The 72089-nt window shown below is 38.6% G+C and overlaps 2 protein-coding genes across 2 annotated transcripts in view; both read left to right on the forward strand.

The window, feature by feature from the left end:
• The first annotated feature begins 1957 nt into the window (after positions 1 to 1957).
• Positions 1958 to 54554, forward strand: LOC129238145 (uncharacterized). The gene is made up of 5 exons (XM_054873181.1): positions 1958 to 2071; positions 2132 to 2380; positions 29427 to 30113; positions 52620 to 52787; positions 53640 to 54554. Exons 1-5 carry the CDS (start codon positions 1958 to 1960, stop codon positions 54510 to 54512), a joined length of 2091 nt encoding a protein of 696 aa, XP_054729156.1. The 3' UTR covers positions 54513 to 54554.
• A 12393-nt stretch (positions 54555 to 66947) lies between these two features.
• LOC129238146 (skin secretory protein xP2-like) overlaps positions 66948 to 72089 on the forward strand; it is a 5150-nt gene continuing 8 nt past the window's right edge. The window contains exons 1-4 of the mRNA XM_054873182.1: positions 66948 to 67025; positions 70829 to 70955; positions 70989 to 71829; positions 71944 to 72089. The exon at positions 71944 to 72089 is cut by the window's right edge and continues 8 nt beyond it. Coding sequence (XP_054729157.1) covers positions 66948 to 67025; positions 70829 to 70955; positions 70989 to 71829; positions 71944 to 72089 — 1192 coding nt within the window. The remainder of the gene's footprint in view (positions 67026 to 70828; positions 70956 to 70988; positions 71830 to 71943) is intronic.

Here is a 72089-nt window from a genome sequence, read left to right on the forward strand (position 1 = left end):
CAATATAAATCACAGCTACTTAACACTTAGCGCTAAGTTGTAACACAATAGGCACGCACTTCAGCGGTCAGCTTCAGGTGACTCAACGAGAAATAAACACTCGTATTTACGTCATCTGATTACGCACACTAGTGAGAATTATGTATAATAAAAAGACCACCAACTATACATATTTTTTTTTACTTCTCTTTAGCATAATTTATGTAAACGAAATTTATTCAAATGTTACTAAACTTCTTTCAAGATTTATTACTTGCTTCCTTTCTCAGTGTAAAATTGCCAATTAGAAACCTTTTTCTTGAAGCATCACTGCCGCATAACTCAACTGTCAGCATTTCATAAGTATTATTGCCAAATAATTTTTTCTCAGTCACAACATTGGCACTTGAATACATACATACATACAGTGCACTCGCGAAAACTCGAACACACGATAACTCGAACATTCGGAAACTTGAACTTTTTTTTTCTCCATTGACTACTTTAAAACACGAGCAATTATAATATTTTCTTTTTTCATGGAAAAACATGTGAGATACTGTCGTTTTGCATGTGCTGTAACGGCCAGTATTCAAATTTTTGTCGTTATGTGCGTCTTTTGTTTCATTCTAAGGCGGCGCACTGGCTAGGTTTCTTGCTAATTGCAGAACTTTTCTTTTAAATTGATTGATATTTGTCAGTGATACACGGGATTTTGCGCGGTTAAGATCAAATTCATTTGCGTTTTATAATGGGACGAAAACAAAATGTATTGAGTTTATCAAATAAGGCTGAAATAATTAACGAGGTCAAAAATGGCGTTAGTATCACAGCTCTATCCAAAAAATATAACACTGCCAAGTCCACAATTTGTGGAATTGTGAAAAATGAAAACAAAATTTTTGAATGCGGTAATAACACGCTATCGGGCCCTGGAAAACGTAAAACGCTTCGCGCTTCTTAATTGCCAAAAATGGAAAAAAAGCTTTACATGTGGTTTTTATTACACGCAGCAAGAATTATCCTATAAATGGATTAATTTTGAAAGAGAAAGCTAAGGAGTTACATGCCAAATATGGCGAAAATGGCTCAACCTTCTTTGCCAGCGATGGATGGCTACAAAATTAAAAAAAACGGCATGGCATACGACTGATTTCAATCTCAAGGGAAGAACTATCCTCGCGACCAGAGTTAGTGGAGCCTTTCAAAACTCAGTTACAAGCTAAAATTCAGGAGCTTGAACTATGCCCAGAACAAATTTACAACGCAGATAAATCCGTGTTATATTGGAAGCTCCTTCCGGGAAAAGCATACGTTTCTACAATAGAATGGAAAAGCAGGCACCGGGAAACAAATCTGAAAAACAGCGCATCACATTTCCGGCGTGTGCGAATGCTACTGGGAAACACAAGGTTAAAATGCTTGTAATTGGAAAAGCCGAAAATCCGCGTGCATTTAGACATTTTAACTGCCCATTGGAATGTCGAAGCTCAAAATCAGCCTGGATGACATCAACTCTGTTCCAAAATTGGTTTCACTTTTCGTTTCTACCACAGGCAAGTTCATATTTGATTACAAATTAAACACCCTTTAAAAACCAATTTTTTTTATTACATAGGTGAAAACTTTTTTAAAAAATATAGGACTACCTGTAAAGGCATTACTTTTGCTTGACAATTCACCTTCGCATCCAAACGAGGACACGTTAAGATCCGAAGATGGTTTAATTAGGGTGATGTTTATGCCGCCGAATGTAACTCCTTTGATTCAACCAATGGATCAAAACGCAATAAGAATAACAAAGCTACATTACCGAAATTCTCTCTTGGCAGCTATTTTCTCCGATGATTGCGATTTGATCCAATCATTAAAAAAAATTAGCTTGAGAGATGCTGTTACATTATTGGATAGAGCTTGCAATAAATTGAGACAGGAGACGTTGGCGAAATGCTGGACAAATATTTTAAACTTTACAAAAATGAAAGACGATGACGACGATGACATTCCACTTAGTTTGAAAAACCAAATAGAAGCTGAAGCTAAAAGTATGGAAAAAGAAGCTGCCGAAATTCTCGAACACTTACATCCTGAGGTAGTTATGGTTTTGATGTAAATAAAAAAACACACGATAACAATAATAAATATTTATTAGGCTACTTTCACAGAAGAAGAAATAAGAGACTGGAATAACGACGACTTGATTGAAGAGGTTGAAGCTATTGAAGAAAGCGAATCCGAAGATGAAGTTAAAGCTTCAGGTGGAAATGAACCAAAGCGCATAAGTTCATCCGAAGCCGTAACAATTTTCAACAAAGCTATAGCATGGGCAACTGCTGAGAAAATTAGCCCGAGGAAAGTTAATGTGCTACAATCACTGCGCAAAAAGGCTGTATTGAATGCGGTAGAAAATAAGAAACATCAAACCAAGATCACTGCTTTTTTTTCTAATAATTTGTAAACAACATTCATATTTGCTAACATTTTTTATTAAATAAACTAGCAATCAACTACAAAACATGAAACCAGATAATCTCTTTGATTAACTATGCCATAAAAATGGACAGGGTATAAAAACTGTTAAAACGAATGCATATACTCGTATGTATATTAAAAATACATAACGTTCGAAAACTCGAATATTTCGATAACTCGGACAGGGCTGGTTTTTATTAGTTCGAGTTTTCGCGAGTGCACTGTATATGCCCACATTGATACATACAAAAATACATATGCACGTAGTTCTAAGTCGTCAGCCTCTATACTCACTCGGCATTTGTTACTTACACCACTTAAAATGTCATTACATGTCACGCCTGTACCCCAAATCCACTCACTTCACTTCGCTATCTTAAAGCAAAATTATGCGGCTTAATTTATAATTAGTTATTTTTACAAAACTTGTATCCACTCAAACGACCAGATTTATTGTAAATTATTTTAATTTGATTTTTCACGTTGTTTGTCATATTTTTACGCACGTCAGCATAGAATTGCAATCCGCTAACTACCCCGTAATTATGAAAAATATTATCTACTTCTGTCGCTGCTGATTTGAAATGCTGTCACAAAATGTTCAATACGGACAGAATTACGTGATGTCGCTAAGAAAAAATTGCTTGCATAGCCAAGGCTACTAATAACTCTAGACAGCTTTTAAATCGAGGCCGGAAATATTCACGTATTCAGATGTCACGGATTTGCAGCTTATCAGATGAGTGAAACACTTGCGTGGGCTCTAACGCTAAGCTGCACTACTTTATTTTAATTTAACAAACAAAAATATTACATAGATCATTAAAACAAACAAACGAGAATACTTATAAATAGCTTTTATTGTAGTACGAGATGCATTAAGGCTCATGATTTTACTATCAGAACTCAAGCAATGAATAGAATGACATAGTGAAACTCGACCAATGGATATGTTACGTAGTTATTTAACTAGAAACGAGCTGGTAGTTTCTTTACTAAATTCAATATATTTCGTAGACCCACGCGTATAAGTACACTGAGTTCCGTGCTTAGAACTCCAAATATTTGAGATAAAAAGTTGACTGACATTCAGCTGGAAGTGGGCAGAAAGTATTCTTACATATGTTTCAAGCAGCTCGTACCTGCCGAGGTAGCAATCAATCTCCAGGTAGCAACCAAACGCTCGTTTGGAGTAAACGCTTAAGTGAGAATGCAAACCCTGATGTTTCCTTTCCGACTTACGGGCTCATCAGAGTACGCAGCGTCTGTCCATCAGTAAGAGCGGCTTCAAACGAGCATCTGTCTTGGAAGATCCAGCTAAACACTGAGTATGGGTTACACCAAAACTTCCATTAAAAAATGTACAAAATCCTAGGATGAGAAACTTCTTTTGATGGCGACCTTGGCAAAGATTTTAAAGTCTTCGGTTTGAGGGCGTGCACCTAAAATGAGCAGCTTCTCAATGAGAGAAGGTGTCCCTGCCCGTATGGTTGATGCCACTGCCACGATGAAACTGCAAAAGATATATCATAATGCACATACAATGCGGGGATTTGACATTAATTCAGATCACTATCTTGTTAAAGCATCTACCTCTCCTGCCTCTTCATAATTGGCGCAATAACCGCTTACGCAATTTTGGTAGAGTTTAACAAAGCGCGCCTGTCGTTTTTTTCTTGTGCTCCAGTTGGACACATCAAGTGAAGCAATCTTTGAAGTGATCATTGCAACATAGAGGAGTTCTTCCTCTTCCTCTCCTACCATCAGCTGGTACCTAATCGAATACTTTCAGAGCCGGAGCGCTTACCATCCACATCAGCCAACAAAGCCGCTTTATCTTTATTCGCTACGCTATGTCTATGTCGGCGTTAAGCTCATACAGCTCATTGTTCCATCGCCTATGGTACTCGCCATCGCTAACGAGCAAAGGTTCACAAATTTTCCGCAGAATCTTTCCCTCACACACTCCAAGAGGCGCATCATTGGATATTGCCATCATCCAAGCTTCTGCGCCGTAGGACGGGCATGATGAGAGCCATATAAAGTGTTAGTTTTGTTCGTCGAGATAGGACTTTTCTACTCAATTGCCTAATTAATCCATAATAGAGATTCTACGTTGGATTTCAAGTCATAACTGTTAACAGTGACGTGGGTGCTGATGCACGAGTGCACCAACTTTTTGTTTGAGGATAGGAGGTACTTCGCTTTGCTTCTTCATCCAGTTAAGAAAAGACAGAAGGGTATTTATAATGCAGCGTTCCTAGCTAAGTCTTTCATAATGAAAGGCCACTCCACATTAGAGAAATCAAGAATGGAACAAATTCTTTTCACCTGGTTTTTCTAATTGGCGCAGTCTAACATAAAAAAGTGTCTGGCGTGCTTTGTTGAACGTCACCAAATCACTTGGGCGGTTACTGTGCTAATCAAGAAGAAAGCGAGACCGATTATCAAGTTTTAAGTTTGCATACTGGTTTAATAGTGACGTCAGTAAAAGAAAGATGGGATGAAAAGTGAGAGATGAAAGTTTCAATTTAAGTTGTGCATGAAGTACACATGAGCAACTACTCAAATTGTATTGTATTAAGGTAGTATAAGTACTTGGAACCATCTGTCACGCAACTGCACCTTTTATGGTACAAAATTTACATCATTAACATTTTCTAGTCTAGTCTGCGAGTACAAAAAACTGAATGGGGCTCTCACGAACTTCGATGCAACTATTCTATCAACTATTAGTTGATTCGTTTTTTATTTGCATACAGGGATTCTCCCGAAATTTGGTGGAATGATAATTTTTTATAGTTTTTGAAGCACTTTTACTGTGAAGTGCTCTAAGGGTTGTCCAAAAGGGTTCGAAGCGACAGAAAAGAATTACGTGACAATTGAAACTTGTCAACTCAATAATCACTTCCATCGCAGCTGCAGGTCAGGTCCGCATCCCCCTCGTGATGCAATCGCATCGCTGAAGCTTAGTTAGAGCTACCCGAGACTGGCTCTCGATGAATCTCAAGATTCTTGGGCTACAGCCCCAGCATTTTCTGTGTGCAACATGTTTTACTAGTGCAATAGGTTGTTAAAGCTTTGCCCGGTTTAAAATAAAATCTGCTCTATAAAGTTCAACTTTTAAGGATTGGTTTAGGTGATTATAAAATGTTCTCAACGCAAGAGACGTGAGTATCGAAGTTAAGGAATGGTTGAACGCATTGAATCGACGGCGTTATTAGGTCAAAAGCCTTGTCAAACTTACCAGAAACTGGTTGATTCTTTGGTTGGTATTAAAGAAGTAAATTTCGTCTGTATAAAATCTGTGGATGCTATTTAGGAAACCCCAGTTTGCTTTCATATAAGTTCAAAACAAAAAATATCGAAGTGTTCCTCTCATAAGCTGCTACTTTTTTTTTAGTTTTGCGTCTTGTTATGCCTACGGATGCTATCCCAGAAGAAACTGCTTGCTGAGCATTTTGTTGTGCTCCTTTACTGGGAGTATTGATGCCTTACACAATGGTTGCCGGGGGTCATCAGGAGGCATCCCGTAGCTTTCCTGATTGCAGTATCTTCACATATCTGTAGCTTTATCCACTTCGAATCACAGATGCCAGGCGACGAGACAGGCGCAACATAATTCAGAACCGGGCGACCAATTGCTTTACATGTCGCCAGCAACATTTCTTTACCTTTGCCCGCAGTACTGCCGGCAAGCAATTTGAGGACCTTGTTGCGGCCTTAGACCATAGTATCAAGGTGACGCCCAAAATTTTTACGACGACTTTTACTTTTAGGTAGAGTTTAACCGCCTGCGTCCAGGTGGTAAAGAGGGTGTCCGGAGGGAGATTCCACGCAGTCACGCAGTGAAAAATGCGAGAAAGGCTTGCTTAATTCACAAGCCATCGATGTCATTGGCCGACGCTATTATCGAACAATCGTCAGCTTCAAAGGCCAGTGAGACTCCCTCTGGTGGTTGGTTCGATATGTAGAAGTTGAAAAGCAAGGGCGGAACACCCTGGGGAGCCCCTTGCTTTATCCTCTTCTGTTTTAAATTTTGGTCTCTAACGATGAGCGACAAATGCCGACCACTCAAATAGTTCGCAGACCACCTATTCAATCTCGGCGGGAGGATCGTCTGTATAATATCATCTATCAGCTCTGAGTAGATGACTGTGTCGAAAGCCTTCTTCAGTTCCAGCGCTACTAGGAAAGTCCTCACGCAGGGGCGGTTTTGGTTAAGACCGCGGTTAGTCTGAGTGGCCACGAGCGCTGTGGTGGTGCTGTGCACCATGCAGTTTTTTTCTCCATGGTACTGGTGAAGAAACTTTTTAAGCCTGTTCAAAAAAGATGAGGCCTCAGGCCCTTCACCTTCAGACTTTGACCTGATTCGATCGATACGGAATACGTTGGGTGCAATACACTTCACTTCAATTAAAGAGGTGAAAAAAATGTTCCTAGTACTTAGTAAAAATTAGCTCTTCTACTCGCAGTCCCCGTCATTGCTCAATACATTATTTTAGTGCAACAGAACTAAAAACCTTGTTCTCATTGATTTGGAGCTTCTTCTGTAGAGCGGCTATTCACCTCATCGACTTTATTTATGTATGCGTGCATATAATTTAGAAAATATTTCTAATTAAAAGTGTGCATCGGTGTGTACTATAAACCGGTTGGCACTTTTAGAATGCCGTTGTCTCTTTGTTTTTGAACAATTGTTAATTCTCAGACTGCTTTAGTCGGATTTTTTTTTTTTAATTTAATTTCAAGAAATTAATTTAAAAATTTCATAATAGTTGCTCTGTGGAAAATAACAAAACCACTTTCATCTAAACACAAAAACTAAGTCAGTGGCACTTTTAAATAAATATTTCTCAGATTTTATTTAAAATATATAGAAAAACAAGTTTTTCAATTGAAAAAAATAATAAAAACGAAGAATTCCTTAAAAATAATAACTTAAAATTGGTTTTAACATGAAATTAATGCCAATATAAACAAATGTCATGCATATTTTTAGAAAAGCAAGTTCTTTGTGAGGAAAAAAATCATCATAGAAATCATAGAATTTTATTAAATAATGATTTTAAAATACGCACACCTAACACAGATATAAACAAAAGTCATGCATTCATTTAGAACAAGTTTTCAATTTGAAAAAAAAGTTTCACACAATAGTTTTCAAATATTTGTTTTAATACAAAAATATTATAAAACAGCTATAAACAACTGCCAAGCATACAAGGTGTTGCCTTTAAATAACCTGACTCACAAAAATGGTACACAGAGGGTTCCAAAACGTTCCAAGAAGTAGGAGCAGGAGTAGTGTGGCCTAGAGCACACAAAACCTTAACTCTAAGTACAGATACCATAATTGTCCATGCGGAGCTCTTCGCCATAATGGAAGCAGTGCAAATCATATCCAAAAGAGGGTTCGAGAAAGTAAAAATTAAAATACTTTCGGACAGCCAATCGGTTCTCAAAGCCTTGAATAGCTTCACATTCAAGCCAAAAATACTAACAGAGTGATCTTGGTAACAGAACATGAGGGACACGAAGGAAACGAGAAGGCAGACTTTTATGTCAAAAAAGGGACAGAAAGGCTATTTATTGGGCCAACCCCATTTTTAGGCATTAACAAAAAAAAATATAAAATATTAAACCAAAAAATGGATCCAAACTAAAATCTGAGAACACTGGAATGGCACAAGCGGCCTTAATCACTCCAAAAGGTTTCTGAACTTCAATGCCAACAGAGCAAAATCTGCTCTAACCGTAGAAAAAAGGAGCCCCAAATTACTCTGTGGAGCACTTACAGATCACTCTGCCTGTAATAAACACTTTAACACCATAGGATTATCCAGTACAAGATTATGCAGGTTCTGCTGCGATGAGGAGGAGTCTGTGGAACACTTAATCACCAACTATTAGGCATTAGGCCACAGGAGTCACAGAATCCTGGGCGCGTACCTACTAGAGGAGGAAGACCTACAATTGCTCCCTCCTAAAGAACTGGTTCGATTCCTCGGTATACTAAATAATTATAATTAAGCAATTAGGGGCGCACAATAGATTAATCTGGTCGCAGTGCATAACGGCCTTAGCCTAACCCGTACAACCATTATCATAAATATCCTGACCGACACTAATCGGCGGTCCTATTTGTGGCGTGCGTCTTGATGTTGTTCCAAAAATGGAGGATCCTGCAGTTTTAATCCGACTCCAAACTGCAAACGTTTTTTTATGAGGAGTTTTTTCATGGTATAAATACACTTGTAGGTTCGCTAATGCCTGTTAGGTGGCATTCGCTTTTTCTATTGTATTATTTTGGTGTTTTATGCCCACGGCAGATTTCGAAAACGAGCACTACCGAAGTCAGTCACGCGCTTGGTTAGGTTAGCCAGGTTGCTGGTCTGCGTAAACTACTTAGACCTTTTTAAGAAGGTAACTAGTCCCTCCCGTCGGACATTTTGCTGATTTCCCAGGTCTTTAAAAAAATAAGCGCCAAGTTATTTAGCACCGCTTCTTTGATGGGCATTCAGAGAGAAGGTGTTGCACCCAATCAATTTCTTCTTCATCTTCACAACTTTTGCACAAGTCATTGTAAGGGTACATTTCTTACCGGCTAGGGTTCCAATAGTGCAGTGATCCGTTATAACACCTGTGAAGGCGCTGGTAGCTGATCTGTTGAACCCAAGCAGGTCCCGCGCTAAAAATAAAATAGTTTACAATAAATTTATTTATTTAAAAGCTACACCTTGTAAAATAAGAATTCGGTGCGCGATATACGACATTTAATAGTTCTCCAGAAAATAATGCAAATTACCAAAACAAAATTGACCAAGGTTCCAAGCATGGATGATGGGCCATATATATGCATATACACATATCTACACACGCGCACTCATACATATCTGCACATAAACATAATTTTTATACATTTTCATAATAGAAAATTAAAATTAGTCAAGTTTTAGAAGTTACAGTCATGGCAAAATCTTATGCATCCCTAAAGTATTCGTCTATTGTAACAAACCTCTTTTCAGTTACAGGCCTTCGCTGATTCATGTGCCTTTTTACCCTACATAACCATTGATTTTTTATGCGTTATAGTTAGTACTTAGTTGAAACGACTAGTATTGGGCGGACAGGGTTAAGGGACCTCGGAAAAGGCGCTTTGCTGACTGTCTATTTAAGTTATTTGGCTCCATAATCTTATGAAGCGATGTATTGACATAGCGAACTTAGAGAGGTACTGGTTGACAATGAAAATGTTTTGGTATTTCCTGCTTTTCGTCATACAAGTTGTACTGAGCAAAATGTGCTATACCAAATTTGGTAAATGCTTCAGAACTCTGTGTTAAGACGAGTAAAAAAGGACCACTCAGTGGTCATGCCTGGTAAGGCTAAGAGTGCTTTGGATCTCTTTATCGGTATTTTGCAGAATGCAAGGACCCAAAATATATTTCTAAGTGTGGATAGGTTCAAAGGTGTAGGATACAAGTCTTTGATTGTTTGCTCAATTCTCGAACTTAGTTTTATTGGGAACTTGAAGCAACAGAAAAATTTGCAACACCAAGAAAAATCTATGCGAAGTCGTGGAAATAGTTTGCGAAAGCATATCGCAGGATGTCATTGATATTTTCATATTTTTCTAAGATATGTCTCTTTGTCCTCGAGGGTAATGGATTCACTACTAAGCACTGAATTCAAGAGTTTATTATTATTATTACTATTTTTTGGCTTGAGAAGCAAGACCTCACGTTTTTTCAATTAAAATTTCTTGTTTAAAGTAAATATTTGATCGTGTTTGTTTGTCTTTTTACAAATTTATAATTTTATAAATTAAACTCCTCATCTTATTACTTAAGATGGGAAATTTTATGTATAGTAAAGTCCGTGCAAAGCCAGTGAGCTGGCACCACTGGCGCGTACCGAGATTATGTTAAGTTATTAGCATCTCTTGGAAGAACACACATCAAGTTTCAGCCAGATCGGTATATTTCTTTGCCATTCGTTTGAATTGAGGAAGTCGAGTGACTTTCCTTCTCTTCATCACAACAACGCACCAGCTCACACCTCAGCAGTTATGCTCGCAAAGGTTATGTACAAGGTGCCGCAAAAGTAACCTTGCTATGTTTTTTGGCTGTAATTAAAAAAAAATGAAAAACTTGGATTCTTCTGGTGGATTATTTTTATTTGGTCTTTTAATTTTAATTCAAGTCGAGAATATGATGTCATGTATAATACAATAAATGGCCGCCACCACAGTTGATTGCCATTTGAGCCCTTTTTATGGCATTTTCCATCACTTTGGCCACAACTTCCGGCGATAGGTCCTCACATTCTTGACGGATATTATCTTTAAGAGCTGCAAGAGTCTGAGGCTTGTTGACATAAACCCGCGACTTCAAAAAGCCCCACAAAAAGAAGTCTGGAGCTGTCAAATCAGACGATCTTGCTGGCCAGTGCAAATCGCCAAAACGGGAGATTAGGCGCCCGGGAAATGCATCCTTCAGCATATCGGTTGGGGCACGTGCAGTGTGTGCCGTTGCACCGTCCTGCTGGAACCACATGTTTTCCAATCCCAATTCATCAAGTTGCGGCAAAAAGAACTCGTTGATCATTGCTCTGTAGCGCTCACCATTCACAGTAAGCGTTTGGCCCGCGACGTCTTCGAAGAAAAAAGGACCGATGACTCCTCCAGCGAAAACAGCACACCATACAGTAACTTTGAGCGGGTGTAATGGCTCTTCGTGGGTTACACGCGGATTTTCAGTGCCCCAGAAGCGTAAATTTTGCTTATTTACGTACCCGCTAAGATGGAAATGCGCCTCACCACTCATGATTATTTTGGATGAAAAATCATCTTCCTCTTGGTGGTGATTAAGGATGGCTTGTGCGTATGTTAGACGCGATTGGCGGTCAGCAGCTAACAGCTGATGCACCGTCTGGACTTTGTATGGAAACATCTTCAAATCTTGTACCAAAATTCACTGTAAAGACCGTCGACTGATACCCATTTGCGTGGCACGTCGTTTGGTCGTCTGGTCGATGTCGACGGCGCTTCCATGACATCCTCGGCTACAGCAGCAATATTCTCTGCAGAACGGCTACTCCGGGGTCTGCCACGCCTGGCAGTATCTCGTGTTGTGCCAGTCTCTTCGAGGCGAGCGGCTAAACGTCGCAGTGTTTCACCAGTAGGCGTTGGACAGCGAGGAAATTTGCGACGAAATTCACGTTATGCCAAAGTCACCGACCGATTATTGGTCAAATAAATAGTCAGCAATATTCCGCGTTCTGGAGCAGTGTAGCGTAACATTGTTTATTAACGTGTATTTCGCATGTGTTTACTACACAAATGTCAAAACAGAACTGACATTAGGGGCCAATCGCAAAATTTATAGCATTTTCTGATAGGAGGATTACTTTAGCGCCACCTGTTAAGGGCTCCAACTCGTTTTGTATGCATTTTTTGACATATTTTAAGAAGATTTAGATAGATTTAAGGAAGACTTAAGTAATAAGAGGTATTAGAAAATACCTTTCCAATGATGATATGCCTAAATCGGTCAAGATTTAGCAGAGGTATCCAAGTTTTCCTCAAACTTTTCATCAAAAATGTCAAAAACAAAATTTTTTTAGTATTTTGAGTTTGTTGGTACACTTTTAAGACCTTTTGAACATATACAGTGTACTATCTCCTAACGGACACCTCTCTTTTAATGAATACCAAAAATCCTTAATAATTTTTTTAAATTTTTTCTCTTGAACGGAAAACCCTCCCATTATAAGTTAACTCTCCCATAACATAATATTAACTTTTTTAAACTTTGCTCATAAGTGGATTAATTTTTCAGTCCCTTAGGTGTCCACTGAAGAGAGAGTAAGTACTCTGTACTTTTCTATCATCTGAGATGATTTTTTGGAAAATATATTTGGCGGAAGTCTTAAAATATAAGAAATTTTATAATTCCGAGGGGAAAATAGTAGCAAATTTTTGGAGTATGGAGAGTGATGCACCCTATATAGAATCAGACGATTTTTATTACAAAAATTTGGAAAAAATTAATAAATTATAAAGAGTTAAACATTGCATCATAGAAGCTATTCTTGCTTATGTTTATAAGCAATCAAATACAAATTTTTATTTACAACTTGAAATGCGGCAACTTCATTCATAATCAAATAAAACAAACCAAATTAATATTAATTTTTAATTCAGGACGGGTCCTCAATACGCATATTGTGATATTTTATTTAATTTTTAAGCAATTCGCACAAAATACGCCTAGCAGTGCTGTAGCATGTACAACATAACATATGATCTAAAGGGGGCATCAGTTTTGCTCCGCACTGTATGTAAACACATACATACATAGTGTATACGTGTGTGTACCTACTAGGCACACATACGAACGCGGGCATATATTTGCATAGCCATTACCCACTGAACCACTGATTCACCTTCAGACAACAAACTAGTTCTGGATAAGAGAATAATAAGAATATAAATGCGAAATCCAGAAGAATTGAAAAACACAAATTGCAAATAAACACACAATGACGCACAAAGAATACCATTGTTAGGCACTTAAATTGAAGATTCAGGAGAAAAAAGTACAATAAAAGAACAAAAAAATGAATAAATATATTAAATTGAAAGAATGCAAACTAATGAAATGTCAAACAGGCTCGTTTAGTTAGAAAACAAAATTAATAAAAACTTCAAAAAAAAATTCAATAAATTTTTTTTCCTTTCGTTTAGTTAGGAAAAAAAAAAAAAAAAAAATGACAAAAAAATTTAATAAAACCTTTTTCTTCCTTATTCTATTATTTGACTCAGCTGTATGAATTTTTATTCCCATTTCGTCATACCGTTTGTCAGTAGATAAAACTGTTTAAAAAAAAAACTATTTTTTCTCAATTCTTTCTTAGCTTAGCTTTATTTTTAACTATTATTCCCATTTCGTCACTCACGCAAGTACTGTTTGTCGGTAGAGAAAAAAATGTTGTTAAAACATTATAATTTTTTGTTTTAGTTTTGTGTTTATTTTGGTTTTTGTTCAGCTTTGTCTTTTTGTCACTACCACGAGTATTCACAACTCGTTACACACGCAAGTAGCAAATCATTATCCAAGCAAATTTCGCTAACAAGCGATTACATAAATTTCTTTTGGACATTTCTTCGATTTTAGTTCATCTTTGATTAGTTTGTTGGCACTTTAATTAGTCGATTTGATGAGTTAGCGCATCACCGATTTTCTGGCGGCCGGCATTCAGTGACCGTTGAATGAAATAATTTTACCATTTCATTACAAATCCGACACATGGAATCGAACACATGGAATCGAACAGCGGCGAACATAAAATACAATACAATGACCGACAAAAAATATAGAAACTTAAAAGTCATAGCATTTGTTTTTTATTGTTTTTTGTAATTTATTCAATATGAAAATAATTGGGTGTTACAGATTAGTAAAATGTAAAGAAAGCCACAATACGATATGTCTGACCTCCAATACCTCCATAGTAGAGGCTAAGCAGGCTAAGAGGTAGCTGCTATACATTTCCTATAAATTTTCAATTACAATTTAGCTTAGACTGAAAATTCATATAAAATGTAATGAGATACAGTCCGGTTCACTTGATTAGCCTAATGAAATTACAGACCAGGCCGTTTTAATGATTCGAATCAAAGCATTTTTGTCTTCAAATTGTTGCCTATTCTCATAAACCTAACGAGCGAGCCATCCCCATAGATTTTCAATACTGTTCCGAACTGGAGATTACGGTGGCTATGGTGAAGTTTCAACGTGTTGGTGCGCGACCCAAGTTTTGAACAATCTTGAAGTGTGCACAGGTGCATTATCTTGTTGAAATATCAAATTAACAGCAGTTTACCGTCATTTGTAGTCTACAATTTTCAATTCCATACCATATCACCATCTTCATGGCGATAGTGTCAACTCAAGTGCCAGCCAATCCAGATAGAACTTCTTTTCGTTACTAAATTCTGTTTTTTCCCATTCACCAGAATCATTGACTTGTAACAGAACTGCAAGCCATGTGTCCCCTTGCAAAGTCGAGGCCGCCTTCTTTGCGAAATTTATTCAAAGGTGTTTTTATTTTATAACTTTGTCTGGTTCAGATGTGGCGCTTTTAGAGTAGCCCTTCGAACGGTGGATTTGCTGGTTGCAATATTTCCCATTTAATTTTTGCTGTTGGAAGGGCGCAATTCGTTGCAATCCTAAGCATTTTGCGGGTTTCCTTCGGTGTTAAAGCCATCGCAGTTCTGCCTTTGTAGTTCTTACCATTGAAGACAACTTGTTTCACGTAAAGACTCACTACGTTTGGACATCGACCAATCGTTTTGGCAATTTGGCGATTTGATAGTCCGTCTGAAGTCGAGATATCGCTTTGCCCGATTTGTTAGACTTCTTAGCTTTCCCATTTTATTAGAGTTAAGAAGTTTTCGACCAAACACAATGAATACTTAATGAAACGATCCCTTTTCACAGCTTTAACGCGCAAACGGAGTAAGCTAATTGAGCATCTCTATTCAAGTGAACGCTTAAATCAAGCACAATATTACAACTGTGGAAGTTTTACTGCTGCGAAATACCGTTAGATGAAATAATATTTTGATGCATGTTTATTTTCGAGCAAATTACAGTCTTGATTTGAATTATCAGCAACACTTGTATTACTGTCATAGATCAAATACGGTTGCTTTAATAACCATTTTATTCCATAAAAAATACTGCCACTAATCAAGTGAACCGGATTTTATCTCTTCGATGGTAAACTCCCTTGGAAGTCACACGTTGAAACAAAGACATCCAAAGCACTGACCGCCTTCTGGCAATGCAAGGGCGTTTTTAGGAAAACCTTCTCCTAGCAAGGTCCTATGGATCTACACGGCTATGATAAGACCTATTATCACCTATGCATTAGTGGTCTGGATGAGTAGACTCTCTCTCGTGGGAGTCAGGAGGACCATATCGAGACTCCAACGCACTGTGGCTATCTGTTTTACCGGAGCTTTTCCGACTAGTTCAGGCCCGGCATTAGATGCTCTGGTTAGTCTACCACCACTTGATGTTTTCATCCAAGGAAGGCCTTGAAGATCATCTGTGTTTCAAGCGGAGGTGCCACCTTTGAATTAACTGCGATGTTAGTCAATCGATTTGCGTCGTTTCTGGAAAAAAGGTATCCGAAAAGCGTTGCTTGTGCGAAGCGATGCAATTTATACCAGTGCATATCCAGGACCTATGAGTGCCACTAATTTATTAGGGAAACAATATTATGCGGAATTAAGTATTAAGGTCTCAGAAAAGCATTACAACTGAATGACAATTGCAAACCCGGTTATTTTGAGCCAATTAGGCGCTGTACCTTTATAGTGTAGTGGGACGCAAGGCATGATAAGTTTGACGAAAGCACTGGCCGGGTACATTTTGGAAGCATAGGGCAGATCTACTAAGAAAGAGCAAGAAATAACAGATTGCTGTCCACTGGTGTAGGAAAAAAGAGAAAAGAATAATCGAAGTGATTCCTTAAAAATCTCATAACCCTCCCCAAGGATAAACTGAGAACGCTCACGGGCATTCTAACAGGCCACTGTAGACTGCGAAGCACATTATCGGGAGTTGGTCCACTGATTCCTCAATCTAACCCAGCTGCATTCTGATCCATTAATAAGGTCACTGGGTCTGGATGAGGTACTGTGATGAGCAGAGAGCACAAAAGACCATGAGGTCCTTATAAAGAATCTAATCTAATCTAAGTGATTCATCAATAGTCTGTGAGAAGTCACTGAACGACTTTTGGTTCTAGATCCGTAGGATATAAGGCGTTAAAGTTATTCAGGCTTATTATGAAAACGGGCGTTCAAATAAATGCAGATCGCGCACTTCGTGATTTTTACGGTCAATTTAATCGTCCAAATGTGCACACAATCGGAAAAATTGTGCAAAAGTTTGACCAAACCGGGTCTGTAGGAGATGTAAAAACACCAATGCATGCCCCTAAAGCTCGTACTGCAGAAAATATTGCTGCTGTTCGCGATAGTGTGGTTGAAGAGCCGTCCACCTCAAATCGTCGTCGTGCCCACCAATTGCACCTCTCACGCTTGTCGTTGATGAACATTATGCGTAAAAACTTGTACACAAGGTGCAATTGACTCAAGAACTTAAGCCTCTTGAACATTTCAAGCGTCGTCAAAATCGTCAGAATGGTGGCAGGAAATGGCAACAGCGAATGACCAATTTTCGAAGAAAATCATCTTCAGTGATGAGGCACATTTTCACCTCAGTGGATTCGTCAATAAGCAGAATTGCCGCATTTGGACGAATGATAATCCAAGAGTGATTGCCGAAAAACCAATGCACCCACAAAGAGTGACTGTTTGGTGCGGTTTATGGGCCGGGGCATCATTGGGCCGTATTTTTTCCAAAATGAGGCCGGTCAGGCAGTGACTGTGAATAGTGTTCGCTATCGTGAAATGATAACGAACTTTTTATGGCTCGAATTGGAAGATATGGATGTGGACGATATGTGGTTTCAACAGGACGGTGCCACTTGTCACACCGCTATCGAAACAATGGCTCTTTTGCGCGAAAAATTTGATGGCCGAATAATCTCACGTCGCGGCGATATCAAGTGACCGCCAAGATCATGTGATTTGACACCGTTGGAATTTTTTCTTTGAGGTTATTTGAAAGAAAAGATGTACGTCGATAAGCCAGCAACAATTCAAGAGCTAAAGGATGAGATAATTCGGCACATTAACGGCATAGAACCTCAATTATGCCTCAGCGTCATCGAAAATTTGGACCATCGGCATAGAACCTCAATATTGGCCGAGGCCGCGGCGGCTATTTGGCCAATATTTTATACTATACGTAATTGAGTCATTCCAGTATTATCATAATAAAGAGAAGCAACAATAACTTTTTGATTTCATTTCATTCAAAATCAACACCGGCCCTTGAAACTTAACCACCCTCTATATGGATTTTAAGACGATTTTAGTCAAGAAGAGCAGATATATTTTTTTGGGCTGAAGGCGAGTATATCTCCAATGAGTCCACATAAAATGAGTTCGCTATGACAGCTGATTTGTTATTTTTTCTCGCGATTTACTGGTGGGAATACCGAAGTACCCTGCTTGTTTGTTGCTGCTTTATTATTCTCATTGAAGTCTTGCCATTCGAGCAACCAAATTGCAAAACAAAAAATGTAAGCACGTAAATGTTGTTGTTGCTCTACCGAAGTCACCTTCTGTGAATTCGCTTTTGTAGTACATATACATATCTTATGCATAACAGGCAATCTGATGCTTTCTCTTAGCTTGAGGTATGGAACTCAAGACCTGCAGACACAAGCACAGTAGGCTACGGTGGCCTCCAAGAAAGCAAAAGTGTGCACTAAAAAACACTGTGAATTTGCCATATTCACCTGGAGGTTAATGCGAATTTGACACCAACTTGCAATTATTCACACAAACATACTCATACATACATACATAGATTTACTCTTATTCATCACAGAAGGCCGCACAGTAAGGGTCAGCGTACGCTGCTTGGTCTAATTGTTCATCAAAAGCAAAGGAAAAAAAATATTTTTTATTGAAGCTCTTCGATCTCCATCACTTTCAACTTCATAGAAAGCAATTTTTCAGCACCACTGCAAATGTGTTATAATTTAATTTACTACAATGGATTTACAATATTTTTAATTTGCTAATTTGTTTTCGTGACAGAGGTTTAATTTTTTTTGTTTTGTGACTGATGATTTACCCAAATTTGAACCTACCATAAATTCACAACTTAACCGGACTTTGCATATTCTAAACGAGTTGCCAATTAGTATTCGGTTTTAATGCAAAACGGTGAGGTGTTGCATTGCTGGCGGGCTAGTTCTCCTTGTTGTTTCAAGTGTCCGTTCATGCTTTTGGAAATTCCCTTACATTTTTGGACAAATGCGGATTTATTCAAAAGCATGAATATTGATGGCTTTCGAACTGCCCTGAGTTTGCGTTTATGATATCACTTTAATAGAAGTAAATGTTTGTGTGTACCTACGAGGGTAGCTAATTAAGTGTCAAGCTTTGGCAAGCCACTGAGTAATAAAAGAGAATAAGCGGACCAATATGCTAACCAAAACCGCCGGAAGCCTATCAACCATCAACTGTTCCCCTTTCAGCTGCTTGACCGTTGAGTAAAATTTAGCATTCATATAGAAGGTGAACTGCTTGAGTGATGCATTCGCACTTTGCGGGAAATGCAACGCAAAAGCCATCAGCAACCTTCTAACCTTGCTATCCTGAAGAAAGTAGATATACATATATATACATATAAAATTCTATCCTGCTTGCTATCTGATGAGCTGAAACCATACGCCCAGTGCGGTTTCAGACCTGGTCGCTCCACTGTCGACCAAATAATTACCCTGTGGACCAAGTTAACACGCACCACCTATTGGTCGACAACAAGGCAGCCTTTGAAAGCCCGTTTCGAAGATCGAAGTTAACAACTATAAATTTGATGTGGTCAAGGACTTCATTTATCTTGGTTCCGCTATTAGCGCTATATTAACTCTTGCCCTCTCTCGACGAGCGAAAACAACACTCCAAAATACGTTCATCATCCTGGTGCTTCTCTATGGTGCTGAAGCCTAGACAGTCAAACAATTTGATTTGGAGTTTTCGAGAGGAAAGTACTTCGCAAGATTTGTGGCCCTGCTCGGGTAGATGACGGTTACCACATTCGAATGAATCACGAGCTGTATGAGCTTTGCGGAGACATTGACGTAGTCAAACGAGTCACCCCGCAGCGACTAAGGTGGCTGCGTCATATCGTTCGTATGGAAAGTATTTGCTCCAGCGAAGAAAGTACCTACTCCAGCGGTCAACGGCGAAGAGGACATCCTCGTATCCGCTGGAAGTACCAAATTGAAGATGACCTGGCTTTTCTTGGCTTAAGAAAATAGAAAGGCTCTGCGCAAAACAGAAATACCTGGTAAGACATTATTAGGCAGGCTATTACTCGACTTCTAAGCCGAACAGATCGCTGTATCTCTCAAAGGGCTTATGAAATGATAAATTTAAGGAATACGCTATGTGCATACTACAGACTTTTACCTCGCTATTAAAGCATCGCATGAAAAACCTCTACGCAAAGAAGCATGACTGACACCCAGAGTCCTCTTAACCATCCCATAAAGCTCAAATAAAATATTGAACTTTATCACGCTCTACCACAAAGAGCAAGACTCATTACAAGAGTCCCTCCTAACTGGATCCCATCAGGAGATCCTCAAATAATGCCACATGGACCAATGCGTGGCACCAGACCCTTTCAATAAGAGTGACCCCACGAGTCACCGAGCTCCAACACTCAATGAATTTATCCAAAGACGTTTAGTCGTACTCCACTCATGTGCACTAACAAACGCTCATGCGCTATAAAGCTCAAATAAATAAGCATGTAAAGGAGCTCAGCTAGAAGTTCGAGTAATATTCTCTCTATCCCCGGTTCCCACACTCTCCCAAAACACATAGCTTGCAACGAAGGCAATACAAAATTTTACATTATAAGCAACTACGCAGTATTTGTAAAACTTTATTTAACTGATCTGCATAAGGGGATCAGATGGCCCCATGTTCCTTGTAGGAATAATGCGATGCGAGAGTGAGCAATTTTCTGAAATTGTTGAAACTTTCGTCTCCACGCAATCTCTTAATAATGCTGAGAGGGAATCTAATCGAGATTCTTAAAAAACGTTTATAAAACCATGATAAGTGACGAGCATAGATCCATGAGCAGTTTAGTAGCTTCCGCAGAATAACCAATCCAAGACCTAATTCACGCAAGAGTTACAAATTTGATGTGCTTTCCCTTCAAACCTCTACTAATATCATGTTTTCTCACCATTCCCTGCCATCTTTCAACAACTTGTCCATTATAGTAGTGTCCACTTATAATAGTTAAGGAACTCTTTGAGATTGCCATTTGATCTTAATTTGAAATTTGAATTAGTGTCTGGTGTAAATTGTGCGCTAAGGCTGAAGGAATCGTTTCCTCACTACTTCCGATTTTGCAGCTGCGGAACCAAGTAATATTCCGTAGGCTCATCCGAATCACATGATTTTTCAATATACAATGTCTCGTAATCGAGTTTTTAGTATGAACATTTTTAAAATTTGAAAATATCTCTTCTTAACCTCTTAGAAAGTCATCAATTTTTGCCTTATTGTGCCACATCTACTCCGCAATTTTTCTCTTGCTTATCTTGTTTCTTTTCAATTCGACCGGTCATGTGAACTCTTAACTACCTCCAATACACAGTGCAATCTTTCTGCTTCAGATTCGTCAGGTAATGCACGTTTTCTGTCCTCTCTTAACTCTTCAAGCTTCCAAGTGAGGGAAATCAAACGAGAGTGATGTATATTTCTTCGTCTGCTGAGTTGAATATCGACTATAATCACTGACTTATTCTAATGAACAGCTGATTGGCTTCTTCAGAGGTTCGGGATGGTTGGAGTTTATCTGAGATTAGAATTGGATACATCTTTTTTGAGTACAGGAATGAGCTATTGTGGCCATCGAATGCGCTCTGTTTAAGAGCAGTCCATCTTTTTTTTTTTTGTCGGGACAGACTTAAAAGGACAGCACTCAGACACAATTAAGTTCATTGCACTGCACTCGGGTTCCCTTTTTAATTTTCTTTAAATCTACTCGACCTCCGTAGAAATCTGAGTATATCTTGTGATGTCAAGGAGCCAATGTGGTAGCTTCTTAACACATCAGTGCCAAAGACCTCAAGCCTAAATCAAGCGAAGATCACAGAAAGTAGTCATCCGTCTCGTCCTCCTCTCCACATGCTGGGCAGAGTACACCGTCTGAGATGCGCACCTTTTCCATGTGCCTTGCCCATAGAGAGTGGCCCGTCATCAATCCAACCAGCCGCCTACAGTCCCCTCTGCTTAGTGACAGGAGGAACTGCGACAGTCGGTTGGACATGACAGGAACCATCAGTTTTGTCCATCTGCAGCCTCTCTCAGCCTGCCAAGCTCCCTTGTAGGTTAGAGTAACCCGTTTGCGAACCGTGGCTTTGATGGCTGCAGAAGGGAGTGGCATAACGGGAGTGGTCAACTTTCTTGGCCCAGAGCCCATTCTGGCTAAAGAGTCGGAGATCTCGTTACCCGCGATACACAACGTGTTCTGAGACCCATGTTAGCATTAGGCTCTAATGCCTACCGGCATAGTTCAGCCTGGATTTCAAGGACTCGACTACCCTTGAAGTGGTTGGGGGCTGTCTAATGTCGCTGCAACATCTTCCCTAACCTAAACTTATTTATTATAAAGCTCTCTATTCAAAAATGTACCCTCGTATTCGCGAATCCGAATTTGTTTGCGCATGTTTGTCAGCAAAATCTACATTTTTTTCTACTTCGCAAGCCTTTCACTAAAATTAGTTATGTAAATTTGTAAATGCATTTTTTTGGTTCGAAAGTTCGTGTTGATGTGATTAAAAATCCATCATCCCATTATTTTATGTATTTTTTTTTATTTTTTTTTTTGTTTGTATTACTATTTCTTTGATTTTTTAGCTTGCCAGTGAGTGCTAAGCAGTAGCTAAATGACAAAACGAAACCCAAAAAAAGCAAAACCACACACACACACAACGGTGAAATGCTTGAAATATCACTGCGCTCGTCTGCAAGTGACGTCAGTAGTCGACAATTAGTACTAAGAATAAATTTCTAAAATTTTCGTGATTTCAGTATTAATCGATTTTTTGCACGAATCTACTTAGACATCTATAATTAATTTTGCAATAAACACTCCCGCCTCTCTATATAAATTGAATAGAGCGGGTAGATAAATAATATTATACATATTAATCATACATTCACACATACTTACGTATCTATGGAATTCGCAATTAAATTTACTATCTAATATAAATAAATAAAGGCTACTTACCAACTTCTACTTAATTGATTTTTGCTGATTGCCTTATAAATTTTTATATATTTTTAGAATTTTTTGGGTACAAATTAAACTTTTTGTTAAGACTTAAATTGAAAATAATAATTTATTAAAACTTCTAATTTTTTATTTGGAATATTTGTCTAATTAAATGTACAGTCACACACACCTTATTTGAGACAAATAAAATTTTTTAATGAAGTGTTCAATACTTCATAATATTTTGCGAAAATGGAAGCAATTTTTACTTGCTCGAACCCTCTTTTGGATATGATTTCCACTACTTCCATAATGACGAAGAGCTCCGCATGGAAAATTTTGGTATCTGCACTTAGTGCTAGAGATTTGTATGCTCTAGACCCCACAATTCCTGCTCCTACTCCTTGGAGCGTTTTGGAACCATCTGTGTACAATTTTTGTGAGTCACCATTTGTCGATGTTGGGTTAGTGCTCCACTCTTCTCTAGGCGGGAAGATAACCTTGTATCTCTTTGTAAAATTGAGTACGGGTCCCGTGTGGCCATTCGCCTGGGTTATGCATACTGCATGTTGAACCCTGTTCAAGATATTGAGGTGTCCAGTAAGATCTCCTGTCTTAAGTTTTTCTTTCGTATGAAAAGAGAGTTCTTGCATAGTCGCTTCCTCTTGTATTGCTAAATGTAGCGGTGGTAAATTTAAAAGCGCTTCCATGACAGCAGTTGGGATAGTTCACATGGCCCCTGTTATGCTTAGGCACGCCAGCTTTTGTAGTTTACACAATTTTGAAATAGCAGTCGTAACTACAATAGGGTGTAGATCCAGAAGGTCATTTTTGGGTTCAGACCCCAGAATTTACCCAAGAGTTGTTTTGTTGTCCAAAGGTTTTTCGTTGCCTTTTTTATTACTGAGTTGAGGTGGGCCTCCCAAGTGAGTTTTTTATCCAAGATAATTTCTAGATATTTAACCTCTTACTTTAGAGGTACTTCTATTCCATTTATTGGGTGGGTATATTTAGAACCCTTTTCCTAGTAAATGGGATAATAGTAGTTTTGGAAGGGTTGATTGATAGTCCCTCTTTTCTACACCACTCCCAGGTTATATTTCAAGCATCCTGCATTATGTCCTTTATGGTCCTTTCGTGATTGCCTTTAATTATTACAGATATGTCATCTGCATACCCTATTGTTTTATACCCTTTACTGTTAAGGGTTTATACCAAATCGTCCGCCAGGATAGACCAGACCAATGGCGATAGTACCTCCCCTTGTGGACATCCTTTCGCGGCTGAAGCACTTAGGGTAACTTGCCCCAGAGAGGTTGGGATTATCCTTTGGTTTAGCATGTTACTTACCCCTTTAACAATTGCTGGATCGGCTCCCCTATTAGAGAGTGCCAGTTCTGTTGCTTGAAAGTTCACGTTTTCAAATGCACCCTCAATGTCCACAAAAGTACCGAGAGTTATTTCTTTTAGGTCAAGGACCTTTTCTATATCGCGAACAATTGTGTGTAGTGCTGTAACTATGGATTCCCCTTTTTGATATGCAAATTGCAGTTTACGGAGTGGGATTATCGAGATAACCTCCTCTCTTAGGCAACAATCCAGTAGCTTTTCGATGGTTTTCAACATGAAAGACGTAAGACTGATTGGCCTATAGTCTATATATATATGATATATATACTTATAGATTCAATGCTGCCGCCATACCAAAACTGGCACAAATAGTCACAGGCATAGGCTTCCCGTGTGAATTTTCGGACCCTCAAATGCGACAATTCTGTATGCTAACCGAGGCAAAAAGGAGATTGGATGATTTTTTGTTGTAAAAAAATTCTCATCATCAACTAAACGTTCTTCAGCCAGTTGTTAAACCGAAAACGCATCCGATGGTAAAACAAAAAACTAAATTTCTGACCCATCAGGGATGATTTTGTTTTTTTTTTTTAACTAACAAAGTGAAACAAATCTATAGTTCACATTCCAAACTGCAAACGGACCACCCTATGCACGAAAACTTAGATCATGTATGAGTGGGAACGGCTAAAAATTCTCATATAGTAAAAATTCAACGACAACAATCGAAGATTCTTCGAATTTTGACCATGTCTGACAGGTACACGAAAAATGATGACATCCACAGGACTTTTAATATAGCAACAGTAGACGAAGAGACAAAAAAATAGCAAGAAACCACTTTGAAAAAATACAGGAACACAATAATGCAGAAATCAACAAACTTCTGGAAAGGGGAAAAAACACTGAAAGACGCTTAAAGAGAACTCGAAATCGACTTAATGAGTGCTAGAAAATTATAAATGTGCAAAGGGGTTAAATTGCTGTTATATTGTTGTATAATTGTAATTATGTAGAGTAAAACTTGTATTGAATATTATTTAATTGTATATTATTTCATTTATTTTAATTTTTATCGCTTTGGCACTGGTCAATAAGCAATGTATGTAAGTCCAAATTATTTCACAACGTACTTAATGTCAATGGACAGATGTACATACAAAAGAAAGGGGAACAAAAACAAACAAACAAAAAAAAAAAGATGTATGAGTGCATTTTGAATACCAATAAAGCCATTATATTAAAATATTTTTTTTCTCCCTGATAGGCTCTGCTCGCATGACCCACACTCCCAAACATTTTAGATGTCTGAGGCACCATTTCCTCGAAAGCCTAGACAGTTCAGGCACATTCTCAATGGAAGGACTCGCCAAGAAAACCGTACTTACGGATAGAACTGGTAACATTTTCGTAGGCATCTAAATAAGACTTTGTGGTGATCGAGTGAATTCTTCTTCCTTCTTCGCAAGCCATTCTCTAAAAAGTTCTATGTAAATTTGTAATTAAATTTCTTAGTTTTAAGGATTCGTGTGGATGTGATTAAGAATTCATTATTTTATTTCATTAATTTTAATTTTTATGTTTTTCATTTTAATTCATTTAAGTGGGAGTTAACTACATAAAGAAAAAAATAGAAACAAATCAAAGGTGAAATGACAGAAATGCCATCTACGACGGCAATAACCAAATATTAGTATTAAAAATAAATTTCTATAATCTGCGTGGTTTGCGTATTACTCAATTCTGGGCACGAGTTTAATTAGTCAAACATTTTTGATATAAACACGCATTGATATAAACATGCATTCATATCTTGTGGTCACATAATTAAATCAATTTTTTTTTTTAAATAATCGCAATATTTGCAATGCTAAATTATTTTCGTTAATTTTTGATAAAAGTAAAGTGTTTTGCATGCAGAAAGCCTTATAAATCAAAGTTACAAACCTTGTAAAAAATTAAAAAAAAAGATTAACAACCTTCCAAACATTTTGATCAAAATTTCCCACGGCAATTGACCTTTGAACCCTGACAAGCAAAATGGCAGTTAGTTTTAAATTTGCTGTGCCGAGGCCATAAGACGATCCTGCCTATCCTTTCCACTGAGGAGTAGGGATGCATGTGCGTGCTCTCAGATTCAAATCATTACGTGACGCTTGGGAAGTTGTTAATTTTTTTGCAAAGAAGAGCATTCGTTTCTGCATAGATTTGTGCGATAGCTTCACTTATTTAGCGGCCCGCACCTCGAATGGCAAAAACTCTGTGAATTGCAGAGCTTTTATTTTATGATTTTTTTCAAATTTCATAACTCGACTTATGACTCAACAAGGAAACTTTTCAAGTCGATTACTTTTGGTTTTTATTGTCTTTGGTTTATTTCCAATAGCACTTAAGTGTGAATTTCAATCTAACAAAGTCGAATTCGCGCTTGGAAATTAATTCAATTATATTCACCCATCAAAGTCATTGAGCCTCTTTAAAGCGAGTATCTTCGATAGCCAATTAAACTGGCCACATAACAAAAAATTAATAAAATTTAATGAAACCAGTTGGGGATTGGGATTTTGTTAGCGCCTATCTGGGTATGCATATGTATGTGTGTGAATGTATATGTAGTAGAAAGCTAATTTGTCTACTCTAATTTGATATTTTCAATATAGCAGCAAGCAGATTCATTCATCTAACCAATTCAGTTTATGACGATCATACATGATCGTATTACCTACACACACGCACACAAACACACATACACATATATTAAAATTTTTTTATGAAATATGCGCGGAAACAAAACTACTCACAGTTTTGTAGAATCAAACAATTAACAGCAAATGACATAAACTGCAGAAGACCTTTTGAACAAACCGGCCAACGCCACCCAAGCGATCCGATCGCTCTACGCATGCGCGCATGCCGTTTTGCGAATTGAAAACAGCATCGCTGAAAACAATCTGTCGGCTTAGCGCCAATAGTTTTTCATTCGACAAATTTGCCTGCATTTCAGATAATAGTCGGGGTATCAGCGTCAAAGCCTCCGTGCAAATAAACACCAAAATATTTTAACGGGTATTTTTTTAGTTCTATTTTCAATAATTTCGCAGATATTTTTTTATATCAATCTTTAATTGGCTTATTTAGTTTTACTATGTTTATGTTTCGCTTGTGCGTTTTTATCGACATTCTAAATTAAAAATTAAACAATCACCTTTGACCAAATTGCGGCCTTCCGCTGAATTCTAAAGAGAACCTTAGAGTTTTAATTTATGTATTTACAGAAGAATAGACACATTTGTTTAAATATAGAATTCGTGATTGCTATTTTTTAAGGCAACATTGTCATAATTCAAATAGCGGCCTGGGGAAGTATAAAAACTATGTCTGGGTTATTTTGAGGTGACAGTTCTCACATTCGGTTCGTTGTGTTTAGTTGAAATTTCAGCCTGATCGTCATTCAGCCTTCAATAAGTTCTATTACACTGCAGAACTCTACAAAATGGTTAGTAAAATAGTAATATTTAATTTCATATAATATAATTAATTTTTTTTCAATTATTGAAAAAGTTCTGATGTGCAGTGTTAATGAACATTTTTGAATTTGAATTTAAATTCTTCTTCTTCTTGATTGGCGCGTTAACCGCCTAAGCGATTTTGTCATAGTTTAACAAAGCGCTTTGCCTGGCTGCTGATATTTTCCTGCTATAGGTCTCATAATGGTATCAAAACTGCGCTTTACTGCTACTTGAGGAGTGCCAGACTGGCACTTCAACCATTTTACCTGCCTAACAAAGCGCGCCAGTCGTTTCTTTCTGGACCAACACAGAGGAGGTCTTCCTCTTCCTCTGCTACCAGCTGGTACCGCATCGAATATTTTCAGAGCCGGAGCGTTTGCATACATTCGGACAGCATGACCAAGCCAAAGAAACCGCTGGATCTTTATTCGCTGCGCTATGTCTATATCGTCGTTAAGCTCACACAGCTGATTATTCCGCACGCGATGGTCGTCGCTAACGTGCAAAGGTCAAACAATTTTCCGCAAAATCATTCTCTCAAAGACTCCAAGGGGACCTCATATAAAGCTTCTGCGCCATATGATTGCACGGGTACGATTATAAGGTATTAGTTTTGTTCGTCGAAAGAAGATTTTACTACTCAATTAGCTACCTAATTCAAAGTATTACTTTTTGGCAAGAGAGGTTCTACTTGGCTGACATTGTTATTGGTGTCAATGCTGGTTCCTAGATAAACGAAGTCTTTTACAACCTCGAAATCATAACTTTCAACAGTGACGTGTGTGCTGACACACGAGTGCGCCGATTGTTTATTCGATGACAGGAGGTACTTCGTGGATTGAAAAATATTTGTTTCAGAAATAAAAACAATATTAAACTGGCGCTGAAGCTTATTCTCCAATTTTTGCTGTGCGCCTTGTTTGAAAGGTCTACACTTCTTTTTGTTTCCGCACATTGGATGATTTTATAAGAAGGTCTTTCATATATTTTGCTTTGTACATCCATCCCGCAATAATTGATTGGCCGAGCTACTCCTACAATTTGTAGCGAGCGTCTTAACGTTGGAAATATCACAAACGGAGGAACCTTCAATTTGATGCCGCTTCCGAACAGCAGATGGTTTTTTTATGAGCATATTTTTCATGCACTCATAAGTTTCTCATTGCCTGCTGAGGTGTCACCGCTCTTAGAAAAAGAAAAAAACTTTCTATCACTTAATATTTCAAGCCCGCAACTGGTTTCTAGTAGCTTAATTCGAGTCAAAATGTTCACTTAATTTCCCTCTACCAGTGAGATAAGTTAATTACTTACCGTTGCCCTGATCTCCTCATAGAGCGTAGCGCCTGTACAAGGGATACCAATATATGGCAAATTTCATTTCAGTTGTAGTTTGCGGTGTCCAGTTTCGCTCAAGATTCTGCGGAAGATTTTTGGACCTTTGACGTTGGCGAAGGCAAGTATCGTAGGCGATGAAAGAATGAGCTTTACGATGACATGGACATAGTGCAGCGAACAACGATACAGCGGCTTCTTTGAGTTGGTCATGTCGTCCGAATGGATACAAGCGCACCGGCACTGAAAATATTCGATGCGATTCCTCCGGTGGAGGAGGACTCGGCTTCACTTGGTGTGTCCAACTGGCGCCGGTTAGCACCAGACAGAAACGACTGGCGCGCTTTGTTAAGCTCTGACAAAATCGCTTAAGCGGTTATCACGCCAAACAAGAAGAAGAAGAGTTCTACTCATTTCTCAGATCCTCTCTCTCTGAAAAGCTCTCTTAAGAAGCTGTATATAGCATTTGTTAGGGATCGTGTGCCATATGCTGCTTTCATCTTACGATCCTACCAAGTCACTCACATATAAGCAGAAATAATGGAGTATTTATAAAATTTGCAGCCGCTGAACTTTTCAGAGCATTTTCATTCGTTAGCCCGATACCCGCTTCCTATAAATTCGTTTGTACTATCAATGCAAACCGAGAGTGAGTTCGATGATGTCGACCTCTCATTTTCTGAAGCGCTATTGAAAAACTTAGTCCTAAGTCATATACAAAACTCATGGATGCTTTTTATAAGTGCACACGTTCTAAGAATATGTTTGTATTCCATAGTCAAATAAATAATAAAAAAAAGTATTCTTTTTTTCATTACAGAAATTCTCTCTTACCATATTTGCACTCATTGCCACCGTCGCTGCAGATGTTAGTCACTTGAGCAGAGGCTATCTGCCACCTGTGCAACATGCCTCCAGCGTAAGCATCGGCTCAAGCGCGGGTTCCAGCGGTTCATCGATCTACACCAGTCAACATCAAAGTATCGAGTACGCGCAGCAAGCACAAGAAGTGCCCGTGCTCGGTGGTGACGCATTCACCTACGGCGGTGAGGAAACACAGTCAGCAGAGCCTGCCGAACCAGCTGATGATGGTGCTGCCTCCTACGATTCATACGGCAGTGGGCAATCACAGGCAGCAGAGGCCGCCGCTCCCGTTGATGATGGTGCTGCCTCCTATGGCTCTTATGACAACTATGAAGCACAGCTGCAGTACCAAGTAGCCGATCAACAGCAACAACAGGTGGCAAGCGCTGGTGGCGATGCCGATATTGGAGCTGGGTATGAAGAGGGAGCCGGGTATGAAGAGGAAGCCGGAGCCGCACCCGCTGGCGGCGCTGATTTCTCATATGGCAGCTACGATTTGGGCAGCCAAGATGTAGGCGTGCAAGATTTCGAGCAAAACCACTTATTAAGCCACAGCCATGGCAATTTAGTGCATGTGAGCTTGGCCGCAGCGCAAGGACCTGCTATACGCGCCCCGCTACCTGCAGTCGCAGTTGGTCAGTTTGTAAGTGGTGGAGCAAGCACTTCATTCGGCATTGATACACAGTATGGCGCCAATGGTGGTTATATCTATTAAATAGATTTAGGTAATTCATGAAATTTAGTTGTTTAAGCAAATAAAAATAGAGGAAAAAAGTAGTCGTCTTCAAAAGTGTTACATTTGAATAGTGAAAGGTCTGTTGATTTACTGAAGCTGACGTGCCTGGAATGCTCAACCGACTATGTGAACCTTCGCTTATTTTCTTATCTCTTTTGACATGGGCAGCTTTCGATTTCCTTTGGTGAATGCCAAAGAAGCGTTGAATGAAGTGGTCACGAAAGAGTACATTCCTCAAGTTCATGAACGTCTGCCACACAGCGATCGGCGTCCAAGCGATATTGCATAACTGTGCCACGTTGCGCATGCGCATGCGCTTATGCATTAATTATGTTGCTAGCCGGTTTTCGATAAATTTGCGATTGTATTCGATTTGGCCTGCATTTTGCAGATGATTCTTTTTATAATTTTTCTTTCTGCATTTTGAGTTCGCGTTTATTTTGTTTTTTGCAAAGCGCGTTAACCAACTGAAGCGAGACTTGGTCAGCTGCTCCCTTCGCCTCTATTGATCGCATAGCATTTTTTCCATTAATCACTTTACTCACCAACTGGTTATTATGTAAAATTATGTCTCCTTGCTTGCTGCCACCATCAACCTCCATCTCCACAGCGCACAAGCACAGCACATCTGCTGCCACCACGGCTGCTTTCGTGTGTGAGTGCAATGGCATTTCCGTCTTTAGTTTTGCAACGGTTTCAAGGCCTCGATCAAATGAAATGTACCGCAACACTCACAGTTTCTCAAAGTTATGTTTTGGCCACAATGATTTTACAATCAATTTTAGCCTAATTATAGCGCCACAACTAATGATGCATTAGTTTTTGACTCTTCCATTGTCTCATTTTGGCAAAACAAAAATTAAAGGTGGTTCAATAGAAAACCAAAAACAAAAAAAGCAAAAAAATAAGTAAGAAAGTGAATATTACCCAGCGCATTTTCATATCTAATACAGTTAAGATTTTTTGAAATATTTGAACTACGAAGGGCGTTTGAAAAGTCCGTGCAAAGTCAAAGATGTGGCACTACTGGCGTGGATCGAAGTTACGTTTACTTAGTAGCCTTTCTTGGAAGAACACACATCAAGTTTCAGCAAGATCAGTTTATTTCTTCGTTTTTGACATTCGTCTGAAGCGAGGAAGTCGAAGTGATTTTTCTTTTCCCGACAACGCGCCAGCTCACGCCTCAGAAGTTGTGATGGCAAAATTAATAGAAATAGGGTTCCAACTCATTTCTTATTCCCCCTATTCTCTACACTTGACGCCCTCGCATACCTCGCATCCCTCGAACAACTGATTGTTCCGAAATTTGAAAAAATGGCTGGTGGGAAAGGGATCTTATTCAAACGAGCAGGTGATTGCTGAAACGAATGGCTATTTTTCAGTTTTGACCAAATCCTATTACTCGAAAAAGATCAACAAGCTAGAACAGCGTATAAGCCTAAAATGAAACTATGTCGTAAACTAAAAAAGTTTACCTTGAACAATTAATTTTTTTTCTTGAACTTTTAAACGGCCCTCGTACAAACCTTTATCAATCTACAGCATATGGATAGAATTTTAAGTGTAGCAGAAGGAAGAGGTCACAGTGGAGAGAATTCAGAAGATGTGACCAACTTAAGATCGTTAACCAGCTCTCAGCGATTTTGAGGGAATCAGCGAATTTGCTGATGTAACATGGAATCTGACAGCGTTTTGTTTACGACAGAACAGATTGTGTTAGTGAAATTTGTTAGTAAAGTTAGAGAAAATACGTGGAGAAAAGGTAGAAGTGTGCTCTTAAACAAACTGTTATTCGGCTCTGAGCTTGACAGAATCAGCTGATGGGCTGACGTCACCTGGCATGTAATTACAAAAAACCGGGATTGTGCTGGTGATAAACGAAAAAAATCAACCAATGACACTTCGTTGCCATTTGAACAACGACTGATTGGACGAGTGTGTAAATACATGTAAAATTCGGCTGCCGAATCTCCTAAGTAATGTGGCATCCGAAGTTTTCTCTTTTTCTTTTTTACCATAGTTAGAGAGCGAACCTTTTAAATCTATCATTCTGAGAAAAAATAAGCACAGAAACTGCCCACGTTACTTTGTTGCCGTTTGAATAACATTTGAGAAATGAGCGGGCACCGCATCCCCTCTGACTTGACTGCCGAAGTTACTCCCACAATTATGCTTCAGATGGCCCAAACTTGTAATCTATTACCTATGTAAGATGCGCTTTGTATTACCTTATCGCATCCCTAACCCTGCAAGAAGAAGCTATACTCAGCCTCAATAACTAAATTTTTAAAAGGTTCTTGGTGGATGAATTCCTAACGTTTAATGGGTCAGCTGTAGAGAATTTGAAAGGCTCCAATCTCTGCCTTGATAAGACTGTTCATTTACATAAATTTTTGTCAGACGTCTCTTCATGCTCAAGACAAAGCCGTTAATCTGTCTCCGTAGATAACTTAAGTTTTCCATATAAAACCAGAGTCGATTGAGTGAGCAACCTATTATCTGTCCAACTTAACAACTTAAAGTATTTTCTTGCTAAAAGAGAAATAAATAAGTTCGCCTGTCTAGTTCGTCACGTTCTTTTCCAGTAATTAGAGTAAAAGGAGGACTGTGCTTCGACCATAAGATCCCTTGTGCCTCCCTCTGCAGTTTTTTCTCAGCTACGAGTTTACCCATTCTTGATACCCTACTTTGATACATGGTTCTACGCATAAAATTGACTTAATGGTTTAAAGTAATACCGATTGTTATTTCATCATCAACTTACACCTTGCAGGAAAGTTCCTTTATGTTCTATCTTGACTTTATATAATAGGAGTAGCTTCCGTAACTCGTCGCATCAGTACTCACCGATTTTAATCTTGATTGATTGAATCAGTGATTGAACTGCTATGTCTACGTCCTTAATGGCTTCGAAAGCACATGTACAGAGCATAGAACCATCCAAATACTTTTCAACGATCCTTCAGAAGTCATCAAATATTCTTCAGATTTGTCAATTGTATTTCAGAATTCATCAAATATGCGACAGAAAGCCTTTCAAAGTATTTTTGCTGCTGCGTTTGTCAGAAGAGCCTAAATTCGAACTCAATGTACTACAGTTACTAAACTCAAATTTTGTGCTTCACACCGAAGGAGGCTCAGTCTTTGCTAGTGCTAGATGACAATCACAGCGGCCACAGCAATACGCTGTTGCTTGCATAATACAACCTCTTTCATAAAGGTCCTTTAAGACCTCGAGAAACTTAATTAAGTAACCACAAGGCACCATCTCTCCAGTAACTTGGATTGTGATTCCCACAGCTACTGGCACCGCTAAATTCTTGGCACTGTAGCAGACTCAATACATGTCCTGATTTGTATACCTTAGTGCCGCTTAGCTGGAAGATAACCAGTAGCAGGCATAAAATGAATCCGTTTCCATCAATACACTTGCGAACTTCCTCTTAAGGTGGCTAAAATGCCTTCGATTCCGCAAAGGTCAGGGTCTCAACACAATATAACCTACTAGTGGAAGCTGAAGGATTTAAAACCCTTTTTACAACGCTAAAAATCTGATTGGAGCATCGAAGTTCATGCCAAGCTGAACAGCTAATTATAACGACATCCTTAAACTTTTATCGAGACGGACGTCGATATTGCTAGCACCGCAACTTGAGCCATTTTGTCAATTTTGGCGAAAAATTTATTGCCAATTCTAATTTGTTTGCTACCGCGACTCGAATGCCTCGTGAAAACCAAGTTCAATGAATTTTGTGGAAGATTTTTAGGAAAACACAAATTTACTTAAAAGTGGGTGGTGTTACGCCGTTTTCAAAAAGTTTGATGCAATCTTATGTTATCGTCGCTTGTGCTAAATCTAAAAAAATTTCTTCATTAGTTATAGAAATACTGGCGTTCTGTCAATTTTGAGAGTTACCGTAGAAAGATCGGAGTGATTTTTGTTCGGTTTTAATAGCAAACTACTTAAAGCAAAGTGTAATCTGCCTACTAAGTTTTGTTGATATATCTTAACTTAAACGGATGGACGGAAATCTAAATTTCTACTATGTAGGAAGTGGGCGAGGTCTTTCTCCGACTCCATTACTCAATTTTTACTCGAATTATTCATTGCTCAGGCAAGCGGACTGTCATAGACATTTCGGTTATTTCGGGAGGTGGGCGTGACCTTTGCGCGATATCCATTTTTTTAATCATGCATAATAAGACCCAGAGGTTTAAGTTTGGTATGGTTCAGTAACGCGATTTTAGAGACATACAGATTTATTGAAGAGTGGGCGGTGTCGTGCCCATTTTCTAAAATGTGTATATACAAATATTTCTTCTATTATAATTTGTGCAAACTTTCGTCATTGTTGGGGAGATATCGTAATTTTTGCTTATTCCATAGCTTTCGCTATATTTATTACCGCTATTGTCCGATGTTGCCCATTTTCAACATGGCCTGAGTTCTATGGTAATACAAAGGGTGATCAATTTAGGGGTATCGGATTTTAAATTGAAATTAAACAACGAAGATTCAAATTGTTTGGACACTTTTAATATTTTTGTGCAGAACCATTCATAACATTATTTTTTTAAAGATAATCCCTTTCAAACGTTGGCCACAACTGCGCCATAATTCGGCCATCCGTAAACATGAATTTTGAATGACTCGCTGGAGACTTTAACTTTAGTAATGTTGGCTTCCAATGCTCAATCGAAGCTGGTCTATCCACAAAGCACTTAGACCTTACATACCGCACAAATAAGAGTTCAAAGGTGTGATATCACACGATCTTGGTGGTCAACCCACTGGTCCAAGACGAGAATGAGAGATAAATTGCTCACCGAAATGATGGCGCAGTAAATCCATTGTTTCACGGGAAGTAGCGCCGTCTCTCGTCGTGTTGGAACCAAATGTGTTTATGCCGTGGAGATTACGGGCTTCAATTTTCGGTATGAAAAAGTCGTTTAGTCGTTTATCATGGCTCGATAGCGTTCGTCATTCAATGTTACATTGGCGTCAGCCTCGCCTTCAGCCCATAAACCGCACCAAATGGTGTTTTCAATGGATGTGATGACTGTTTTTGAATGGCATCAGATTGCTCTTCAGTCCAAATACGGCAATTTTGCTTATTAACGTAGACATTAAACGAAAAATGGGCCTCATCGCTGTACAACATAACTTGGTCCGAGCGCGTGAGCAACACTTTTCACAGAGCATCGATTTCCTTCATACTATTGGACGATTTGTAAACGTCGTTGTGGGGCGTGTCGTCTTTCCATGAGGAAATGTAAATGAATACTGAAAAAAATTATGCATTTAGTTTGACAGTAGTCACGCGTGGTCTGTCAAAAAGACCCTATTGTAAAAAGTACCTCCCTTTACATTTTTTTCGGCAACTTAGTACAATTTTGAAATCTCAAATATCATCACTGGTACTTGCATATATTTAATGTTACATATCTAAGTATATCTCGATTGCGCTAGTCTATTAAAAAAAACGGTCATTATGCTAGCACAGCTCTAGTAAAACCCTAAGTCATTGCTGATATACATTTGTGGGTATAAAAACCAAAATAAAATTATGAATGACATCATAAAGATTTTTGTACTTGTATTTATGTGTGTGCTCGTATAAACCGAAAATTAGTAGGTAGCCAACTTACTAACTATTACTCTTATCTTACCTCTTGTCCTTTTCATTTTCAAGTTTTTCTGCTAATAACACATTTCGCTTTGAAGTTTTTAATTTCTTGCTTTTATTATTTTGGCTTTATTGTACAAAGACAAGCACCGTTATTAAGTGCTTTAATCTGGAGCAAATACATATTGCAAAACCTCGAAACTCGTTCATTTAGCCACATCGATTTGTCTCGTTTGCTAATTATCGTTTATAGGCGTCCAAGTATTGGTGGGGGTGTCTGACTAAGCCTACCACTGCAGGGGTTATATTAACAGGCAGCTTCAGCCTCTTAAATTATATAATTCAATACTTTCGAATTCGTGCTCTATGGATTAGGTTTAATGACAAACTGAAGGCGTTGGATTGAATTGATGTATGCACAATGATTTTGCCATTAAATTGGTAGTTAATTTATTCCACTAAAACTGGAGGATTTCAGTACTAAAAATACGTTTATGTATTTACATATATTTTGAAAAAAAAAAGAAAATATAGGAAAAAAATAGAGCGCGTAAAAGCATGCAAAAAACTACCAGAATAGTAAAATTTCCAACAAACTAAAGTAACGCATAAAACTCATATTTCGGAGAAGGTGTTTCTTTACGAGATCTGAGATTATAAGTTTAGGTAAAAGAGGCGATTATTAGCAAAATAAAAGTATTTTTTTTAGGTAGACAAAGAACTATACCAAATGATGCTAATATAGTAAATCTCCCGCTTCTGCACCTTTGTCAACTGTACCATAAAATGAGACTTTCAGCTATTAGTGCATAGATGTCATTAGGAGTATTTTTAAACCTTGCCAATGTTTTTTTTTTCATCTGTCATCTGTCAATAATATTTAGTTCATTGTTTGTTACGTTTCATAGAACAATGCATTTTTGTCGCTCTTAAAAATGTCGAATTTCGTGCCTTCAAACTACGATTTGCGGACATCGTTGATTTTCTGTTATCAATTGAAGAAAAACGCTTCTCAAGCTCATCAAATGCTTATAGGAGCTTATGGTGGACATGCTCTAAGTAGAGCACAGTGCTTCAGGTGGTTTGAAAAATTCCGAAGTGGTGATTTTAGCGTGGAGAACGAGGACCGTAGCCGGCCACCGAAAAGTTTGAGGACGCCGAATTGCAAGCAGTGTTGGATGAAGATGATGGTCAAACGCAAGAAATGATGGCAGAGAGTTGGGAGTGATCCAAAAAACCATTTTTGAACGTTTAAAAGACATGGGCATGATTTTAAAGGTCGGAAGATGGGTGCCGCATGAACTGACTGAAGGGCATCAACAGAACCGCAAAACCACTTGTGAAATGCTTCTCTCCCGGTTCAAAAGGAAGTCTTTTTTGCATCGAATCGTTATGGGTGATGAAAAATTGGTGTATTTCTCTAATCCCAAGCGTAAACGATCGTATGGTCCGCCCGGCCACAAGCCAAAAACAACGGCCAAACCAAATCGCTTCTGCCGCAAGGCAATGCTGTGTGTTTTCTGGGATCAGCGTGGTATGATTTGGTACGAGCTATTAAAACCAGGTGAAACAGTTGACGGTGCACGCTACCAACGACAATTGGCCGATTCCAACAGCGCTATACACCGAAAACGCCCAGAATATGCCGATCGGCGTCACAAAGTAATTTTTCTTGATAACAATGCACCGCCACATCCAACAAGAGCGACCCGGGAATTGGTGGAGACGTCCGATTGGGAACCGCTGGTGCATGCAGCTTACTCACAAGACTTGGCGTCTTCCGATTATCCTTTGTTTGCATCGATTTCATCCATTTGTTTGCAGCGGTTCAATTCTCACGAAGAAGCCAAAAAATGGCTCGATGATTGGTTTGCGGCCAAAGACGGCCAATTTTTTTGGCGCGGCATGCACAAATTGCCTGAAAGATGGGAAAAATGTGTCGCTAACGATGGCTATTATTTTGAAGATTAAGTTTGTAACCATTTTTTGTTAATAAACGTTTGAAATTGAAAAAAAAGTACTTCAGAATAGAGACTTGTGTTTCAGAATCCGTCAGATATACTTCAGAAGCGTGTCGAATATACTTCAGAATAGTCACTTGTATTTCAAAATTCATCAAATATACTTCAGAACATTTTTGAATATTATATCCACACATATTTTTTTTAAGTGCATACTTTAGACATCCTCTGACGTGCATTTTATACAGCTCGAAGTACCTTTGGAACTGCCTGGTTTGGAGAAAAAGAAATCCATTATTTTTGCGTAAAACTTAAAACTTTATTTAAGATGTTTCCGACTGTCCGATTTGGGCCAAATACGGCATAATTTTGCCATTTTAAAGGTAGCTTCATAATACCGCTCTCACAGAATTTTTTTTTGGTCCGTCAAGAATCACAATTTTCTCTGGATACCAATTTCATATCACTCAGAAAGTTTCGCAATAGAGGAAAACGTCGAAACAGTGGACCTGGCACCGGACTGTATGGTGGATGCATTAAAACCAAGCTTCCCCAGCAAGCTTCTGGAGTTTTTGGCGAGGCACTACAGACGTGTGTGATCATGCGTTGTCCTAATGGAACACAACACAGGCCAAGTCTGGCTGTTTCTGGTCAACTGCTAGCTTCAAACGGTCCAGTAGTTGATAGTACAGATCTGAATTTAGTGTTTGACCATACGGAATCATTTCATAATAAATAATTGACTTCAAGTCCCACCAACTACACAGCAGAACCTACCAGGCCGTTAGTCCAGTTTTAGCCACCGTTTGAGCTGCTTCATCACGCTTTGATCATTTCTTATACCCAGTAACCATCCGTTTAAGAAATGGGTCGATTTCACTCCCTTTAACTAAGGCTTCGAAGATGTATCGCGATTGCACGGCATTTATATAAAATATTGCAAGATACATTCATACATACACATATGTACTCATTATAAAAGGGAATGTTTCAGCAAAAGCAAGTTTGTGACATGGCACATATATGACATAATGTTGATGATATTTATTTTTGATTGAAATTTACTATATTTTGACGTTATTGTTGCAATAATTGTGGGTTTATCGATTTCCATGGAGAGGAAAATAAAGTCAAGATGGAATGTTCCGCGTATTAACCTATAAAGATAAAGAGATATAAAAACAGCTTGAACGAAAATCGCAGGTAATTCAAGGCTTTACACAACAACTAATAAGCGCTGACTGGCCTCCATAATTCGCTCCCCGTAAAAGAGTTGTGCCAAGTGTAAAACATTAAACAAATAATGACAAATTAAAAAGTTACTTGAAATAAAAACTGAAATAGAAACGAAAATCGAAATGAACTGAAATTTGTGTATCATTGCATGTTCATTAGAGAGGCTCAAATGTTTACTTTACTTTGTTTCGAAGACTAAAGTATTCTATTTTTTTTTTTCTTTTATTTTCTCCTATTTTATTTTATTTTATTTATTTATTTATTTATTTATTTATTTATTTATTTATGTCTAGAGTTAAATGGCAAAGACATTACGAAAAATTACAATTTATAAATATTTTTTTGTTTGTTTTATAAATTCTACTGGCAATTCTAAACAAAAAAGTTCATGGCAGCGCAATTCCTAAATGGACTTCGTGCCTCGTTATTTTGAATTTTATTTATCCCCAATGCATTTGCTATTTAATTTTGTTCAATTTTTGTGCGAAGAGAATGTATGCACTGTGAAACCTCTCTTGTGCGGACACTCACCATCAGTGAGCGTTTGTCGGTCCACAAGAAAAGTCCACTTAAAAGAGAGCAACTACTCCCGATACATAAAATTTGGTATAGAAAAACATGTCTGCTCAAGGGAGGTGTCCGGCTCATAGCGGTATCCGTTAAGAGACGTTACACTGCATTGGGTTGTAGCATACAAGAATTTCTTTTCTCATTTTTATTTTGGTCAAACTCCTCCACTAGAGAGCATAACATCAGTTATAACCTGCAACTTTTCACATTAATCCAACTGAGACGCATAGCAAACTTATTTTCAATGTTTCATTTAGATGACGAAATGGTAATATAGTTTATTAAAATATAGAAGATACAACAACAAATGTGAAGGTATTTTTAATGTAAAGATCTAATTGCACTGTATAACACAAAACAACAAGTTTCTGCCAATGGATTCAGGTAGTGAGGACAAAAAAATTATAAATGCCTCGGCGACTGGAAAGTTTACGTCTGAATTTTGTTGTCATTAAACACATTTTCCGTAAATGTAACAAAATAAAAAAATTGATTCGGGGTTAATAAATCAAATTAATAATAAGGAGGCTCAATATATCCATTTTAGAGTTACGTTCCCGTGAACTCTTTTGTTCAGAATTGCCAATAGTTCAGTCGCCGAAACGATCGGTTTTTTTTTTTTTAATTATACGAGTTGTAGGGCGAATTAATATGTCAATATTTTTAAATAACCCGGGGACGGGAAGTATATATAATAACAAAAATTAACAGAGCACTTTAAGAAAAAAATTTCATTAAAATAATTTTTTTTTTATAAATTTTCGTTATTCTGCCTTATTCATTGTACAGGTTCTAGTGCAAAATGGCGCAGATGTACAAAAGGATGTTTTTCTGTTATCTTGATGTTGTTCCACAAATGGAGGAACCTACAGTTTTAAGCCAATTTCGAACGGTAGATTTTTATGAGGAGCCTTTTCATGGCAGAAATAAACTCGGAGGTTGCCCATTGCCTGCCGAGGGGCGACCGCTATTAGAAAAAACTTTTTCTTCATTTTGGTATTTCGCGGAATCTACCTTTTCCGAATGCCACCGTATACTAGTCACGCACCAACCCATTCAGATCAAGATTGAATAGGCGTAATAAAGCGGAATTTATGTTTAATAAAACTAACAAATTTATTAATTTTAAAAACAAAATCTTCTCGTTTCGGAGGTTACAACTTTTTGATTGGAAATTCATTTTCGTAGAAAATTACAGTTTTGTGAAATCTAACAAACTGGTTTCGACTAACAGCAAAATGTCTAAGTACTGCAGTTAAAGAAATCAAGTCTGGTCTGGAAGGAGTATAGCCGAGAGGGCCTAACTCTAACTATTATACTTATGTACTTACATACGTAAAAACTTACACACTTAGAAACTTATTTACTTATACATTTATATACGTACATACTCACATACTTGTATATTTAGATATATACTTTTAAGCTTTTATAATATACTTACACACTTATGTGCTTATGTACTTATGTCTTTAGAAAATTGTATACTTAGATGCGTACATACTTCGATGCTATTCAACTTGTATACTTACACACTTAGATACTTACATACTTATAATCTTTTATACTTATGCACTTATAATCTATAAGTAATATGTTTATATACTTACATACTTATATACTTAGACTCTTATGTACTTATATGCTTACACCATTAAATACTTATACATCTATATATTAAAATACTTATATGCTTATATACTTATATTGTTATATACTAATACATACATTAGGCCTTTTATGCTTACACACTTAGATACTTACATATTTATATACTCTTATACCTATGTACTTATAATCTATTAGTAATTTACTTAAATACTTGCATACTTATATACATAGAAGCTTATTTACTTGTATACTTACACACTTAAATACTTATATACTTAAATACTTATATGTTTATATACATTTAAGCTTCTATGATTACGCACTTATATACTTAGATACTTATATACCTATAACTTTATATACTTGTTTACTTACACTCTTAAATACTTATATACTTAAATACTTATATGCTTATATACTTTTAAAATGTTATCTTTCTACACTTAGATACTTACGTACTTAAATACTTAGATACTTATATACCTATAAATTTATATACTTGTTTACTTACACTCTTAAACACTTATATACTTCAATACTTATATACTTACATATTTATATATTTATATACTTATATACTTTTAAACTTTTATACTTACACACTAATATACTTAGTTTACTTGTTTACTTAGATGGTTATATATTTACATACTTACATACTTATATTCTAATATACTTAAATACTTGCTTACTTATGTATTTTTGTACTAATATTTATTTAATTATTTAATTGGTCCAAGAGTATACAATCATATTATACAAAAAACGAATAGCACAAAGTAACTTAAAACTAATTACATAATATATAATAAATTCAAAAGCTAAAAAGCGTAGTAAAACATATTAAAAAAAGCTGCCCTTGAAACAGAGACATTAACGGTGGCGCATAAAATTCACGAATAGGATCATCAGAAGAATAAATAGTACTCGCAAACACCCCCTAGAGCGGAAGTAAGTTACGAAGCGGAAATATTCTTACATATTTATTTATTTACATACTTCTACTAGCCCTAACCCCCTAACACACCACTACGATTTCTTCTCATACACACGCCGCACACTGGGGATTTCTGTACAGAGATGCGGAAAAAAGTATACATCCCAAAAAATATTTACATTTTTACTACGAACGAAGTTGTATATATTTGTGTATGAAAAGAATATGTTTAAAAACTATTTTTTAATTAAAAAAATTTTAAAAAACAATTTTTTTTAAAATTCATAAATTTTAATTTTTTTTTTTTTATTAATATAAGCTAGCAAATATTTACGCACAGGATACATGTAAGTTCATAATTCTGAATTACCCTCAAAATGTCAAAACAAAATTAAAAGTGTTTCGTTATCATTATGCACACACTAGAAAGCGTTTAGTTATTATCATTGCCAAAATATAATCAGTGGCGCCTGGTTGCACCTGGTGGCACCTGCAATTGATTAAAACTGAAAGAGACGCTATTAAGCAACACGTTGATACTAGTTTCTGACCGTAGGTAAATGTAGCTCCACTTGCAGATCCAAGAATATGAAGGAATATGATTTTTTTTTTTTTTTCGTAAAATTAATTATAAATAGATAATCAAATGCTTCACAGCCTTTGTTCTTCCGGCTAAAATATATAAAATTATCGTACCCTAAATGAAAAATAAAAAATTGGAAGTCGGCTCAAGCAAAAGGAAAAAAAAACCACCTTGGGCTTCGAAGTTTTTTCTTAGTCAGTTCAATACTATGAAAAAATTATACTTTTGACATATCTATAAAAAAAAACTGTAAGTCGGAGTTTAGTAATTCTTTTTGATTTTATTGTTGGTTCTATTCTGGAATTTAGAAATACCATTAAACATTGCGTAGGCGGTATGTTGCAAATTTGACTTTCTTCCGCTAAATCCCCAGTGTGCGCCGTTGCATGAGTATCGCTTAATTTATTTACTGTAGTGTGCCCAATCGTCGACACTTCGGCCTAAAATATCTTTTGTGTTCGTTGCATAAGTGTAAATACACTAGTAGTTTTTGTTATAAAAATGTAGCTTAAGCTACAACAAAAAACATATAAAGTCAAATATCAAATTTTGTACAATTTTTTTGAAATTTTTTAAAAATTGCATCAAAACTTTCAAACTTTTATATCAGAATTTTTAGAAATTTTCTATTCATGCAGTTTTACAGCTCATTGAATTTTGAAGAAAAAAAAAGAAGAATAAATAATTGAAATGTAAAAGAATAATCCAAAAATATCAAGGTAATGTTAATATCAGACGGTTGCTTCGAAATGGTTATTTAAATGCCTTGTAGAGATTGATTAGTAAAACCGCTCTCAGCTGGCTGTCAAAAAATCCCACAGCTGAGATAGATCACCTGATTCCAAAGCGCTCTTTTATGTAACATTCTTCTTTTTCTTCAGGTGTTTAAACGCTCGTGGGACATAGAGCATCATGGTTGCATAAAAGAAGATTAGATTTCATAGAAAATCGTATCAAAAAGGCTAAAAAATGAAGTAAAAACTCAGATATTTCTGAATAAAAAGCATTATTATTAGCTAAGAAATATATTAAAAATATTGGTTATTGTAAATTTTTTTTTGTCGATATTCTATTGTTTTTAATGTTACCACAAAATTTCTAATTTGGCATAGCAACCTCGCCAAAACGCTCAAGTAAAAAGATCAAGCACTCACACCATCACTCACTTGACTGCCTGTAAAATTCACTCCAAGGCTGCAGTAAAAAGTTAGGAAGAAGAAGAGTGTTTTTACTTGCACGTTTTACAACGTTTATTTTGTTGTACAAAAAATAAACGATTAATTGTAATCGCCTTCAGCGTCCTTGAGGTAAGCTGATTTCAAATTGCTTTCCAGTTCTTTAGAAACTTTCACTTTCATACATTTTTGGTTTCCTGGGTAGTCACTCTGCTGGTAGACTACTCTTATAGCCATAACGGCAGAAGCGAGGCGTGCCGCCGATCTCAATCTAAAAATGTGTCAATTCATCCACCTACTATACTCGTACATCAATGAAAGTGGAGTAATTGCTGTTAACACCGCTGATGGCTGTAAAGTTTAGACAGCAACCGTCAAACAGTGGCATACAAATGTTGGTGTATATCGACAAGCCAAGGCGGCCACTTAATCATATGCTGCCCTTGCACAACGCACAAATCGTCAGATACCCGTAGAAATAAAAATGCACAACAAACACAGCTTAAGAAATTTATGAAAAAGAGAAAAAATAAAGCTCCTTTAATAGCAAGCCTTGCAAGAAGCGATGCGCGTTTGTTTTTAGTTTTTATTTTTTCTATCTATCTACATATGTATGTAGGTATGTAGGTTATATTTCCACTTCACTTTTGTTTTTGTAATAACTTGATTGAACAAATTTTGTGGTCTCATTTGCGCGTCCATATGCAGACATTGGGCAGTTGAGCGCGCTACCTTTTAGACGTCTGCACATGAGTATGCAAATGCGCATGCGCTGCGGCGCTACGCAGCTCGTCAATCAACCAACCAGCCAGCGAGGCGACTAAGCGCTCTTGAGTTTGCCGGTATTGCATTGCTTTTATTTAATTATTTCACTTTGCTGCATGTTTACTTATCTATCGCGCATACACACAAATGCCAAGCTTTAGCTGCGTCGCGGCGATATATTGCAGCTGATAACGTTGACACCGTTTTCATATTTTCATAGCCGCTTTCGGCGGCGTCGCTGTTGGCGCTGTGGTGTTTATCATTTGTTATTTTTATTTTTTGGTGTTTCTGAAACTCTTTGCTGTTTATCGTACTAACGCTGGGTCGCTGCACACACCGTTTTAGTCGCGCATTTTCTTTTGCCATTCATTTTGTAAAAGATGTTTAAATTTTTTTTATTTCTTCGACTTTCGCATCTGTCTCGCTATGATTAGCATTTATTAGCATCTATTAGCAGCAAAAAAAACATTAATTATTTTTCTTTTGCTACTCGCACACTTCATTTAGTTTGCCACGTAGCCGCCACAGCCAAACTGCATGTCAACGCGCATCAATCACGGCGACATCATTTTGGTGCTTTGAACTCATTGCCGCTATGCTTATTTTATTGCATGAATTTTAACAAGCGCAAGCGTTTTCGGTCAAATTGAACCCACTGATGTCGGAAGTACGAGCGCGTCCTTTCTACCATGCAAACGCGCCAGTGTGCTCGATACATACATCTTCTCATAATTTACGCTTGTGTGTTTGAGGCTAAGGCGATCGCAGTGCGCGTGTTGCAAATTCTAGTAGAAGGGTGCGCGAAGCACAATTCATACGCGGGTACGAAAAGTGGAATAAAAAATCTTGTTGGATGGAAGAACCCCAGATTGAATGGAATTCGCTTACGGCTGGAACAAGAAGAGCATTACGCGAATACTCCATTTTACATTTGGCTTCATGATAAGGAAGATTACACTCTGGTATATTGAAATTAATTCTCTCCAAAGAATTCGACAGTCAATATTGTCAATATTCGCCCCACACACCCTAATACCGAGTAAGATTTCGAAATAATAAAGGGTTTTCCAATAAAAATTGTTATTGGTGAATTGATTGCGCTATCGAGAGATGATTAACGATTTTTTATGACCGGAATTGGATAGTATTGATTGATCTTTACGGGAAAAGTTTCCGCACCGTGTTATCTCTCGAAGAGATGATCACAATTGGCCACCGAGGTCTTGTGATTTAACATTTTGTGACTTTTTTCTTTGGGGCCACGTGAAAGAGAAGGTCTACGCCAACAGCTCAGGGTCGATTCAAGACCTCAAAGATGGAATTAGTGAGGCTATCGAGGACATGGGGCAGCCACTTTGCAATTTTGCTGGTTATGGAAATTTTCATGAAAAGGATATTGTCCTGTAAGCGTGGTCGTGGTGGTAATTTGCCTGATGCCACTATTAACGGCATACCTTCCTCTTTATAATAAAATAAACATCCGATCATTTATATTAAAAAAGCATTTTTTTTGAATATCAAAATAACACCACGCGTTTTCCAGCTTTATGACTTATGTGTGTATCAAATGAAAAGTTACTCTAAAAAATAACGCCAAAATCTTTAACAAAGAAACTATGTAACAAAGAACGAGAAATGGGTTAAGTCGTCAGCAAAATACTGGGAATTTTCATATACGTAATTTTAAAGCACTTTATGATATTTAAAGGAAGCCGAGAATTACCACACCAATGTCCTTTTGAAGCTCCAGTGTGTTAGCGGGTTTCAAAATTTTGGAAAGTATCTTTAAATCATCAGCTTAGATAAAAAATTTCGCAAAACAAAAGCAACTTTTAGGTAGGGAATAAGTTCGTGCGTTTTTACAGAAGTATTTTATTTAACCAAAAAATAAAAATTATTTCAATAAGTTATTCAATTATAAAGGGTGGTTAAATTTTAAAGGCCGATGTTGAATGTCAACCACACCTAAGCGCCAAGCTTTTTCTGCATTTTATTTGACATCTTTCAATTTCAGACTAACTCAATTTGTATCATGGAAAGATGCATAATCGAGCAACGCGCTAAAGTTATTCAGGCTTATTATGAAAACGGGCTTTCAAATCAAAATGCATATCAAAGAAAATCATCTTCAGTGATGAGGCACATTTTCACTTCAGTGGATTCGTCAATAAGCAGAATTGTCGCATTTGGGCGAATGATAATCCAAGAGTGATTGCCGAAAAACAAATGCACCAACAAAGAGTAACTGTTTGGTGCGGTTTATGGGCCGACGGCATCATTGGGCCGTATTTTTCCCCAAATTAGGCTGGTCAGGCAGTTACTGTGAGATGATAATGAACTTTTTATGGCCCGAATTGGAAGATATGGATGTGGATGATATGTCGTTTGAGCAGGATGGTGCCCCTTGTTACACAGCTATCGAAACAATGACTCTTTTGCGCGAAAAATTTGATGGCCGAATAATCTCACGTCGCGGCGATATCAAGTGACCGCCAAGATCATGTGATTTGACACAGTTGGACTTCTTTCTTTGGGGTTATTTGAAAGAAAAGGTGTACGTCGAGAAGCCAGCAACAATTCAAGAGCTAAGGAATGAGATGATTCGGCACATTAATGGCATAGAACCTCAATTAAGCCTCAGCGTCATCGAAAATTCGGACCATCTGATGGAGGGTTGCCGCCGAGGCCGCGGCGGCCATTTGGCCGATATTTTGTTCTATACATAATTGAGCCATACCAAAATTATCATGATAAATAGAAATTATAATAATTTCCTAAAAAAAATTTATTTTATTCAAAATCAACACCGGCCCTTGAAACGTAATCACCCTTTACATTCGTCATTGCTATTTACAACCTCTTCCCACCTCTCGCCTAATTTGTTAATTCCGTTCCGCAAAAAAACGCCTGGTGTGGTGTCAAAAAAGTGGTTGAGCCAGTTTTTAAGGACCTCTTTGCTATTTCATATGGTTTGACAGGGAGCGGAAAAGATGGTAATCGGCCGGTGCAAGTTGAGGAGAATGCGGCGGATACTGAAGGACGTCCCATTCGAGCTCTTGGAGTGTGGTTTTGACGACTTGTGCTATATGGAGCCTGGCGTTGTCGTGAAGGAGTATGGTTTAATCATGTCGATCAGGTCTTTTCAGGCAAATAGCCTCATTCGTGCGGTGTAGCTGGGCAATGTAGAGTTGCTCGTTGACCATTCTTTTCGAGCATTTCCCAGTGCACCATGCCCTCCCAGTCCCACTAAACACATAACATGGTCTTCTCTGAAGATCCGGTTTGACTCGCAGCTTTGGCGTATCTCCTGGAGGCACGCACTGCTTTCTTTGCTTCGTACTGATATATAGGCACAAATTCTGCCGTGACGATTCGGTACACAAAGCGCTGTTTATGACCGCGTGTTGCTGTATGGCGGGCAAGATGTTGAGAAGCAATTTGAAGGCAACTTTCTTCGTTTTTTTCGTTGACGTCGTGAGGCACCCAGCGTCGCAATATTTCGGCAAATCCAATTGAATTAAGGTGAATGAGAATCGTTTTATGATCGCAGATCAATATTTCCGCCAACTCACGACTGGTCTGGCGACCGTTCTCCTTCAAAAGTGATTTGAAACATCCTTCATTGAATTGTGAAGGCCTTCCGCTGCGAAACGTGTCATCGATGTCAAAGTCGCCAAAGTAGATCTATTGTGCAAAGCCTGCTAGGTACACTATATTTTAAGACTTTTTAAAATTTTTAGACATTCTGGGATTTATTGCTCCACAGTTTATATACAGGCACGGCAGTACCACCCGGGCGCTGTAGCCGTTTTCTGCCTAGTGCAAGACATTTACAAAGAATAAGTTCTCAAATTTCAGTGCCCATTTCACAGAATCGACAGATGATGGTCTCAGAGAGGCCAATTTTGTTTAAGTGATATCTCAGGCAACAGTGGCCTGTAAAGAAGCCAGTTAAAAGTCTTAAGTCTACACTAAGTGAAAGTATCTTATCAGAAATGCCCCTGTCCGGCGTTAGGAATTGTTTCGCTTCTCGCTGATCGATGGAGTTTATCCAGTGTTCAACGAATTTCTTCACCTCCCGGGTCCTTAGAAGTGCGTTGATGCGGCCCACAGAAAGGTTCAGGACCAATAAGGGGTATGTTTGCCCAGGTCGTCCGCTATTTCATTTCGCTCGTGTGCTTCGGGTCCGCAAACCCAAGCCAATAATAATGTGTTGAAGTTCCCTAGCATATTAAGAAGATTCTGGCAGTCATATACCATTTTTAAGGTGATTGTAGTTGATAGGTGGGCTTTCAAGGCCGCCTGACTATCTGAAAGTATGTAAATGTGAGCTCCTCTCATTTTTCTACGGAAACATTCTCCGACACATATTTCAATGGCATATATTTCTGCCTAGAAGATTGTTGGAATCGATTTTTTTAAATTTTAGTCCATTCATTAGGGTGGAAAACAATCATCATACCGTCTTATAATTTCGATCCAGTGTACCTGGTTTAAAGGTGGTAGAATTATTTTCCCACGCCGGAAGTTCGTGCAAAGAATGGGTTTGGAAGATAATGTAACCACACTATGAAGAACAGGAGTATGTCGGAAAGCTTCTAAAATCAGTAGATGTCCTTTCATATCTAAAATCATTAGGTAGAAGTTGCCTTTTAATCTTAAGGCGTTCAAACAAGCTTCTGTTTCAATTAAGATTGGAAGCGGTATGCGTAGGAGTACACCTAATGCGTCATTCTGGAGCTGAGTCCCCATGTTTTTCCAAAAAGCCTTGCGCAGGCATAGAATGAACTTGTGCCTTTTGCAATTACTTTCTCAAGATGAATGTTCCAAGTGAGCGTTTTGTCCGTGGTATGGAGGTTCTGGGGAGAGTTGAAAAGTCTGTCCATTTAGGACAGTGCATTTAATGTTGATGCTCCTTTTCCTAGTGAACGGCACTAGCGCAGTTTTAGATGGGTTAATAGAGATCCCTTAGTTCCGAGAACATAGTTTATGCGAAGAAATTTATCCAAACAATTAAAATATTTTGAGTAACGTATAAAATTTGCAAGAAAAAGTTTATTACCAGTTTTCTAAAATTCTTTAACTTTTTCTTTTATACTATGAATAAGTTCGTGCGGTTTTACAACAGATGGCGTAACTTGATTATTATTCCATCGATCCACATTTCCAAACATTCATTGGAGAGCTACTGTCGTAAGGCACAAACGTCAGTATAAGTTTTTTATTTGAAGCGTAAACAACAATATTTTTACCACACTTGAAAATGTCGAATTTCGTGCCAAATAATGTGTTTTTGCGGGGAATTCTTCTTCATTATTTTAATATGAAGAAAAAAGCAGCCGAAAGTCATCGTATCTTGGTGGAAGTTTATGGTGAGCATGCTCTAGCTGAGCGAACGTGCCAGAAGTGGTTTGCACGCTTTAAAAGTGGTGATTTTGGCTTGGAAGACGAAGAACGCGAGGGTGCGCCGCCAAAGTTCATGGATACCGAATTGGAGGAATTGCTCGATCAAGATCCGGCTCAAACGCAAGAAGAGGTTGCAAAAACTTTGGGAGTTGATCAATCAACCATTTCCAAACGTTTAAAAGCCATGGGAATGATCCGAAAGGTAGGCCATTGGGTGCCGTATGAATTGAAGCCAAGAGACGTTGAACGCCGTTTTATGGCATGCGAACAACTGCTTCAACGGCACAAAAGAAAGGGTTTTTTGCATCGAATTGTGACTGGCGATGAAAAGTGGGTCCATTACGACAATCCAAAACGTCGGGGAACGTATGGATACCCTGGCCATGCTTCAACATCGACGTCGGCGCAGAATATTCATGGCCTGAAGGTTATGCTGTGTATCTGGTGGGACCAGCTGGGTGTTGTGTATTATGAGCTACTGAAACCGAATGAAACGATTACGGGGGATGTCTACCGACGACAATTGATGCGTTTGAGCCGAGCACTGCGAGAAAAACGGCCGCAATACGCCGATAGACACGACAAAGTTATTTTGCAACATGACAATGCTCGGCCACATGTTGCACAAGTGATCAAAACATACTTAGAAACGCTCAAATGGGATGTCCTACCCCACCCGCCGTATAGTCCAGACCTTGCGCCATCCGATTACTATCTCTTCCGATCGATGCAACATGGCCTGGCTGACCAGCACTTCCGTAATTACGATGAAGTCAAAAAATGGATCGATTCGTGGATTGCGGCAAAACCGACCGAATTTTTCACAAAGGGAATCCGTGAATTGCCAGAAAGATGGGAAAAAGTAGTAGTAAGCGATGGACAATACTTTGAATATTAAATTTGTAACCATTTTACGTCAATAAAGTTTAAAATTTCGAAAAAAAACCGCACGAACTTATTCATAATCCTATTAGTTTATAACGTCTTTTCTTTATAAACGGAATATTACTCAAGGAAAATTCAAATATTGAAGTTTTGAAAATTTGATAGCAACTAGAAAGGGCAGAGTAGAATAAAGCGCATCAAGCGATTTTTATTTTTATTTTGCCGAATCGAGTGTTCCCTATATACGTTTTCGGGGTCTGAAATTGAAATGAAATTTGAATAGGTCGACCCAAGGAGCACCAAGAGATTTGGTGGCTCCTAAAACACTCAGGCTAAAAAGCTCCTTTTATTAAGAGCGTTTTGAAGAGGGTAGATAGTCAAGTGAGATAGGAAAGAATAGAGACAGAGATAAAGGTACATAGTTAGTCCTGTGAGAATTTTCCAGATTCTTTGGCAAATCTGTACATATTCTCCAGTTTTAGAAAACGAATATTACTCATCCTCACATTCTCACGACATCGGAACCCAAAACTCGTGGCCTTGCTCGAGCAAAGGCAGGACACTCACACACAAAGTGCTCAGTGCTATCCGCCTCCTCCAAGCAAGACAGGCACATTGGGTCCTCAATGATTCGAATGGTGTTCATATGCTGACCCCATGGGTTGTGTCCTGTAATAATACGGACCATCAACCGAACATCTTTCCTTCCAAGTTTTAGTAGAAAGTTTGACAGTTTTCTGTTCGGACCCTTCACAAAACACTTTGCAGTTCTGCAGCGTTCTAGACCGGACCATCGCTCTTTATGTAGATTGCATACATAATCGCTAATCCAATTCATGGTTCCTGCGGAACTGATTCCGTTTATTGGTTCTGGCACTTGTAAGGGAACCGCTGATCCACGGTTGGCAAGGGGCTTATTGACTCGCTCTTATATTTGTAAGTCAATACGCCGCTCTGACTCCAATTTACTGTCGCACAATTTTGCATATATTGTTGCTGGCGACAATGTGGCTGCGCGCACCGCCAACTCAGCGGTGTTGGGACGCTGTTTGATACCCGCGGCGATCGTTGCATGACGGACGTCCTATTCTCGTTACCAATAACCATAAGCGCTGTTAGTTTTCCTGGCCATGCAACAGTGGTAAATATTACTTTGTAACTCGCGTAATTTTTTCGCATTAATTTTTATTTGTTGTTGTTTTTCTGCGTCAAAGCACCAAACGTAAGCCACTGACTTAGTTTCTTTCATCCAGTTGAACAGCCAGTGTCGTGGCTGTGCCTGATGTATGTATGTAAGCAGGTACGAGTATGTTAATAGCTTTGCTATTGTTGTAAGCGTCTTATGTCTTGCTGTGTAAATTTTATATTTTTTGATTTTGCTTTTATTTCTCACCTCTTTTTTTCTGTATTACCCTCCAATTCATGCTTTGCATTTTGGTTTTTCGCTTTATAACCGCCGCGCAGTCGCTTCGCCGCACTACCTGTGTCGACTTTACGTCTTTTGTTTTTTCTTCTTCTTCTTCTACTTGTAGTTTTATTACTTTCAGCGATTTTTTTTTTTGGTTGTTGTTTGTTTCTTTAGGGGGTAGTAGGTAACATTTATTTTCGTGTTTGTTGTACGTATTGTAAATCACTAAAACTTGTTTGCCGGCCCTAGCGTTGTTGCGTAGCCCGTCGCTCAGCGCGCGACGCGCGTCGCTGCGCTGCTGAGGAAAGCGCTCGTTGCAGGGAGAGCAGTGGCAGCAGCGGCGGTAGCAGTGTATTTGCAAGCGATTTGTGCCGCGAAAAACATTTAGTGTGTAAGCATAATTTTTGGTATAAATTGGTCAGTCGGTTTGTGGAACAGCATCAGTTCCAACGGTTTCTTCGTACAGCTAAGTAGTAGTCTCATCCTCATAGACCATCAACGCAAAATGGTGGGTGAACTGAAAAACTAAAAAAAATGTATTAGTTTGCAAGCATTTTTTTTATAAAAGTGAATGAGAAGCATTTAGGCTTCCAAGTGATCCTGGCAGTCGAAGTGTAACATTCATTCGAACAAATAGTGAAGTCACCTGCCACAAAAAGTTGGCAGCGTAATTTTAGTATTTATTTCAAATCCGAAAGAGTGTAAAATGGTTTAAAAAACAATGGAGCTCGAGAATACTTACAAAATCTCAGCCTCATCCGGAAAAAAAAATATAAACTAAATATTGCATAATTAAATTTCCGCAGAACTTTCCGTGTTTCTCATTGAAGCCTGAAACGAAAGTGCCAACTTGCTGTTATCAAGAGAAGTACTGAGAGATACAGAAATAGTGCAAAATCTTTTAACGCAGCTTTTGCTAAGAGTACTCTGCTTTATTGTCCTTTTAGAATTAATTACAACTCGAGTCAACTCTTTTAGGAACAGTAATTGTCAAAAATAAATTTTAAAAATTCTCGAAAAATAAACCACAAACTGCATGCCAAGCGCGTTACTGAAAAAATTGCATTTCCGTAGACAGAGAAAGTTTATAAAACATTCACTACACTAATAAGTATTTCTAAATAATTTAATCATTTTTACGCAGTCGCTGAAGCTTGCTTAAAGAAGAGCTATGAAACATATTACTTTCACTTTCTATCTTAACTCCCCTACTAAGTCAATTAAATCAAGCTCTTTATCTCTCTCCTCTCTCTCTCTCTTTCATTACAGAAATTCTTCATTGCCACCACTCTTGCCTTGGTCGCCTTCGCGTCGGCTGATGTCAGCCATTTGTCGAGGACGTACCTGCCACCCTCCTCCAGTTATGGTGCTCCATCCTACTCATCGGGTGGTTCACACTCTTCTGGTGGTTCCCTTGGTGGTTCCTACTCATCCGGTGGTCCCCTTGGTGGTTCCTACTCATCCGGTGGTTCCCTTGGTGGTTCCTACTCGTCCGGTGGTTCTCTAGGCGGTTCCTACTCATCGGGTGGTTCCCTTGGCGGTTCATACTCCTCAGGTGGCGCTGCTGGTGGCTCATACTCTTCAGGTGGTGGCGGTTCCTCTTACTCTGCCCCATCCAACGAATACTTGCCACCTTCTCCAGTTTACTCTGCCCCAGCACCAGCACCAGTCTACTCGGCTCCTGCACCTGCTCCAGTGTACTCTGCTCCAGCACCAGCTCCAGTTTACTCTGCCCCAGCACCAGCACCAGTCTACTCTGCTCCCGCTCCAGCACCAGTGTACTCTGCACCCGCACCAGCACCAGTGTACTCTGCTCCCGCACCAGCTCCAGTTTACTCTGCTCCATCATATTCTTCGGGCGGTAGCGGTGGTGGTTCATACTCCTCAGGTGGTTCAGCTGGTGGTTCTTATTCTCACGGCGGCTCTTACTCTAGCGGTGGCTCATACTCTAGCGGCGGTTCTTCGGGATACTCTGGCCCATCGAACACCTATTTGGCTCCAGCGGCGCCCAGCTACTCATCGGGTGGTTCCTCATACCCCTCAGGTGGCTCATCCTACTCGTCAGGCGGCTCATCATACTCTGGTGGTGATGTTGGTACCCAGTATGCTTCTAACGGTGGTTACGTCTACAGAAAGAAGTAAATCGTGCGGAACTGCACATGTTAGTCAAGCTGTGTTTGTACTTTAGAGCACCTTAGCATTAATTGTTTTATACTTTTGAATTGCTCAAGGTGCTCCATACAAACAAGTCACAAACCACCATCTCATTCTTCCTAAACAACATGTTGTAAATAATTCTCTTTTTTTTATTAAATACATTTTTGTTTTAAAAAAATTAATTTTTTAAAGTATTTTTCTTTCGAATATAAGTATGTATTTGTGAATGGGATGAGGTCGGAAATCTCTCACTCACTCCAGAAGACGTATTCGCTTTTTATGAAGTCCTCTGTGGGCGTTTAGTTTAGTAGAGATGCAATCACCATAAACTCTTTACGAGCTCAGTCTTACCTCTTTTGTCTTTTCGAGACTTCTAAGGAAGATTGACTTAAAATATTAGAGTCGATTGTGGGTTTACGCCTTTTTGGAAGTATTGGCGGTTCAGTGTCCACTGTTGGCTCCGGGCATCTTACTTAATTTCTCAGTAGATTACGAAACGGTGGTTGTGATATCTGCTGCGCTGTTTTCAAGTTTTTTGGACTGTATTACCATTTTATCTCTACGTCATTCCATGCAGTATTTATTTGTCCGTGAATAAACTAAATAGTTGCATGCATTAAGTCCCGATTTGGACAGGGAAACATTTTGTTCGTGGGACGGAGAAGAGAGAGAGGTTTTTGTGTCCCGTACTGGCGAAAAGTTTTGTGCTTCCTATTCGTATTGGCGAACTTAAAGAAATTAACGTCAAAAGCAACGAATATTACCGAAAACAATTCTGTCCGTGTGACCATGAATGAAACATCAAAGAAAAATTACCAGTGTCTCCCTTCCAGATGTGTCTGTGCGTAAATCGGGACTTAGGGAAGTCCAATGACACGTAATCACATTTTATAGTACAATCATCCATGTCTCTATTTTGTATCCAACTGATTTCTGTACAGCTTGGGTGCCTATTATCGATTTGTTCTTTTATTCTTTAGAGATCAATGAGTTAGGAAAGTACAGGCGAAAACGAATTCCAACTTTATCGAAAAAAAGTTTAATTCTTCGTAAAACTTAGGACTGAATAGTATAATAGTCTCATTCCACGGAGAGCTTAACTACCTTTAAGAGCTGTGTTAAATTTCAGAAACAAAAAGCGATGTCACTGTCATGGAGTTAACCCAAATAGCTAATTTTTGTTTAGATTTGAGGCGTGTTAAAAGCAGATAGCTACCAGAGTTTCACGCATTTTTATGTAAAGAGGTTTTATGTTTATAATATAGTTAAGCTCAAAATAGAGGCAAAGCTAATGTTTCGCACGAAAATTGTACCACCCGAGACTAATAATAAATTATTATTAATAATGCGCCTGAAAATATGTTGTGAAAACTATTAACATTTTCGTACCACTGTTTTTCTTGACTTAAAATTCTCTGTTCGGCAAGCAAAGCTAAGTTAACTCTGCTCTAAAATGTATATAAAGGGTGGTTAAACTTCATGGGCCGATGTTGAATGTGAACCACACCTAAACGTCAACGACGCCGTTGGACTTCTTTCTTTGGGGTTATTTGAAAGAAAAGGTGAACGTCGATAAGCCAGTAACAATTCAAGAGCTACAGGATGAGATGATTCGGCACATTAACGGCATAGAACCTCAATGATGCCTCAGCGTCATAGAAAATTTGGACCATCGGATGGAGGTGTGCCGCCGAGGCCGCGGCGGCCATTTGGCCAATATTTTGTTCCATACGTAATTGAGCCATACGAATATTATCATAATAAGGAGAAATGACAATAATTTCCTAAAAGAATTGTTTTTTATTCAAAATCAACACCGGCCCTTGAAACTTAACCACCTTTTATATTCAAATGCGATGGTAGGTAACCGGCTGAATATAGTCGAATGTGCCTGAAAGTTTGCTGAATGGAATTTAGGTGTTATCTGCCCATATCCATGATGCTATCTAATGAATCTGTGCCAACGGATGCATAATCAGTATTTTCGAAATTGAACATAAGATTACGTACGTACGTATATCGAAAGGCCATCATCTGTCAACTGTTGGGAAGCCTTTTCTTTGTATTTCCAGATTAGAGCTTGTCTTATATTTGCTCAAACACCACTAACAGGTACCGCATAAATACTTTCGGTAGCATTTGATGCTATTCGTACGACGATCCTTAGACCGCAGAGCCACGGTATCTTTATATGATATATTTATACGCTTTATGGGCGTTTGACCGAGCTCCTGCTCCTATAGTACTTGATGTTGTTCCTCAAATGAAGGGGCCAGAAGAGACCTACAGTTTTAAGCCGACTTCGAACGGCAGATGTTTTTTATGAGGAGCTTTTCATGGCAGAAATACATTCGGAAGTTTGGCATTGCCTGTCGAGGGGCGAACGCTATTAGAAAAAATGTATTCTATCATTTTGATGCTTCACTCACGGAGGTTCGAACCTATGCACCAAACCATTTGATATCTTTATCCTCCTTAATTTGTTTTAAAGTTTATATACGCAATCATTCAAACTTCTGCGCCATACTCGTACATGCGCATGAACTCGTTAAGAAACTTGGTTGTGGTCTACTTTTTTCACTCATACAGAGAGAACCTCACTTTTCATTTGCCTACTCAGTTCAAAGTAGCAGTTGCTGTCAAGCCTCAGTTCTCAGAACTGACTTCGCTATCGGTGTCGAGGATGGTTCCACTTTTTCTCTTATCTAAAAGGAAAGGAAGCGCAAATATGCATCCTACGCCAAAAATTATACACAATTCAGTGCGATGCTGGTACAGTTTAGCTCAGCAAATCGAGCTATCTTCGTAAGTGTCAAATTTAAAAGCTTTGTTACAGAATTTGTCCGTCTTAAATCCCATTAGAGAGTTCTTTCTAATTACAAGAGAGCTGATCAAGTAGCTCGTATTTCTCACCGAAATTTTGCATGAGCTTCGAGAGTACTATTGCGAGGCTGATTTTGTAAAACACTTTCTTTCATCCTTCCTCCACCCTTAATACGTTGCATATGACTCTTTTATGTTCGAAAGAGTACTGAACGTTTTCCTTTGATTGCTCCTTTTCATGCTAATTTCATCTCTTGATACAGGTATAATCCAGCGAAGTACGCGGACGGTCAATCACTTAGGTGACGATAGGAAATCTCTTGCATTAAAAAGCGGATTAAGCCGGCACATGGGCTTAAAAGAGAACCTTTGGATTCTACTGACACGAAACGAACAGTGAAGGTAGCAATGCTGATTAATAGTTAGACATTCTAGAATCTAGTGAAGACCCCAGATTCGTTTTTGACCTGGTAAGTCAACTTGAGTATCGTTTCGGCCATCTTAAAGTGTCCTTTTCAATGAAGAAGCATGAGTGGCTTGAAGCAACTTATTTTGTCAATTAATATTTGATGTCCAGGGAAGGCATCGAACCCAGCACTACCACCTAACTCAGTATTCTAAGCAGTATCCACCAAATTTCAAATTAAGATCAGATAAACTTATTTCCTTAAAATAAAATTTAAATAAACAACAGTCAACTTTGAAGACCTTTAGCAATCAAGCAAATAATGTGTCTGAAGGCCCTCGACTCATTTGAAATAGTGCTTTTTGAGTGTTTCTTTAAAAGCGTGTAAAATGGAAACGAAAACAGATTTTTATTTTTGCTTTCAGTAGTTTATTTTCTAACCCATTGATACAGCCGGTTGTACTGAACCGATTGGAAGGCCATTGGAAGATTTAAATAATGCATCATTGCACGAAGTTGTTTCGCGAGTTCCCACTTCAAGACACCCAACCAAACGGCACGTAACTGCAATTAATACATCGCTTGAATATAATTTCAAAAATGATTTGAAGAACTGTATTGTATGCAGCTTAGCTCTTGACACATCCACAGATATCACAGATCTTCCACAATTGACAATTCCCATACGTTTTGTTGCACCTGACTTCGTTGTTAAAGAAGAACTATTAGATTTAGTAGCACTTTAAGGTTCAAACCGCGTTGTCGATGTTAAAAATCCCTTAGATTCCATAGTGAAAACTTTCGATGTGACTCTTAATAAATTTGTATGCATTCCAACTGATGGAGCTCCGGTCTTCATCATAGCATCACAGTTCGGGGTAAACCATCGCTTCCGTTACTATTCGCCTGCACGTCATTCGGCCATCAACTTTTCGTTTGATATCAAATATGCCCATACCTCCAAAGTTGCCTTCAGTGTCCTCTCTCCATCGTTTTCTCGGCCGGCTCCTTCTTCTGTCGTCTTGTGGATTTGTTTCGAAGATCTTTTTTAGAGTTCTATCGTTGCTCATCCGTAAAATGTGACCGTACCATCGAATCCTTTATGCTCTTATGTGCCTGATTACGGTTGTAACCCTGATAAATATGTTTAACTCGTCATTGTACTGAATGCCATAAATAATAATCTTCAAGTCGTACAGGTCCAGATATAAAGGAATTGGTTTATTAGGCTTTTAAGAGATGATTATCAAATTCCACAATTCATACCGATTCATACCAAAATCTTCTTACAAAATATTTAAAATATCCTGGTGTTATGAAAACAGTGTTAAACATTGTGTATTACATTCACACCAATGCAAAAAATCATCGACATTTCAAAAATTTCCTTGAAGGATTAAAAGACCAAGAAGTTCCAAATTATAATACATCGCATTGTTGATGCTCATCTCATGTTTTTTCTGAACTCCTTTTGAAATTTAAAATAATTGAGGGTGACTTTTCCATTTCCCATATAATTATGACCCAAAAAGTATCTGGAGAATTAGAATTAACAGAGATGCAAGCAGACAAGCTCTACAACTAAAATACGAAGGCTTAAAAAGTGCCCGTGGGCTGCCATCTATCAAACGACGGCAAAACAAAATTCAGACTGATTTATAGGTTATTTTGTATTTGGCAGCTATTCGAGTCAAACCTGCTTCGTGATTTTCACTAAGATGGAAAAAGAGCAGCATCGTTCGGTAATTCGCTTTTTGTTTTTGAATGGGAAAACATGTGAGGAGATAAAAGCACAATTGGATGCTATCTATGGGAACGCTTTACCATCTACATATGAGGAAATCATTCAAAAAGTGTACGACATGATTTTCGCTGAAAAATGAACGAAAGTGCGCAAAGTAACAGAGGCCATAGATGTGTCGAGCGGAACGGCAATTAATATTTTACATGATAAGTTGGCAATGATAAAATTGTCGACCCGATGGGTGCCGCGATTGCTCACAAATAACAACAAGCGGATGCGGCTGTTAACTTCGAAGCAGTATTTAGAGCAATTTAAGCGAGATCCGAAGGAACTTTATCATCGAGCTCCCACCTTTGATGAAACCTAGATTCATCATTACACACCAGAAACTAAGCAACAATCAAACAATGGATTTGTCCCAGTGAATCTGCTCTAAAGAAGGCGAAGACAATGCTATCTGCCGGAAAGGTCTTCGTGTCGATTTTTTGGGGTGCGAATGACGTCCTCTTTATGGATTTTTTAGAAAAAGAAATAGCGATCACTGGACAATACTACAGTGAGTTATTGGACCGCTTTCACGAAAAATTGAAGGAGACACGGGCGCATTGGGCGAAAAAGGTGACCGCACTTTCATCCGGAGTTGTCGCCATCAAACTGCGTGAATTACGTTATGAATTGCTGTCGCACCCCCCGTATTCACCCAATGTGGATCCCTGCAACTTTTTCTTGTTCCCTAACATGAAGATATGGCTCGCGGGGAAAAAATTTTGTTCAAGCGAGGTCATCGCCGAGTCGGATGCATATTTTGGAGAGTTCGACAAATTCTATTTTTTGGAGGGGTTGAAAAAATGGCCGGAGGGTTGAGAGAGTGGTATCTTTCTAAAAGGGGACTATGTTGAAATATAAAAAATAAAAAAATGGCTCGGACTATCAAGGAGCTTGGCCACCCCTGCTCTATTATATTGTAAACGATCCACTTTTCCCACGTATTTCACATGACAAAACTTCGGACGATGTCTTCCAACACTTTCAAGCGCTGTAAATTGTTCATTCCCAGGACTTCAGTCAAAGCAACTCAAACAGTTCTTCCTTAGCAAGACACAAATAGCAGGTGACAGAAAATTAACAAGTCTTCTTAATTTCACTTAGCCAAGTCGCAGTGTAAATGTACTGGATCGCGACTAATTTAAAGAACCTCTGCTAGGAAGAGATGCTGCCTATGCGCTCACTAAAAACATTCACAAATACATTCAGGTGTCTCCGGGGATTGTATAAAGTTTCCTCGATTTCTCAACCTTAACCACATTTAGTATTTATAGCAAATTGGAGGTCTGAAATCGTAGTCCGAAAATTTCGTTTTTGTATTACTGGCAAGGAACCAGAAGGCAGACGTGCCAACGATCTCAAACAAAAGTAGTTCGCCCGCATTACGGAAAATGGAGTAACTGCTGCTAAATCTGATGGCTTTAAAGTTTAGCCCCCAACCGTCAAATAGTGGCATACAAATGTATGTTTTTATTTATGTTGGCAACCTCTTAAGGCGGCCAGCAGACTAATCATATGCCAACCTTCATTTCAAATATTGACGGCAAAAGACCGCATCAAAAATGTATAAATGTGAGAAAAACGCCTTGCCATGGGTGTTGCGACTATTTTTTATATGTATTTCACTTTTCGGCAAGTCGACAGTGACTCAATTGCGCTCAGCTCAACCGCTTTGCCGTCTACACGTGTGTATGCAAATTCGCGTGCGCTGCGTCGGTCGCCAATGTGCAAATTAAACAGTCAACCAGCCAGCGAGTTTGCAAAGCGCTATTGTGTTTGCCGGTGTTTGCTGCGGCGCACAGTGGAATATGAGCGGAATAAACTTAAATTGTCGAAGATTTTAAAAATATACTCGTATGAGTTGTTGTGACAACGAAATATATTAGCAAAATGTACTAAACATCTACATATGTATACGAGGTGTGTTCAAAAAGTATCGCGAATTTTGTGTTTTTTCAAAAATTATTTATTTATGTATTAATATCTATTTTGTCCCTTTCGAAGTAATCCCCATGAGATATTATGCACTTGTGCTAACGTTTTCTCCAATCTTCGAAGCACTTCAAAAAAACATTTTTTTATCTTGTTCAGCTCCTCCTTCGATGCCGTCTTTATCTTATCAATCGTAGCGTAGCGTCGTCCTTTCATGGGCCTCTTCAGTTTCGGGAACAAGAAAAAGTCACAGGGGGCCAGATCTAGGGAATACGGTGGCTGTGGCATCATATACTACAGCCAATTTTTGTTCTTCCACAAATCCGGGCGTTTCTGGCGGATTGCTTCGCGTAAATTGGGCATAACTTGCAGATAATATTCCTTATTGACAGTTTTACCATGTGGCAAGAACTCATGATGCACAACGCCCCAGCAATCGAAGAAAATAGTAAGCACAACTTTTATATTCGACGAACTTGGCGCGCTTTTTTCGGTCTTGAGATGATTGAGCTTTATTTTCCACGTCATATCCATAAACCTACGATTCGTCACCGGTTATGACCCTCTGGAGCAAATTTGGGTCGTCGCGGACAGAATCCAACATCTCATTAGCAATGTTCATGCGATGCTGCTTTTGGTCGAAATTGAGCAGTTTCGGTACGAATTTTGCGGCGACCCGTCTCATGCTCAAATCATTGAAAAAAATCGAATGGCACAAGCCAATCGATATGTCTAGGTCCTCAGCAACTTCTCTAACTGTGATTCGACGATTGGCCAATACCATTTTCTTCACTTCATCAATTTTTTGGTCTGTTGTTGAAGAGCTCGGGCTTCCGACACGCTTTTCGTCCTTCACATCTTCTCGGCCTTCTGATAACATTTTGTACTACCGATAAACGTTGCTATGGTCCAAAATATTTAGCTTCTCCGTATGACACAGTCAACATTCGGAATGCATCCGCGCACTTAATTTCGTTTTTCACACAAAATTTGATACAGGTTCTTTGATCCATTTTTTCGAATAGGTAGAAATCGAAGACGAGCCGAAACACGTGCAAGCAAAGCAGCTGTCAACAATTAACTCAACATTCAAAATGGCCGAACTCGTCGGCATGAATGAGAGGCATGAGTACCAACATATCGCCACAAAAAAATCGAAATTCGAATATACGTAACCTACGAAAATTCAAAATTCGCGATACTTTTTGAACACACCTCGTATATGCACATGCTATTTCTGTTTAATAGTGCTAGAGGCAAATCAATTAACCTCCTATCGCACGCTTTTCTTGTCTGAGAAGACATTAACAAAAATGTTCCAGTTGTCTGCAATAAAATGTAAAAACGAATATTTTTGTGAAACATTTAAACTTTCAATCAACCCTATAAAGTTCAAATTTTTCAGGTGTAAAGAAATAAGGCTCAAATATACTCACACGGATAAGAAATATTAAGCCAAACTGTTTGAAAAAAATATGTGGCATCAAATTTTATTAAAGCTACTTAAGGGGTCCCGGTGGTCTAGAATTTTCAAACAAGCTTTTTTTTTTTGGTATTTCAAAAGTATAGGCTTTTAAGAATATACTGTAAAATTTTTGGAAGGATATTCCCAGTATTTACGATTCTACAGCCGTTTTAGCAGGTAGAGTCAGATTCGTCACGCGGCCACTCTTAAAACTTTAAACTCAATTATCTCAAAACTACTTATTTCGGCCTGGTGTTGTCAAAATAAAAAAAACAATTCAACTTTCTGAAATTTTAATATGTTATGCACAATATCAATGGCTACCAACCGCATTGGAATCATATTAATATGTCAATTATTTATTTATTTTAATTATCAAAATGAACAACACCATCCATGTCCAATTTTTCGCCATTTTTGAAGTTATTAAAATTAAAAAAAAAAATTTTTTAATTTTGTATGTAAAAGAAGTTAAATAAAAAGTTTAACAGTTTTAAACATTGGTTTTTATTTTTATTGTAAAACAAAATTTGTCCAGACGACCGGGACCCCTTAAAGACAATATTAATGGTAAATGTAGTTTTATACGATTATTTTTTTCTTCAGACCAAATTAAGAAAAAATGCATTAAAAAAATATTCAAAAATTCCAATATAAAACTACAAAAAATTGGTTCAATATTTGACACCTCTTCTTGGCTTTTTTTGTACCATTTTGTCGCAAGCCTTTGATGATATATTTAAAAAAATTGGTATAATACATTTCACTCAAACTATTATCCTTCAAAAGCAACGGTCCCTGCAATTTGGTGGCTGGTGTCGTTAGCACTACCCATTAGTGATTATCCGCTTCTGATCTAAAGTAGATGTGCCATGTTGGGCGGGCTTCACATAAGACTTCTCGCATTTAGGGTTGTAATAATGGGTCTATTGTTCCTATCCATGAAGGAAAAACGGCACTAACTTTTCGAGTAGCTTTTTCTCACGTAATTCTTCTTTTAATATAACTGTATGGTTACCCATTCATTTCAGAAGCTTATGGTCTGAGCAATTTCACGCCTAGTTAAACTTGGATCTTCGCAAAAAATAAATGTTTTTTTTATTTTATAAATACTAAAATGTAATGGGCTTTAAAATTTAGTACCCATTTTTTCAGTTCTGATTAAAAAGTTAGAAATTTTTATAAGTTTTGCGCAAAGTATGAAGCTTTGATTTATACCATATTTGTGGTGGAATGAACTGTCGTCAAGAAGATTTGTTCTCGTGTCGATAGGTGTAAAGCAAAGTTGAATAAATTTAGCCGCAGTGCTTCGAAGGTCTCCATTACATCGTAACAGGTGACGTATCTTGCATCTATGTATACATGTGAGCCTGAAACCAAACAGCAATCGACAGTATCCACTTATGAGTGGCAAAAGTGCTTTCAAAATTGGTCCAAAGTGGAAGTGGAAGTGTGTTGACTTCCAAGGAGAATATTTTTAAGAACAATAAAGTCATTTTCATTATTATTTTACAGCGCAAAATATAAAGGCAACGCTCGTACGAGGGGTGCCTTTTATATGTCGGGATTTGGCAACCCTGGTGTTGCAATCTGGCAACTGACAGCTGTATCGCAAAGTTTGACATTTTTTGGCTTTTACGTACTCAGAATGTTTTGAAATACCAGCGCTATTTGTGTTGTTTACAGTAACTTAAAAGATTCATCTCGGTCAAAAAATGGAATTAAATCGTGAACATTTTCGTGCGATTATTTTTTACAACTTTCGACGTGGATTAACTCAGCAACATTGCATGGATGTACTTAATTCATTTTTTGGCGATGAAGCCCCATCAAGGACCAGTGTTTATCGATGGTATGGTGAATTCAATCGTGGTCGTAGTTCACTCCAAGACGAATTTCGTGAAGGGCATCCAAAATCAGTTGTTGTTCCGAAAACCATTGATGCTGTGCGCGAACTGATATTGCAAGATCGTCATGTGACCTATCGTGAGATTGAGACAATCTTAGGCATCAGTGGGACCAGCATACATTCAATATTGCATAAACATTTGACTGTCAAAAAAATTTGTTCGCGTTGGATCCCACACAATTTGTCAATCGCTCAAAAAAAGGCTCGTGTCGATTGGTCGAAGGAAATGCTCAAAAAATACGATCGCGTGGCTTCGAAACACGTCTATGACATCGTGACAGCTGATGAATCATGGATTTACGCGTATGAGCCCGAAAGTAAACGGCAGTCGACTGTATGGGTGTTTCAAGATGAGCCAAATCCAACAAAAGTTGTTCGCGCACGAAGCACTTCCAAGCAAATGGTCGCCTGTTTTTTCGGAAAAACTGGACATGTCGCAACCGTACCACTAGAACAACGCAAAACAGTAAATTCTGAGTGGTACACAACCATTTGTTTGCCAGTTGTCTTCCAAGAAATTAGGAAAACCAATCGCCAAAGACGGATCACTCTTCACTGAGGACAATGCGAGCTCTCACACATCAGCACAAACAACTGCATTTTTGAGCACCCAAAACATCGAATTAATGGGTCATCCGCCGTATAGTCCTGACTTGGCACCGAATGACTTCTTTTTATTCCCGTACGTAAAAAACTAACTGAGAGGTTAACGTTTTTCGACACCTGAAGAAGCGGTTGCGGCATTCAGAATGCATGTTCTGGAGGTACCTCATTCAGAGTGGCAAAAGTGCTTCGACAATTGGTTCAAACGCATGCAAAGGTGTATAGATCTTCATGGAGAATATTTTGAAAAACAATAAAGTGATTTTCGATGATTAAAATTTGTGTTTGTATAAAAGGCACCCCTCGTATCTTCAAGTTAAGATTTAAAAAATTCAAAGCGAATATTAAGTTTTTTTTATTACTGACCGATTATAAAGCCGATTATGAAAAATTGATTTGACAGTTAAGAAGAACAAAACGGCATTAAAAACTATTAAAATTACTGCGCGAGATGTGCGGCGCACAGCAATAAGTAAATTTCTGGCCAGACTTTTTCGACTTTGGATGTGAATTTATAATTTACTTCTATTACAGCTAATAAACAACTTATGCTTCTAAGTAGCTTCCTACATAAAATTAAATTTTCTAACGGTTTATGGATATAACCTTTTAAGCAGAATCTTCGAACAGGACGAAAAAAGGCCAGACCGGAGTGCCTAGCCGAAAGTTTTAAAAAAGGTGTCCAACGGAGGGTTAAATAAATAAATTAAAAACAAAAAAAAATATTTTGTCATCCTCATACAAGAAGTATTCACACGTATATGAAATACATTTTAAAAAGAAAAATTTATTTCAATTCGCATCCATATTTTTTTTTTGGTTTTGGGTGGCGTTTTTTATATTTCAATTTTTTGGCGAGCCGTGAACCGTAAGATCAGGTTTTTAATGAAGTTTTTTCTTAAACGGCCTAAAACTCGAATAAAAAACTGCGATTAATCGAGAACCGATTTTTTTGGAAACGATATATCCATCTCGCTATAAAACTCCATAGCGTAAGTCGAATTAAAATAAAAATGAAATTAAAAATGGAAAAATGAAATTCATAGTTGGGGTCTAATTTCACTTAGTTTTCTAATTTTGTTGTTTTATTTAAATGTACATATTTTTATACACAAAAACATAAAATAAAATGTATTTCAAAGGCTCACTAACTAAGTCCGCACCCCCATACAAAATGTCCCACAGTGCAACGCAACATTGGATGTATTGTATTTCAGCTGATACGTTGACACCGTTTTAGAAATGTTGGCATTTATTGATTTACATTTTTTTTCGCATGCATTTCTTTATTTTTGTTCGCTTAACTGAAGCAAACACTCCCAATTGGTGGCGCATCGGCTTTTAATTTATTTATATAAATTTTTGCAAAAGATGTTAGGATTTTTTCATCACTTTGGCTTTTGCATCTTTCTCGTTATCATTAGCATTAATTAATATGTATTGGAAATATTTTCCTTATGCTGCCGCACACTTTTTTTTCGTTTGTGTTTGGCATGTCGCCAACGGAGCAGCCGTCGCCGCGTGTCAGTGCGTATTTAATTGATGCATCGCAACGAATTGAATTCATTGCCGTAATGCAGATTTTATTGCACATTCGCTCTTATTAGGCAAATTAAAATTATTGCTATAGGAACTTCTCGCGCGACCTCTCTATCAAGAGCCAGTGCTCAATACATACAAACAAACATTCATTGATAATTTACGCATGCACGTTTGAAGCTGAGCCGACCTCAGCGCGCTACTTTCCCACGAGCCGGTTGCAATTCAGAGCAGCGCAGTAAATAAAAAATTATGATGTATGCAAATACTTACCCACTGCCCTGGCGCTCATTGATCGTGGCGCAATCTTTCATATTTTGTTGCTGTCGACAGCGCGGCTGCGCTCACCACCAGCTCAAAGGTGTGGCAGCAGCGATTGCCACCCATAGCGGCCATTGAATGGAGGACATCCTATTATGATTACAAGTAACAATAAGTCTTCGTGGTTATTTTTATCATGCAGGGTGCAAGTCCAGAGTGAGTTTTATGGTCCACGTTGATTTTCATGAAGTATCTGAATTGATTGAACGTTTTAAAGTACGAATAAACTGAAAAGTTCCGCATGTCTTTTGGTGTTTTGTTGTTTGGTGTTCTATAGAAAAAATATAATAAACAGTCAGTTTTCGGTCTTCTCTATAAGCTTTAAGCATTACTCCTCTTCTTATCCTTCCATTCCTGTTTTTCTCACTTTTACCCTCACAAAGTAAGAAACTTGGATATTTGATCCAGGTGGCCCCCTCGCAAGCGTAGCCATGTCACCTAATCTAATCTTTTCAATAATATGCCAAGCGAGTCAACCATTTATGATGCAATAAAAATGTTCATACACCGGAAGGTAGACCGACACTGTGAGACACTATTCCGACCTTTAGAGAAAATATCACATGACCCTAAATAACCTCAAATACAGCTAGGAAATGTAATTTTTGTTGATATAATATATTGAATTTTAAAAACAAAACACAAGATTCGAAAGAAAACTACTATGTCTTACACATTAATATGCTGTGTATGGTTTGTTTAGAAAAAGCTCCATAACCTCAAATAAAAGCAAAAATCGGAAGCCTGAGTTGTTAGAGCAATTACAACCTCAGATTTTGAGTCACTAAACCAAAATGAAGAAAAAATTATTCCTAATAACGGTCGCCCCTCGGCAGCCAGTGGCAAACTTCCGAGAAATATGATGTCAACTGCCTAAATTTGCTACCATGTCACTTGAGAGACGCTTGCATTACACTTTGATCAGCAAGATATTCAGGGCAGCACTGGGATAATTTCTACATCGTGCGGTGATGCCCATGCAAACAGTCCGTTGCACCCTCGCCAGTTTAGTGAAAAACTTCCCAGCAAACCAAACATCTATTAAAATTTCAGAAATATATTTGGCCTTAACAAATGGAAAAATGTTAAAACATTTTTAAAAGAATCGAAGATTGGTTGGTTGGTTGGTTAGAGTGGTTATTCATGCAGAATCCAACTAGCGCATCCGCACCATTTTGTTGCCACATCCTCGTTACGAACTTGTTTAACGGTTATTTACAACATGACTATATCCAGTCTGTGTGGTTTAAGAACCTTATTAGGTTGTTGACGTCTAAGCCAGACAGTTGCTCGAGACTCTCGAACAGCGGTTTGCCCAGGCTTAACATTCTGTCCTTCCACAGGGCAGGGCATTCACAGAGGAAATGGAAGATTGTTTCTTTTTTCTCTGGTTGTTTACAACTGTGACAGTATGCGTTGTGAGGGATGCCCATTTTGGCGGCTTGTTCTTCGATAGACCCGAAGCCAGTTATGACTGCCGTTAGTCTACAGGCGTCCCATCGTTTCATCAATGTCGACGATTGCTTGTGGTTGTAGGTGGGCCATAACGTCCTGCTGATTTTGCATTGCGTCTGGTCTCTCCATCTACAATCTGCGGTTCGAAGGTATTTTAGGGAAATTGCATTATTGAATACACCTAATGGTGTGAATACCGGTACTGAAAGAACGTTATTCATGGCAGATCCCCCTCTTGCCAGTTCATCGGCTTTTTTGTTACCTTCTATGTCCCGGTGTCCCGGTGTCCCGGTGTCCCGGTGTCCCGGTGTCCCGGGACCCAAATTAAGGTTACTTTATGGCTTTTACCCAAGGTGGTAAGGTAAAAGGTAAGTGCTCCACCACTTTAGAGGTTGTTGTAGCCGAATCCAGAGTTCTAGTCTGAAGTTTATTGCTGAAAGAAAGGGTATCAGTAGCTTTCCATCAATATATAGGCACATCAAGGCAATGAATTTTATAGTATTGAATCTTAATTGGCTTGTTTAATTGGAGTCCCGGCTTTAACGAGCGATACTTGATTTATTGGTGCAATGATTTCATTTATCTCCTTTTTTCGCTCCTCTCTGGAGCATAAGACCTCTACAAGACTTTTCCAGCTTGCAGTTATTTTTACAGTATCCTCCGTTATTGCTGCAAGTTTGCGGAGAGTTGATCTTCTCAAAGTGTTCTTTAGGCGACCGCGACTTCTGCTTCCTTACATTAACTGATTACTTTTATTGGGTCATAGTGGAACTGCGACCTCTGAAGTGGTCTATTGTGTAAATAATAAATAAATGCTGAATAATTTCATTAAGAAGCTCATCTGTTTAAAATGTAGAGCAGGTTCCATATTATTTTAAGGATTCGATTGTTCGCACGAAACTTTCCACGCGTTCCTTTCCGTAAGATAGTTTTCTGGTTTCTTGAACGCATCAAATACTTCTCGAAATGATTTTTCTCTTTCTTTTTCTTCTGCTGTATATTTCAAATCTATAATTTTGCTCCAATTTCTTTTAAGTACGCAACACTTCCACCCGTATTAAAATGATTGTGATTTTCCAAGACGGCCATCAAATAAGTGCTGAGAATGTTCAGAGTCCGCCAGTCCAGAAGATCTAATTCATCAAAGTCATTCCAATTTTTTGATTTACAGTCCTTTAAGTTGTTTTGCCTATTGGACTTCTTTACTCAAATGGATTCAGCAAATCAGTTAAAACCAAACAAATTTTTATGTGCTGATACACATAACAGCTCCCTTCAGTGAATAAACCTAAAATTATAGCATCCCTTTTCTTAGCAAAAAATGTGTTACTTTTTTAATTTAATAACTAATTCAGTAATTTTTTTGGAAAAGAAACAGGTGTTGTCAGTTAATCGCTAACCTTTACCTTTCTGCTGATAAGGGTGGCCAGCCATATTAAGACGTATCATTCACTTTTAGCGCTCATCTCTTTTAACTTACACTTTTATTGCTTTTTCATTCCTCCCAATGAGATGGGAGGTAGCATTGTTATCAAATAAATTTTACATATGTATTAAAAATAAAAAATAAAACTTGCTTGCCGGCATCATTGCGTAGCGTGGCTTTCTGCAACTGAGACGGCCTTCGCGGGAAGCGGCAGCTGCGGCGGTTGCTGCGTGTATGCAGATGAGTTGTGCAGCGAAACAAAAAACATATTTTATGTAACATAATTTTCGTATAAAATAGTCAGCCGATATGTGGATCATTAACAGTTCCAATAAAGTCTTCTTTCAGCCAAGTAGACTCATCCTTTCTAATAGACCACATCTTTTCATCGGAGCAAAATGGTATGTGAACTCATATTTTGAAATTTTTTTTTAATTTATTTAAATACGATAAAATTAGCTCTTAAATATTGTTGGTGGTAAAAGTGTAACAGTTTTCAAACAAAGTGTGAAGTTTCGGAATCGCAAATTGAAAATTCTCTGCATGCACTTAAAACCCACAATTCGCTATCATTTTATTCGTATATTAGTTGCAATCATCACTTTACACTTCTCTCTTTCCCTTCCGTTGCAGAAACTCTTCCTTGCTGCCACTTTTGCCTTGGTCGCCTTCGTTGCGGCTGACGTCAGCCATTTGTCGAGGACATACTTGCCACCAGCTGCCAACTACGGCGGTCCTTCTTACTCTTCGGGTGGTAGTGGCAGCGGTGCATACTCCTCAGGCGGCTCCGGAGGTGGCTCATACTCCTCAGGTGGTTCAGCAGGTGGTTCATATTCGTCAGGTGGGGCTGCTGGTGGCTCATACTCTTCTGGAGGCTCAGGAGTTGGTTCCTACTCCTCAGGTGGTGCCGGTTCTTCTTACTCTGCCCCATCTGATGAATACTTGCCACCATCGCAAAGTTACTCTCCACCCGCTCCAGTTTACTCTGCTCCTGCACCAGCTCCAGCACCAGTATACTCTGCACCTGCCCCATCTCCTGTCTACTCGGGTCCATCATATTCTTCAGGCGGAAGCGGTGGCGGTCACTACAGCGGCGGTGCTGGTGGTTCTTACACTAGCGGTGGTTCTTCCGGCTACTCTGCCCCGGCTCCTGCTCCAGTGTACTCTGCTCCAGCTCCAGTGCACTCTGCTCCTGCTCCAGCTCCAGCTCCAGTCTACTCGGCACCAGCCCCAGCACCGGTAAATTCTGCCCCGGCTCCTGCTCCAGTGTACTCTGCTCCTGCTCCAGCTCCAGCTCCAGTCTACTCGGCACCAGCCCCAGCACCGGTATATTCTGCACCAGCTCCTGCTCACGTTTCCTCAGGTCCATCATATTCCTCGGGCGGTAGTGATGGTGGTTATTCTTACCCAAGCAGCGGCTCAGCTGGTTTGTCTGGTGGAGCTGATGGCGATTATTCCGGCTACTCTGGTCCAGCACCTGCTCCAGTGTACTCTGCTCCCGCTCCAGCACCAGTGTACTCTGCACCTGCCCCATCTCCTGTCTACTCGGGTCCATCATATTCTTCAGGCGGAAGCGGTGGTGGTCACTACAGCGGCGGTGCTGGTGGTTCTTACTCCAGCGGTGGTTCTTCCGGCTATTCTGCTCCGGCACCTGCTCCAGTGTACTCTGCTCCTGCCCCAGCCCCAGCTCCAGTCTACTTTGCTCCTGCCCCAGCTCCAGCTCCAGCTCCAGTCTACTCTAGTCCATCGTATTCTTCAGGCGGAAGCGGTGGTGCTGGATACTCTGCTCCCAGCTATTCATCAGGTGGTTCATCCCACTCGTCGGGCGGCTCATCATACTCTGGTGGCAATGCTGGCACCCAGTATGCTTCCAACGGGGGTTACATCTACAGAA

The sequence above is a fragment of the Anastrepha obliqua genome, chromosome 2, assembly GCF_027943255.1.
Source record: "Anastrepha obliqua isolate idAnaObli1 chromosome 2, idAnaObli1_1.0, whole genome shotgun sequence".
In the NCBI taxonomy this organism is placed as follows: domain Eukaryota; kingdom Metazoa; phylum Arthropoda; class Insecta; order Diptera; family Tephritidae; genus Anastrepha; species Anastrepha obliqua.

Excerpts from the sequence above, each read along its gene's own strand:
- LOC129238145 (XM_054873181.1), top strand. The coding sequence starts at position 1,958 with ATGAAAGACGATGACGACGATGACATTCCACTTAGTTTGAAAAACCAA. Across the intron at positions 2,381-29,426 it reads AAAAGGCTGTATTGAATGCG|AAATTCTCTCTTACCATATT; the intron begins GTAGAAAATAAG and ends TTTTCATTACAG. Across the intron at positions 52,788-53,639 it reads ATAATTTTTGGTATAAATTG|AAATTCTTCATTGCCACCAC; the intron begins GTCAGTCGGTTT and ends CTTTCATTACAG.